The sequence below is a fragment of the Lagenorhynchus albirostris genome, chromosome 15 (genome assembly GCF_949774975.1).
Source record: "Lagenorhynchus albirostris chromosome 15, mLagAlb1.1, whole genome shotgun sequence".
In the NCBI taxonomy this organism is placed as follows: Eukaryota; Metazoa; Chordata; class Mammalia; order Artiodactyla; family Delphinidae; genus Lagenorhynchus; species Lagenorhynchus albirostris.
Window position 1 is genome coordinate 37,306,342 of NC_083109.1, and position 72,089 is coordinate 37,378,430.

The 72,089-nt window shown below is 41.5% G+C and overlaps 2 pseudogenes; one reads left to right on the forward strand and one right to left on the reverse strand.

The window, feature by feature from the left end:
* Positions 1 to 3,337: 3,337 nt before the first annotated feature.
* On the reverse strand, positions 3,338 to 7,270 carry LOC132506227 (large ribosomal subunit protein uL6-like; annotated as a pseudogene).
* Positions 7,271 to 15,356: 8,086 nt separating this feature from the next.
* On the forward strand, positions 15,357 to 58,677 carry LOC132506228 (thioredoxin-like protein 1; annotated as a pseudogene).
* The last annotated feature ends 13,412 nt before the right edge of the window (positions 58,678 to 72,089 follow it).

Below are 72,089 nucleotides of genomic sequence, written 5' to 3' on the forward strand. Positions count from 1 at the left end.
ATCAATGATAATCCCACATTGTTGGAAGATAGAAAGATCGAGACAAGAGATGAGGTGGGAGAAGTTGGCACAGGCTTTGTATTCCATAATGAGTCTGAGTTTTATGGAGAAGGTAACAAGGCAATTAAGCAACAGAGTTGACATGATCAGTGTGCATTTAAGAGGAGCACTCTGGCTGCAGTGGGAAGGGATGGGAGATACGGCAAGGCTGAGGACACAATAAGCTATGGCAGTCATCCAGATTAGACATGGAGAGGACTGGAGTGAAGACAGTGGTAGCAATCAATGTCAGGAATGTCAAGGAGGCTTAGAATATTCCTTACCCCTCCATGTGCCACTTGGGGATTAAACTTGGATATTGATCATGCCAGCCAAATTGTTGATAAGACAATATCTCAAGACTTACCTTGATGATCTCCTTTGATATGAGATTGAACAAGACAAATAAGGATATATTTTGGATCCTGCTCCAAAGGGATCATCATATAAGACCTGGGTAAGATTCCAACACTATAATTGAAGTCAGGTAATAGGGACATATGCTATGTCACTCATGGAGAGCAAATGGCTTGAAGACCCTTTTAGGGCAACATGACCACTGTGGAAGAACTAGAAAAATACTTTGGGTCATGGTGATTTATCTGAGCTGCAAGTTGAAAGTAGAATAAATCTATTCTGAACAATGTACTTACTGAATCATAGTCATTCATAGTATATTAACAAGACAGTTACCCAAATGGGTACACATTTGCTGAATAAACAAATGTTGGATAGGGGATGAGGACTTACAAATGCCAAGGTATGTAGCAGTTCAATATCAATTTGTTTGTCGACTGGGATTGTTAATGTGGTTTACAGAGTTCTCCCAATCAAGGTGACTGACACTGAAAACTATCCAAATTTTTTAGCACAGTGATTACACCTGTCTATCATTTGGCTGCTGAAGACTTTTTTTTCCTTTAATGATTAGAACGTTCTGAAACTGGTTTGGATTGCTTCGTGAGGGGATAATGAGTTTGCTGTCACTAGAAGTACTTTTTTAAAAGGCTGAAAAACAAAACACTGGAGGACAAGTTTTAAGGAGGATTTATATGCAGATTAAAATATTGGTTTATAGCTTTAGACGGTTTTATTTTTCTGTTGTTGTCATGGGATGATATGTTTATATATTACAATAAGTCCCCTACATAGGAACCTTCAAGTTGGGAACTTCCAAAGATGTGAACATGAGTTCATATATCCAAGCACGTAAGTTAGTACACGTGTCTGGTGTACATTGTCACATATGTGCATCCTCTACAAGTGGTTGTGCTTTCGTGTACTTTACTGTACAGTACTGTATAAAGTACAGTAGTACAGTATCTTTATTTTAAGCCCAGGATGTGCGGAAGCAAGCATAAAACCAGCGGTGATGTAGCTGGTACTGCTAAGAAGCACTAAGCGATAACGATGGAAACAAAAGTGAAAATAATTGAGAGTGGAGAGAGGTGAAAAGATGGTAGATGTCACTCATTCTTATAGTAACTGAATAACTGAAGAGATTCATAATGCAGGAAATGCAATCCAGTGCTACCGTGTCATCTATGACAAGGAAAAAAAGGAGCTACTACCCAGACATCACTGGATCGTTTCTTCAAGAGGGTAGATAGAATTGAATCCAGCAAGGAACCAGAATCTGTGGCACTAATGTCAGGCATGGGTGACATTGTAGCTTGCCCTCCATCTCCTATTGCTGACGATCCTTCAGCTCTACCATCTCCCACCTCCTCTCCCTCCTCCAGTCAGTAACTCTTCTTGCCTGTTCACTTGATGCCAGCCCCTGTATGCCAGCTGTTGTACTGTACTTTTCAAGGTACTGTATTGTAAGATTAAAAATGTTTTTTTGTGTGTGTTTGTTTTTTATGTATTATTTGTGTTAAAAGTATTGTAAACCTATTTTGTGTTTGTTTTTTATGCATTATTTGTGTGAAAAGTATTATAAACCTATTACAGTACAGTACTTTATAGCCGATAGTGTTAGTTGGGTACCTAGGCTAACTTTGCTGAACTTACGAACAAATTGGACTTATGAAAGCACTCTCAGAATGGAACTCATTCATATGTAGGGGACTTACTGTACTTTTTCTTCCTTGCTACTCAGCACTACATAAACAAATTCAACTAAGTTGATAAAAGATTTAAGATACAAGGTCAGAAAACCAGATACCTAGAATTCCTTTAACACACATACTTAAAATTTGCGTATGGATGATTAAGTTGGACCTTCTTACAAGGCAATGATTTAAATATTTAATTCATTCAGCCTTAATTGAGAGCTAACTTTGTGTTGCCGGATATAAAAACAGATAGGTCATATATAAAGGGCTATTTAAAATTGTATCAAATTATAAACTGAGTACAGGTGTCTACTTCCATCATACAGCCCATGCAATGAAAGAAAACTTGATGAAAGAAAAATAATCCATCATAGTGCAGAAAAATATAAGGTTTTCCATCAGAGGAACAAAAATTGTGAGAAATCTCTGGAAGATAGAATACAATCATGTGAAAACAAGACAAGAACTCCAAATACATATGGGAGAAAACGATTCTTTCAAAAGTTAGAAGTATCAGAGGCACCCCAAAAGGGCCATGCCATCAATGGAGGAGTATGATTTAAGGGAACCCTGCCATTGCATGTTGATGAGTGATGCTGTTTCCATTGATAAGATTTCATGAAATCTGTTAAGAGTGAGATCTGAAATGGCTTCATGTTTTTTTTTTTTTTTTAGTTTTTAGACTTCTTTCTAGCACTACTTACTGCACGTGCTCAAGATGAAGCCCCGTGTCCCTTGGGAGTGTATTACATTGCAAAGAAGAGAAGTGTGACTCAGACAATTTTGACAGTGACTCCATAGCAAGAAAAAAATCATAAACTCATTTAAGTCCTTCTCAATGCCACACAATTACTTACAGAATATTGAGATCCTAAGACAAACTTCAGGACTAGTGTCTGAGAGATATGGAATTACCTTTCAGCTGAGAGGCAGGACAAAGTGGGGAAGTTGATAACTCAAAAAATTTGAGAAGTCCAGCCCCAGGTATCCGGATTGTCATCCCCACTGTCTTTAGAAGGGGCTGAAAATTTTTGTTTCTCCAATGAGATGTCTTTTTTTCTAAGGAACTAGATTAGAAAAATCTAGGATGGAAGATGGGAACTCTCAAAGCAGCAGCTGGTGAAAATAGGATTAGGATTTTTCCCCCAATCAAGAGCTTTTATTGCATCTTTAAAATGTCACAGATGAGTCCAAAGTATCATCTGGCATCTTGCTGCTTCTGTAGCTGGACAATGTAGATCTTATTCATCAGCCTGCTGAACTGTTCCTTTTTCAGAAAGAGAGATAGCATCCGAAAGTTTTCTGATATCCTTGTTTTTAAGTATTGTGGCTTGCTGAATCAAAGCAGCTGAATTTGATACAAGTTCAATGTCATTTCCTTCAAAAATGAACTCATCTTTCTAGGCTTGAGATACTAAACAAGCAATGCCTGGCCTCATTTGAACCCTGTGGATGTATTTTTCACATTCCCCAAATTTCAGACTTCAACAAGAGAACCATTCTCCTAAATAATGACGTTGATGGGGATGTGAGCATAAGGAGACTTCATCTTGTAAATGGAAGCCCAGTGTGACACCCTTGACCATGTTCTGTACACGACTACAGATAGTGTGCACCATTGCCAGTTCCTTTCTATTTCCCTATCCTTTGTCAACCCGGAGCCTCATTTTTTTCTTTCCAAGGAGACTGAGTTCTACATTAATATGATTGAAGTCCCTCCACAGGGTGCCTCTGGGCCCTTCTCAATAATTGTGCATCCCTTCAGAGTGATGTCGACATTTTCTGGAATGTCGACAGTCTGATTCTGAGAATGGTCTTCATTCTTGCAGTAGATGCGGCAAAAAGAGTGGGATTAGGACAGTGGACTAATGGGTGGACAAAGAGAAATTGACTAGAGGAGAGAAACATGATGTTGAAATGGTAGCAAATAGAAAATCTGAAAGTTTATCCTGCAGGAGGGCTAAAAATAATTTTATTCTGAATGAGAATGTGATTGCTAAGAATCACTCTTCAAGCAATCAAGGATTTAAATTTCCTTGTTTAGACTCAGAATTTAAATGGGAAAACTGATGCAGAAGACTTCAGGACCACTCTCCCCTCTTCACATGGCTGGCTTCTTCCTATCCTCTGGGATTCAAATTTAAGATTGCATTCTTAACATAAGGTTCTCCCTGACGACTTAGCAATTGGGGCTTATATAGTGCATTGAATGCAACACACGTGTGTTCTAAAGTCAAGTGGTTAGACACCGATGGGCCCCCAATACTGTTCATGGACATTTGCATCCCAGGTAGACGCTGTCAGAGCATCTGTGTCCTGCCCAGTTCTTGCTTGTCCTCTCTTCCAACTCTTCTCCTCACTGACAGCCTCTTATAAACCTCTTGCCACTCTCCTGGAGGGCTTTCTCTGGTTGCAGGTGCATGATCCAGCATGCAGGCTGGAGGTGTCTGTGAATCAATGCCTCCAGAAGCAGCCCTCAACAGTCATCCAATGGAAAATGTCGGATAAATACCCCAAACCTCACCTCTCAGGTGGGGCAACACTGAAGCATGTTATGCAAAGTCTCCCGAGAGTCCCCAGAGGCCTGAGTCCCAGCTGTCCACATCAGGAATTCTGCTCATTTGCACACCCTTTGATTGGTTTTCTTTCCTTCCTTGTCTCCTTCTCCACTTGCCTTCCAGTGGTTCCTGGGATCGTCCCCCAGATAAACTACTTGCATTCACGTCCTTATCTCAGAGTCTACTGGGGAAACCCATACTAAAACAGCATTTTTCCACATAAGAAAATTCGCCAACTATGGTGCACTGATCAGTGTTTCCACCAAGCCTTGTGGAAGTTTGTACTCCCCACCTGTGCACAGCAGCAGTGCACGTTTTCCAGTGCTGTGAAAAATTCAGCGGAAACCAACTTCCATTGGAACCCTGACTTAACTGTTCTTATTAAACTCCAATATCGTGTTATTTAAAACATATGAGGGACTTCCCTGGTGGTCCAGTGGTTAAGACTCTGCAATCCCAATGCAGGGGGTATGGGTTCAATCCCTGGTCAGGGAACTAAGATACTGCATGCCGCGAGGAACAGCCAAAAGAAAAAAAAAAAAGTATGAATACTAAATTTTAGTAATAGTTAATTCCTCATATAGTCACTTACTAGTATGTAGCACTTGCTTATATGTATAAAATATGAAATGATATCATATGGTACATCATTTGCTCATAATAAAGAGAAAGCTTTGTGCTTTATCAGTTTAAGGTTCCTGAAAGCCTTGTGGATACTGGTCCACACTTTCACCAACCCTGCACTAAATAGAGACCATACTGGGAAAAAAAACACAAAAAACAAAAAACCATTATCACAAGCAAATACCCACTGTTTTCCTGGCAGCTCGACCCCGGGACCAAACATACTTTAAACAGTTAAGATCCTAGTCACTGAAAGAGTAAACATACCTTCGGGGGAAAAGAAAAACATACAACAATCTTACCAAGTTGCTTTTTTTTTAACATCTTTATTGGAGTATAATTGTTTTACAATGTTGTGTTTGTTTCTGCTGTATAACAAAGTGAATCAGCTATATGTACATATATATCCCCATATCCACTCCCTCTTGCGTCTCCCTCCCACCCTCCCTAGCTCACCCCTCTAGGAGGTCACAAAGCACGGAGCTGACCTCCCTGTGCTATGCAGCTGCTTCCCACTAGCTAGCTATTTTACTCTTGGTAGTATATATATAAAAAACTAAAAATAGAACTACCATATGACCCAGCAATCCCACTACTGGGCATATACTCTGAGAAAACCATAATTCAAAAAGATACATATACCACAATGTTCATTGCAGGTCTATTTAAAATAGCCAGGACATGGAAGCAACCTAAGTGTCCATCGACAGGTGAATGGATAAAGGAGATGTGGTGCATATGTACAATGGAATATTACCAAGCCGTTGGGTTTGATATTTACTACTCTCTTTCTCGGGTCAAGGCTGCGGAGTATAAACTGGGTTCCAGCCAGGTTATAACCACTTTCCTTCAACAGTCATTTCCCAGGAACTTCTGTTTTCTGGAAGCGATTTTTAAAAATAGTACCTGGGAGGAAATCAACCATGCTTATGTTGCTGAGTGATTCTAATATGTTTGAGGGGGAGCACGGCCCATCCATGTTAAATCATTCACTGTTTGCAGAGAACTTCCTTTGGATGTAGATTTTCTTATTCTCCACCACCAGCAGCTATTTTTCTAGTCGCCTATACGTGTTTGCAAGTTTGTCTCCCTCAACTGGACTGTACACGAGTGGAGGGCCATGATCTTGCCTAATCTACCTCTGCCTGCCCGCGACAGTGCAGGGCAGTAAAGGGAGAGGGGAAGCCGGGCTCGTTTCAGTAGGGAAGAAGGAGGAGCCCTGAGGCGGGACTTCCGCTGCAGCGCCCTCTGCAGACCCCATCGATGGATGTGAATTCACCACCAGCTTGGCTTCCTTCCCTTCCCCATCAAGTTTCCCCCATTCCTTTAAGGTCTCCCTGAAGCCCTTCCTGAATAAACCATTTGAACATGATTCTCATCTCAAGGCTTTCTTCTGGGGATCACCAAATGACTTCAACCCAGAGGAAAGAGAATCAAAGCACTGGAAATATGCAAGTTAGTGGTTACCATCTTGTTTTAGTTAACGGTTCTCGATTTCCAAGGAGGAGAAACCCATTCACATTAACTTAGATGGAAAGTTTACAAAAGACTTAAATTCCAGAGGTACACCGTGGCCTTGGGGGAATTAGAAAGTCACCTTAAATGTGTTGGGGCCACATAGTCTCTCTTCTCTGATTCTCCTAGCACTTGTACTCATCTTTTTTGCTGCAGTTAATATTTTCTATGATGCTTTACTCTAATGTGCTGTGTTGGCACATGGCTGCAGCTTACTAAGGGAACAGAAGCCTTGCCCTGTCTCTACAGAGAACAAAATAATTTAGTCTCTTAGTGCCCTAGGTCCAAATGCCAGGGGAAAAATTCAAAACACCAGAATCTGATTAGCCCACCTGGGGCAGGTGTCTGCTCCATGACAATCAGATGTTGCCTCAGAAGCCGGGTCACCTGCCCCAACACAGCCACTTCTTCAACAGTACCGTGGACATGGGTGGGCTTTTTCAAGAGGGATTGTAGGCTCAAGGCAATGACTGACATCTTTAGGACAATAACAAGCCAAGACTTTTTTGTTTTGCCTTCAGACGTCTCAGTGTTGGCCCTGCCCTACCCTGTCAAGCATAGAGATACCCACTCACTTGAATATGTTCCATCAACCTCGGTCCCATGGGCTTGTTCACCACGTATCAACATGCTAGGCTAACTCCATCTCCATGCCATCTGTCTCATTGGTCCTCAGATGATACAGGCTTTGGCTTTGTTTCTACAAACACTATCCTTCCTTTATTTTCTACTTTCTCCATGAAGCCTTTCCCAAGAATTCCAATCCTCCCCTAATGCCAATGCACTATTTATATTTTGTCCATTTGCCCGTGTTGCATGGTAGAAGCAAGGTTATCTTCCCTATTCAGTAAGCCCCTCAAATCAGTGGGACATCATACTTCCTGTTTCTATTGCTTCCCCTACAGCATCATTCTAAGCATACAGTCAGCAACACACAGATACTCTGCCTCATGTATTGACTGAAGTAACTAAGCTTTTGTACGGCACTTACTTCAGTGACTTCCTCATAGCTGGAATAACAAGCCTTTGAATTACCGCCCCTCAGGTGGTACCACTGCAATGTGAGCTCGCTCTACTACCAACTGCCTGTATCTTCATCTCTCACCAGACGGTGTCCTCCCAAACAGCAGGAAGCCACCCTGGACTCAGACTCAGTAGACTGGACAGTCTGGGCAGTTAACCGCTGGCAGCCTTCCACCAGTGATGCTTAGAGGCAGGTGGATATATAACCCAAATCCCTTTCCCTCCATAAGTCAACTCTGAGTCTTGTCCATCAGCTCCCAGAGTTTCCCCCTGGGCTTGAGCTCTGGTCGCCCATGGTGGTAACTTGCTCCATTAGGCTGCCTATCCTTCCTGTGTCACCTCCACACCTCCCTGCTAGTGTTTCCTGGGACCGCCTCCCACGTAAACTACTTACACTTGAATTCTTGTCTAAGGGTCTGCTACAAGAGAGGGGACCTACACTAAGACAAGATTCAATAAATACTCATGATTGAAGGAAAAAGTGACTTTGCCTTCCCCCTCACAGGCCGAGAAGCCAGGCCAGGGGCAGGGTTGGATTTCTCAAGCCCAGGGAGGATAGAAGTCTCAATTTCCATGCTGTACCTCAAAAGTGGAAATACCCAGAAAGGAGAGGCTTCATGGGAATCAGTTTAAAACACAAAGCACTGTATCCTTGGGGGCAGCTGTGAAGTTCACGGTACCCAGCTAGGTCTAGAGAAGGCAGGTGCTGACAACACAGCTGCCCACAGTTTACTGGCCCAATTTGGGATGGGTGATATATATCTTGGCAGCCCAGAAGCCAGACCCCCATTTTTCCTGGTTTCCACTAATACATAACAGAGATGAACCGAGGAAAAATAATAACTACTCTTAGACTTTTTGCTAACCTTGATGGACTACATTTGACTTGAGTTATAAAATCAGAAAAATGTCCCCTCTCTTGCATCTTAAATTTTGGAAAAATTTCTACCTGCTAAAATAGTTTTCCAGAAATGAAGCGGACAAAAGCCATACAAATGCTTCAAGGATGATGGGAAAAAGCAGTTACCCCGATCAACTGGAAGGGCAGCTTGAACATTTCTGATGGTCAATTGCATAACCATCAAGTTCTTGAACATCTAACATGCTAGTCCTTTGTTTGCTGGAGGAATGCAATTGCTCAATGAAATGCGAAAGAACTTGGCAAGGACCGTTTTCATGATTATCTACCAAGTTCTTGCTTTAACTTGTTTGCTTAATCAAATGTCTACTTATGATCTCTTTGGGAGGTTCTAAATTTCATTAGCTCTTTCCTTAAAGAGAAGTTAATCTACTCAGGAAGGAAGGCTTATTCATCATAGGTCAGAGAACATTAGCACTTCCTAATAATTAGTTCCAAGCCCCAGTTTCTAGACGACTAACCAGTTCAGCAAAATCCTGGTTCAGCAGAACCAGAACCTGTTTTCAGCAGAACCACTGCAACCAGAGCAAAATGTAATATCTCATTGAACTGTTTTGTCATTACAGTCCCAACGTTTGGCTATAGCTAAGCAACAATTAGACCAAATGATGCTTGTCTTTTCATTGAGGGGGATCTACAGAACAGCTCTCTGTCATAATTTTAGTTTGAGATCTGCCCGCTATCCTTATGAAAGCCATCTTAATGAACTTGTGAATTTCTCATTGTCTTCTATTGTAAGAATGTACAGCAAGTTTCCTGCTCAGCTATGCATAAACAGAAGGTGAACACCCTCACTGCTGTGGACTTGAACCTGAATAAAAACTTTGTCTTCTCAGAAAGATGGCATGCCAGATGGACGAGGGGCTTTTAAAAGCCTTTAGTTTACAAATGAAGGATGTCTTCCCTCTGCACATTATCATGGTAGCTAGAATAATGGACCCTTCCCCCAAAATGTCCACATCTTAATCCTTGGAACCTGTGAATATGTTTCCTTACATGGCAAAATGGTCTTTGCAGATGTGATGAAGTGAAGGATCTTGAGATGTAGAGTTATTCTGGATTAGCTAGGTAGGCTCAACCTAATTACAAGGGTCCTTAAAATCACAGAATCTTTCTCTGTTGTATTCGGAAGGAAATATGACTACAGAAGAATGGCCAAAGGCATGTAATCTTGCTATCTTTGAAAATGGAGGAAGAGGTCACAAGCCAAGGAATGTGGCTGGTTCTAGAAGCTGGAAAAGACAAGAAATAGATTCTCTCTTAGAGCCTCCAGAAATGATCACTGCCCTGCTGACACCTTGATTTCGGCCCAGTGAGTCCTGTATCAGACTTCTGATGTCCAAAACTATAAGATGATAAATGTGTGCTGTTATAAGCCACTAAGTTTGTGGTAATTTGTTGCAGCAGCAATAAAAAACTAATACAGTTATACTTAAATAATTCCTGGAAAAACTTAAGTAAGAAAAGAAAAAAATATATTATGGTAAAGTAATTTCTTCTCCCACAAAATAACTAGAAGTGTGACTTTTCTTTTTTCTTTCCTTTTCCACCATCCAGGATTAATAGCTATTAACTCTTTGTGTTTGTGGCCTTTCGTTCTGTTTTGTAAAAAAGTACAATATTCATTACAGTTGAACCTCAGGTCCCCTTTAGCCATAACGCCAATTGCATTCCCTGACACACTCCACCAATCCTAATCATATTTTAACATATATTTTTATAATCTATTAAAAATATTATATATAAATGTATAATCATTAGTGTGCACTTTAACTTTTTCCATATAATGTCATAGAATTAAGGGCTATTTGACAAAAGCTGGAAAACAGGACACAAAGTCACTACCAAAGATGATGCATCTTAAGAAAGAAAGAGAGGTCTAGCTGATAACTCCCTGGCTTCTCCCTGTTTTCCCTTTGCTTTCTATCTCCTGTCTCCTGGCCACATTTCCCACAGGCCAAATCCAGCCAGAAGCCAATTGGCTGGGAAGTCCGAGAAATGTAGTTTGCAGGATGAGCCCTCTGCAGTGCAGAAGAGGACAGGGGAGTGTGGAGAATGGAGCTGAAAGCAAGCTGGCAAATGCTTTGCAGGGTGTATGCTAGACTTACAATGAAGTCCTTTAAAAACCCTACAATTTTCAGCTTTCCAGAATGAGGGTCATATATTTTTGTTTTGTTACCTGTTTGTGCCAGAGGACCTTTGAATGCTTAAAAGGAAATTCTGAAGAAGTCCCTACCATGGGGAAGGGGGCCCAGTGGGACCAGAGCCCCCCAGTTGGCAGGTCCCTTGAGACTTGAGCCCTCTTTACTTTCTGCTGTAACTGTATCTTCCAGCTTCTGAGCGGGAAGAAGGACTCTAGAGTCATGATTTCTGGAAAGTGGGAGAAATGAAGCAAAAATGAAGCTTCCCAGGGTGGGCAGATTATTTCAATAAAAATATCAGACATATATAAATGAAAACATTGACAAGACAGCAACAAAAATATGCAATATGAAAAGATTTCTGGAAACAATCTACAATATCTCCTATTTTGCATTAAATAGGATATTTCCCTTTTTATTTTATTGATTGATTGATTATTATTTTTTTTACATCTTTATTGGAGTATAATTGCTTTACAATGGTGTGTGTTTCTGCTTTATAACAAAGTGAATCAGTTATACATATACATATGTTCCCATATCTCTTCCCTCTTGCGTCTCCCTCCCTCCCACCCTCCCTATCCCACCCCTCTAGGTAGTCATATTATTTTTGATTATTATTACTTTTGGCCTTGCCACACAGCATGTGGGATTTTAGTTCCCCGACTAAGGATAGAACCCACGCCCCCTACAGTGGAAGCGCGGAGTTCCACTGGACTGCCGGAGAAATCCCTTTTTCTTTTCAAAATAAGATTTTCAGAAATTCATGTTTTTTACCCTTCAACTAGAAGAGCATCACATAGACCAAGAAAACAAACCAAAGGATTGTTCACTGATCAAATAATAACATGAATACTAATCAAAACTGCTTAATTAGATTGTTCCAGACTTTTATAAGGAAAACTAACATCAGAGGGGTTGTTGACACATTTCTTCAATGTTTTTTCAGCGTAAAAGCTCACATCCTGAAAGCTTTCAGGTTCAGAGGTTTGATAAGCTCCACCCTACAGAGTACAAGTTGGGTCTTCAAATCACTATTTAGACAGAAACTATAGACCAGCACCATCCAATAGAAATAGAACATGAGCCATGTTCAAAAAAATAAAAGGTGGTGGGCGAAGTAAGTGAAGGGGGTCTAAAAAGGTACAAATTTCTAATTATGAAATAAGTCATGGGGATATAATGTACAGCATGGTGACTATAGTCAATAATGCTGTATTGCATATCTGAAAGTAGCTAGAAGAGTGGATTTTGAAGAAAAACAAAAACTGGTGAAATTAATATTAAGAATATTTTAAACTCAGTATATCAAAAATATTATCATTTCAACATGTAATCAATATAAAAATAAAATAATTTTGCTCTTTTTCAAACCTAATCTTTGAAATCTTACATGTGTTTTACACTTTCTCCATGTCTCAATTCAGATACTAAATTTTTATTGGAAATACTTGATTTGTATTCAGATTTTATAAAACATACAGTTGCTAAGAAAAATTCATGTACTCTGGTGGTTCCAAGCATACATTTAAAAAAAGTTCTTCAGTAACTGAATCAAGTATAAGTTTTTAATTTTAGATTAAAATTAAATAAAATTAAAAATTCAGTTTCTCACTCATCATGGCTGCAGTTTCTGTGCTCCGCAGATACATGCGGCTCACAGCTACTATACTGAACAGCAAAACACTCCATCAGAGACAAGGACTTGTCAAAGCCTGAGGTTTTTTTCACCTTTATAACTTTTTCATGCTACCTTTAGAGGTGACCTGTTTTTTCTTCATAAGGATTAATCTGAAGCCTTTAAGTAAAAAGTACCTGTGTTCTTGTTACTGGTGTCAATAAGGAAGCAATGGCTAGAGAAGAAGGGAAGCTTCATGTAAGAGTGAGAGGATGTTTGTAGGCCATCAAAGAAAGAAAAGCAACCTAACTCTCCAGGGTCTTCTGGACAGAAAGAATGGAGGCCCCCAGAGCAGAAGAATGGGCTTGGAAAGTGACCTTGTTCACTTTCAGACAGGGCTCTTTGTCACAAATGACAGATACTTGATTCAAACTGGCTTTGACAATGAAGGTTCTCTGTGGGCTTAAGGAACTAAAAAGTCTGCAGGCTCTGTAATGAGAAGCTCAGGCATGGCTGAACCCAGGGGCTCAAATAATATCCTTAGGAATTGATGTATCTCAGTCTCTCAACATCAGTGCCCACTGTACTACTTTCAATCTCAGAGTTTCTCCAACAGTGGCAAGATGGCTGCCAGCTATCCCAACCTCATGTCCTGTTCTTCACATCCCTACCAGAGAGGATGCTTCTTTCCTAAAAGACCCAGCATAAGTCCTAGGGCTGATGGTCATTGTCCTCTGCTTGGGTCACTTGATCATTTCTTAAATAATCCCCAGGCCTGATTGACTTTCCAAACTTGGAGATGGAGCGTTGGATCTGCCCACTCAAACCACATGGACTCAATGAGGGAGCGTGGTTCCCAGGGAAAATCAGGTTGCTGTCACTAGGGAGAGAGAGAAGCGTGCTGGGCAGGAAAAATCTTTTGTATGTCAAATCAAAACGCTTGGCAATGAGGAGGCTAGTTGGTTCCCCCCAAAATGATTATGGTTATTCAGATTTTATGTGGCTTCATTAGAAATATTGTATCATCTGTCAGGTGTTCCATCTCCTTTTTCCATTAGTCTTTTGGGAGTCCACACCTTTTTCAAGTTACTTAACCTTGAGGAAGTTGTTTAACCTCAGTGTGCTTCAGAGTTTCCATCTGTAAAATGGGGACAATAATAGGACCTACCTATCACATTTATAATAAAAATTAAATAAGCTAATATGTGTGAAATATAAGATAGACAATTTATGAATAGAGTCTGGCAGATGACAAGTTCTAAAAAATTCCACTAAATAAACATGCAAAAATGTGATATTATATACTTCTCTTAGAAGATCCATTGCCTTCTCAAATGAGTTCATATATGGCTCTTTCTGTCAAAGTAGGTTTCAGAGAAAGGAGAGACAACTGAAAATGTTTATTGGATCAATGAATGAATCCTATTGTCAGAGTTAAGGATGTATATACTTTTTTTTTCAAAGGCATACCTATGTCCTTAAATACAGTTTGCCTGTATTGTGATTTCTCTCTTAGGAGCACATGTCAGAGTTTAATTAAATTTAAACCAGTGCATTCCTCCTGTCAAAGACACTCTGACTCTGGTTAATGTAATGGCACCAAGGAACAATCTGGGTAATTTGATCATCATGAGGAATTGTCTCCATCTCTATTCTATTCTTATTGTCCCAATACTTGGTTTAATCAAGTTATAGGAATTATAGTAAATGGGGTTTATCTGGGAAAATACTCCTTGAGAAATCAAGGGACCATCTCCAGTTGCCTCTGCTGGGGAAAGCAGGACTCAGTTCCTACTTGGGGGATGAAAACACCCAGACATGGAGGGAGATTGAGGTTACGAATTGCCTGAGACCGAGACTCCTGAAAATGCCGAGTTGATATCTGATGAGGAGGTGAGCCTCAAAATCCTTTTTTGCTGGACACGTTCAATCAGTAAAAGCCACCCGTGAAAGGTGATTCAAGGTACAACCTGCTTTGCCTTCCCTAAAGGACTAGTCCCCTGTATCCATCCCTTCCCTCACACCTGGTCTAACATGACCACCCTGAGGCCACTTCACTGCCTAGGCACTGCCTTCAGTAGACCCTTGCCTGTTCCAAGCACATTTGCCACCTGCAAGGACACACATTCACATCCTGGCCCCCCACCACTGTCACACAGATAACATTATTAGATCACCTCATTCCTCACCCCTCACTGTACCCATACCCTTCCCTAAATAGCTTTGCAGTTCCTTCCACTAGAAATCTTGCTTTGGTCCCACGTGGGCTTACTTTGGCCAGTGGAACATGGACAGAAATGGCAGTGAGTCAGTCCTGAGCCTACACACAGAGGCAGCACACTTTCTGCTTGCTTCTCTTGTGCAGAGTTCTGCCACATCATTCCTCTGGCTACAGAAGAGTGAAACATGTATGGAACAGAGCCACCCTGGCAAATCAGCGAACCTGTGAGCATGACAATGCATGTTTATTATTAGCCATTGAGATTTGGGCTGCTTTGTTACATAGTATGGCTCAGTTATAGTTGACTGGTAAACGAGCTACCAGCCAAGAGGGAGCAAGGAAGGCTCTGAGAGTCTTGGCCACAGCAGGTGAAGTTTTCCGCAGGGGTGGCAGAATTTGTAGCATCATCATTGCAGCCATTCCTTATCCCTCCTTCCTTGCTTTCTGTAATTACAGCATCTAAAAAGTGAAATGCCCAAGTTTCCAGAATGTTTTACCGCTGGGCCATCTGAGCCAGTTCTAGTCAACGACATAGAAGTAGAGATTGGCAGGGGACTCCTGAGAAAACTTTTGCTGTTTGAACACAAGAGAGACTTCCGGTACCGCCCTCCTCCCTCCTTCCTGCCTCGGAGGCAGTCGCGATGCCTGAGTCCATAGCAGCCAACTTGCAACCAGGAGGTGAGCAGCATGAGGTTGAAAAACCAACAGCTTGAGGAAGGCAGGAAGAAGATGAAAAAATCCTGCGGCTTGGTGAGATTGCTGAATAGCTGAACCAGCAGCAACCAATGCCTATCTCTGGTTTTCTTTTAACGTGAGATACAATCAGTGTCCCTTTTGTTTAGACCCCCTGTCAGATGGGGTTCTGATATCTAAAGTGAAATGCATTCCCCGATGATATGCCTATTTTCTGGTTGGACTCGGGTCTGGCCCAGTCTGCCTACATCAGAAAGATGATGCTGCTTCTTCACTGGTATTGGAGGAGCTGAGATAGAAGGAAACTCCAAAGGTTGTAACCATTGTGGGGAAGGAAAGGGAAGCAGCAGTCTTAGCTTTTGACATCAGATAGGAGTCCCCTAGGAACTGAGACAGGGGAAGCTTTGATTACTTCTCTCTCTGTCCTGACCCATTTGATCCATTAAAATCCAACCCACCCATCGTTCTTAGCCTGTTCCATGAAGCTTTCTCGAATTCCATCCAGAATGACTCAATACTTTCTCTGAATTCCTCGAGTTGTTTGTTTGCTTGTTTATTTCAGCCTATGTGTGCCCCTCAGTTGACACATCACACTTGGCTCTGCATGAGTCCAGCTGTGTATGTGTCTTATCTTCCCTACAAGGATAGTGTCTTAGTAGCCCCTGCCGAATCTCTTGTAGAACCTAGTAGACACTGGTCGGCATGCATCAGGCCTTTAGAACTAGTGGTAACTATGAATCAAATAAAATGCGTATGAACTTGCTTTATAGCAAGCCTAGCATCACATCCAGGTTTGTGTGTGTATCTGGAAACCTAATTAGGGATTGGCAGCAAAAACAGTTCGGTTTAGGATACCCTCTACTATAGAGGAAGCAGATTAAGAAAGAAATGAGGGGACAAAAGAGAGGAGAAATAAAGAACAATCCAAAGTCACCTCCGAAGAGACCAGAGTCTGTATAATTTATTCCCTCTTGGGAATGTTCCTATCAGAAGTTCTGATGACAAAGAGTCAGCAACCTGGCATGGTTTTGCATTTCTATCCTGTGCCTTAAAATATATGTTGGGTCGTTTAGACTTTTTAGTGTCCACTTTAGTTAAAAAGAAGAGGGAAACTTTAATCTGGGCAGTGCCTGAACTCATAGTTAAGAAGTGGGGTGGTATGGTCTCGGACTAGGTTCCCCAGAAGCAGGGCAAATGGCTTATGTGGGAAGTGATTCCAGGAAACACAGGGGAGATTGTGGAAATGGCGGTGATGGGAAGGAAGCGAACATGGGTGGGTTAATGAGTAAGTTACACCTGTGTGTACCTGGATCTTGGTCCTGGCAGGGAGCTCTGCGTAGACCCCACCTCCAAATTGTTCCACTATGTAAAAAAAGTCACTAAACCAGTGTTGGAAGAAAATATTATTTTTATAAAAAGCTTTGGTTGGTAGGCTTGGAGTTACTTTTTTGGGTTCCTTATAATTGTCTAAACTTTACGTATTTTCCATGATGAACATGCATCACTTTTATAAGTTCCTCACAAAATCTTTGAGAAAACATGTCACTCATTACCAATAATGATTCCAAAATGATTTTGCTGACTTGACCCATCTGAGTCTCTGCTGTTAACTTCTGTTTAGCTCAAGGGTACCAGCTCCCAGGAGGTTAGCATCCTCAGCTCTGTCCTCCTCATTCCCCAAGATGTCCATGTCACACTCCCTCCCACCAGTATGCATTCATTCTTTTAAGAAAATATAGAGGCCCCGCTGTGTGCCGGGCACTGCCCTAGGCACTAAACAAAACCAGACATTGTCCCAGCCCTCATGGAAGGAACTGAGTAATAAAATAAAGCAAAATTTAAAGATTCTGTCTTTCAGAAGCACTGTGCAGGAGTGTTTTTTTGTGGGAATTCTATGAGGTCCCAGTTCTCCGGGAAACTATAGTAGGAGATTTAGATCCAACGGGGAAGCTGCCCTTAGGAAGTGAGGTTGAACCTAAGATCTGAAGGGTGCAGAGGAGTTAACCGGGCAAATGTTAATTGCATTTCTAATGTGCGCATGGGGTCATCACGTTGGGGTCTTGGGACGCTACGTTCAAACCTCTGTCCTCAAAGACATAGCCATCTAATTGTCAGCCTACAATCAAGTTTCCTAAAATAACAGAGAGAAAAAAAACCAAAACAAAACATTGTTGGATCAAGTCCCCCAGTGTCTATAGGAACATGTGAGAGTTCAAAGGAAGAGGCAATCAATAAGGCGAAGTAGACAGGAAAGCCGCTTTGGAGGAAATGTAGCTTGGGTTCAGGTTTTATGCCAGCAACAAGGAAAGGTTCCCACGGAAGGGGAACAGCACACACAAATGCTCAGAGAGCTCCATGTCAGGGATCCTTCTATTGAATGGTGAGATGACCAGCAAGATGAGAGTATCAGATAGGTATTAAGTGGAAGAGATGGCCTGTCCTTGGAAGCCGGGTAAAGATTCTTGGACTTGATGTGATGGGAACTAAGGAGCAAAGACTGCCAAAAGGCAGGCATTACCTACAGGAGGATTGATGTCGCTGACTTTACCCCTGGGAAGGAGGGGAGCCAGAGGGGCTGGCCACAGTGATCCAGACAGCAAGAGAGAGTCTGACAAGGAGGACCTTCTTCCTTGTATCCATGGTAAACTAGGATTTTAGAGGTTCACGGAATTTTTAGCTTCTGAAAAAGAAATTTCTATTAGAAAGGGAAGCATCATTATATTACTTGATAGAATTGGTCTCATCTCATTTATTTTATCCATCTTTCTCTTACAACCGAGGAAATATACTGAAGCCCAGCCAATTTCTTTCCTTTCCCAGAAGCTCTCCACAGGAAGGAGACCATATTTGCAAGTCATCTGGGACTCAGCCCTCCTGGAGCACACCCATGGAGTGGGAGACCCCACTCCTGCTCTAAGGAACACCTCTTCCTGATCTGCAACCTTCCCAACTCACAAAAGTTGCTGCCAGGGGCTTCCCTGGTGGCGCAGTGGTTGAGAGTCCGCCTGCCAGTGCAGGGGACACGGGTTCGTGCCCCGGTCCGGGAAGGTCCCACATGCCGCGGAGCGGCTGGGCCCATGAGCCATGGCCGCTGAGCCTGCGCGTCCGGAGCCTGTGCTCCGCAACGGGAGAGGCCACAACAGTGAGAGGCCCGCGTACCGGAAAAAAAAAAAAAAAAAGTTGCTGCCAGCCGTGGTGGGGTGGGAGCGAGGGCAGGAAGTATATGTCATGCTGACAAAGGGTCTTCATTGCTGGAGGGGGCTGCAGAGGCATAAGGGCGGGGCTGAGGGATCTCTTCCCTAGCAGAGGCTGGTGGACCAAGTGGTGCCCATTCTGCCCCATTGCTTCCCATGACCAGCAGTTCCTCTGGCTAGATCATACCTTTTTAGGCCATTTTCTACCATGTCCCCCTACTGAGATAGCCCCTCCTGTGTTCTAGATCTCTCCAGGAAAGGTGAGTTTCTAAGTTCTACGGTGTTTTGTCTTAGTGAACACTTAAAGGGCCTTTTGAGCAACAGTAGAGGAATCAGCTTTACCCCTGCTTCAGCGCACACTGTAAATCCCCAATCAGGACAGCGCTAGAATTTTCTATATGGGACACATTAACAGGTGGCAATCTGGAACTTCGTTCAAAACTCTATTTGCCTACAAACATGCTGTTTGTATTTTGATTTTATGTTTACTGGGGCAGCACATGGAAGTAATGGGGTACGACGGTCCACAGCTTCCAAGCTTGTTCCTGATACCACCCCTGAGCCCTACAACTAGGCTTCTTTTCAGTTACAGACTCTCATAAAAAGTCCTACACCCTCATCTGTACTTTCACACCAAGGACAGACAGAGACTTGCATGCAGAAATCATTTACAGTGAATAAATTGGTCAATTAATTATCTAACTTCCCTACAGAGCTGGCTACTGCCTTCTCGTGGGAAGGTGAACACCTGCTGAGAAGGTTCTCAGGAATCAGCTTATGCCCAAACACCCCACCCAGAACAGACCTTTCAGCTCCCTCCCTGGGGCTTCTCTCAGAAACAGGAGTTTTTCTGGATCTCTGACGCCCTCTAGTGGCTGTCTCAGGCTGTAATCCTGCCTAAAGTCGGCAGCCGTTCCACCTCCTCCTAAAAATACGACCAGCCCTGAATTTAAAAAGAAAGGAAGAAAAAACACATATCCTTTCTTCTGCTTCTCCTAAGTGCAAAAAAGAAAATTTAGGGATGTCTAGTTTCTGACACCGTCAAGGTTCACCTGGCCTCTTAACATTGCCCTGGTTGGTTTGTGTTTTAAAACTTTGATAGCATCTTGCTGCCTGCTCTGTACCCCAAATGGCTTTCCCCTTGCCCCCAATATATACTTTATTTCGTCTTTATGTTTGTTTCAGAGCATCACTGAGTGTCTTTTTCTCAAAAAAAAAAAAAAAAGAAAAGAAAAGAAAGAAAGAAACACAGGAATGGCTTAACTGTATCCTTTAAGTTGAGGAGGGCAGATTTCCCTGCCTGACACACCAAGGTGCCCTCGCAAAGCCTCTGCGTGATTCCAGGCTCCAGGGGCATCACAGTGAGCCTTGGCAGGACCAGGGATGCTGCTGTCTTTTTTGACTTTGGTAGTAGGTGTGGTTTGAAATTGGCTACATTGGTCATTTTTATGAATCGATTTTTACAAACCCATGGGAAGTGTTCCTAATATAAATAGCCTGCATTATTCTTGTATCACCTTCATCTGACCCCTAGGAGCGCTAAAGAAAAGCCCATCACACTTACCTGGGCTTCAGCCCGAAGCAGACAAATAAGCCACTGGCCAGGATGAGACTGGAGGAGGAGACAGCACATCTGCTGCCACTTCTATTCCCTTGGCTGAAAGGAAAAGACGAATATTTGCTGGGCTTGTTCTGTGTACTGACCATTAAGTATCTCATCTAGTGGGGCAGGTATGACCATCTCCATTTTACAGACGAGGACATTGAGACACAGAGTTAAATGGTTTTCCCAAGATCACATAACTATGTAAGAGGCAAGGTTAAGATTCAAACCCGGTTCTGACTCTCTTTAAGGCCCACTCTTTACCCAACTCTTGCCTCTTATCTTACTTAGCTTTGGGTTTCAGGTCCTTGCCTCAGAGTCTATGTGAATGGTGCCTTCTGGAGCTGAGCAGTGTGCAGCCTGCAGGTCTGTCCAGAGTGGCTCAAATTTGGATTGGCTTGAAACCCTCCCATGACCAGATTCTAAGCCTGGCCTGAAAACTAGAGTCTTGCTGCTCAAAGTGTGGTCCCCAAAACTGCAGCATCAGCGATACCTGGGAGCTTCTTAGAAATGCAAATTAGTGACCCCCACCCCAGACCCAGTGAATCACAAACTTCAAGGTTTGAGATTAGAAATGTATACCCAGCTCTTCTCAGCTTTGATGTGCACTCAGATCACCTGGGGGTCTTGTTGAATGCAGATTCTGATTCAGGAAGGCTGAGGAGATGGTGCTGAGCTTCCGCTTCTCTAACCAGCTCCCAGGCAATGCCAACACCGTGAGCTACATTTGGAATGACATGCCCCTAGATCAATAATTCTCAAACTTGAGTCTGCATTCAAATCACCTGGAGGGTTGGTAAAACAGATTACTGGGGCCCCATCCCAAGGAATTCTGATTCAGAGGGTCTGGGATGGGGCCCAAGAATTTTCTTTTTTAACAAGTTCCCTGGTGATGCTGGTATAGGGACCCTATAGAGAAACACCATTCTAGCCTATAAGAACTTCCTTCAGTTAGACAATTAACCCCATGCCTTTTGGCTTTGCATTTTCATGAGGCCCTACTTAGTCCTCAAATCCTGGCATCCTGGCATCTTTTTTTTTTTTTTTCATCCTGGCATCTTAGAGCTGAAAATAACTTCATAGACCAAAGGCAAAGCCAGGATGAAGCAGCCAGACTTACTCTATTCAATGTTGTTCCTCTGCATCCTGCTGGCTCTGAAGCTCCATAAATTTTCCAGCGTCTAGCAATTACAGTGTTTATGGTGAGCTCTGCATTTCAGGCCAGTTTTGTAAGCACTTCAATCCCTATCAGACACATATGTCATTGGCAAAATCCATAAAAACTCAGGGCCCTCCTACCTCACGGCTCTGTGAAAAGAGGGCTTTGGAAAAAACCAGCAGCCAGGCTGGCAGCCATGGTGGAGAGAAAATGCAGCAGCTAGCAGGCAAACCCAGACAAGGTGATTCAGCACAGAGGCCCTGGAACAAAGTAATAAACCAGGATACTGACGGCTACTGGCGCTCACATTCTGCGGGACAACCCTGAGAAGGTCATTTACTCTCTGTGCCAGAGAAGATGCTTTTCCTTAAGGTAAACAATACTCTCATTCAAGGAAATACATGCAAGAGGTGGTCTCATATAAGGACTTAGATCAGTTAGTTTCTGTTATCTGACGAATCACCCAATACTTAGAACAACCATTTATTAATGCTCATGAATATTTGAGAAAAAGTAGTACTGTATATTTTCTTGAAGCCTAGGCTTGGAACTGACATGCCATCACTTCCACCACATTCTATTGGCCAAAGCAAGACCCAAGACCAGTCCACTGCTGGATAGGAGAAGCTGTAACATCACATAGTAAAGATGTAGAGGAAGGTGGAGTTTATGGCCATTTTGCAATCTACCACAGAAGAGTTTTCTGAGTTTGGGAGACCCTGAGACAAAGATTCCAAAGCCAGTGGTTTCAATGGTTACTTGGAAAGTGAAGGAAATACTGGTAGGGGCGTAGGGTTTGAGACCCAGAGGAAAGCATCTGGTGAAGTGTGCGTAACCCGGCCAGCCAGCACTCTCATAGATGGAGCTGAATTCCACTGGAAAACTCTGGGAGTGTTGGACACCTGCCTTTTTGTTATCCTACCTGAGAGAAGGAGCTCAGATATCTATACATCAATTCCTAGCAGTCATTTGTTGAGGACTGCTCTTAGGGCACACGGGTTCCCCGTTACTTCAGCCTCCCAGACTGGGCAGAGTGGTCCCAGAGGTATGCAGGTCCTGGTAGCTGTGCACCGAAGATGTAAGTGTAGGGAGATATAGGGACACCAACAGTAACTCCTGCAGTGCAATGGTGATTAAAAAAAAGAAGAAAAAAACCCCTCAAGCTTTGGTTTTAAGTTCTTCTGGTAATAACATCTTTTCTTCCCTGTTTTAAAGTCTATTTGCTTTATTGAGGTGACGCCTCATTTCTTTTTCTGGCTTGGTTGGAACACTAGATAGCATCATATCAAGTTGTCCTGCAGCTCCAGAAACAAAATGGAACTGAACAATTCACAGCATGACTTGAGAACAAAGAGTCGTGTCTGCTGTAGCAGTGGTGGACCACTTCAGCTCTACCAAGAACATCACTCTGTCTGAACTTGCCCTGTGCAGCAACGTCACAAACCATGGGGGGCCAAAGCACAAAGGGCAGGCAGAGGTCACTGACATTTTCTAAGGTATGGGATTCCCAAAATCCCTGTAAGGAAGCAGTAGGGAGAATGAAACTTTCTACCCCCAGAAAGGTCTTTGAACTGTATGAAAAATGGGCTGAAAGGAAAAACACTAAACTTATAGTAGAGATTTATTTTGGGAGGTGGGAGTGGAGAGGGGATAGTAAATGATGTTGAAAGTGAGGGTTCAAGTTATTTAACATTTTATTTTAAATATTTACCACAAATGAGACAAAATGTCAGCATTGACCAATTCTTTGTAATAGATACTAGGTAGTTGCCATATCATCATCTCCTTTACTTTTTCTTAAATTTCAAAAAAGCGTGTTGGGGGCAAGGCGGGGTGGGGGCAGAGGATGTTCTCCTGTAATTAGCAAGGTCTGGTAGGCTTATAGAAGTAACACTGATCTGTTTCTTGAGTAACATTTGATAAATACTTCCCCTTACTGAATCTTCATTTCCTTGTTCATAAAATGAAGATAATAATAGTAGCAACATCAGGGGCTAAACCTCAGATGATATACCCTACTGCCCAGCGTGGTACCCCAAAGGAAATGATCCCTCAGAAAATGCTCACTGCTCCCTTTATCCCTCCCCTGATGCGCCGCATGGATTAGGATCCCCTCACATGGAGTCAAACAAGACAATTGGCTAGTTACCTAGATAAGGCTAGAAACAGAAAAATCTTAAATAAAGCCTTATCCTGACTCCTCTGAGTCCAGGGACAGCGTTGGTCTAAGAAAAAAGAAAAAGAAAACCCTTGCGGGAATGGCTAGAGAGAGACAACCCCCGCTTGTGGAGACAGGGATTCTGGAATTTAGCAATAAGTATTTTCTAAATTTTCTCAAGTCTTTAAAATCTTCTACCTTGAAGGGGCACTAACCTAGTTCTAGAACAGACCTAGATGCCTTGGTAGGACTTGTAAAGAGATATTTCTCCTTTGAGTGTAATGAGGATTCTTGATTTTTTTATACAAATTAGAGAAAGCCCATAGCCAGCCTTAACAACACAGAATACCATGAGGAGAAGAGAGAGAGAGGGACATAATGGGCCAGTAAGAGTGGAAGATATGGAATGTGATCTATTAAATGAGGAGTCAGAGCCTGACCTCTAGGAGAGAAGGCTTCTCTGGCCTCTCTACATCTTGCCTGGGAAGCTGAGGGAAGTCTTAGAAGGGAATGCAGCATTCCTCGGAATCTTGTTTTATCTGGGATTCTCTGAATCTGGAAAAGATTGTCCTTAAGCACAGACTGAGAAGCCATTGGTCTGGGCTTGCTCTGTGCAAGGGTTACAAATAATCTCAGTCTTCTCTACACTTCAGGGTCTGCAGGAGGGGTGTGTATGTGTGTGTGTGTGTTGTGTACAGGGCTTCCCATCCATTCTGTATCAGTCACCTATTACCACAACAGTGCTGCATAATAAACCATCCCAAAATTAGTGACTTGAAACAATAACTGTTTCTTTAGCTCATGAATCTGAGGCTTGCAATTGGGACTGAGTTGAGCTGGGATGTTCTGGTTTCAGTTGGGCAGACACTCTCTAAAAAGAAAGAAAATGCTAAAAGAAGAAACCCTAGAACATCAAAAATAAGGAAATACAGTAACCAAAATTATGAGTAAAGACAATAGAATTGCCTTTTATTCTTGAGACTTCTAAATTATATTTGATGGTTGAAGAAAAAATTATAACATTGTCTGATGTGGTTATCAAAGTAAGTAGAGGAAATGTTTAAGAAAACTATATTATGAACAGGAGGATAAATGGACATGAAGAGAGGTAAGTTCGTCTACACTTCATTCAAATGGGTAAAATGATGACAACAGTAGACTGTGATAAGTTATATATATACCTAGAGCAACCAGTAGAAAAAAACTACACAAAGAGATACACTGTTGATGAACACTACAGATAATTCAAATGCAATTCTAAAAAAAAAGTTTAAGTAACTCATATGAAGGCAAAAAATAAATCATAAATGGAAAACAGAGAATAAACAAAAGAAAAATAAAATGGCAAACTTAGTCCCTAATATATCAATAAGTACATTAAATTTAAATGATCTAAATATACCAGTTAAAAGACCTTGGCAGAGTGAATTAAAAAACATAATCCAAATGTATATCATCTACAAGAAACTCACTTAAAATATAACAGTACACACAAGTTGAAAGTAAAATGATGGAAAGAGATATATCATGCAAACAATAATCAAAGGAAAGCAGGAGTGGCTAATGAATGACAGACAAAGTAGAATTCAGAGCAAAGAAAATTACCAGAGTCAGAGAGAGAGATTATATACTGATGAGAGGGTCAATCCACAAAGACATAGCAATGCTCAGTGTGTATCCACAAGGCAACAGAGATGCAAAATATGTGAAGCAAACCTGATAAAAGTGAAAGAAGTATAATCCACAATTATAATTTCAGACTCCAACACCTCTCTTTTAATATTTGATAGAACAACTAGACACAAAAATTGGCAAAGATACATGAGAGTTCAACCACACCATCAACCAACAGGATCTAATCAACATCTATAGAAGCATCCCCCCAACAATAGCAGAGTACACGTTCTTTTCAAGTGCCCACAGAACGTAGAGAGACCATTTCCTGGGTCATAAAACAAACCTCAACAAATTTAAAAGAATTGAAATCATATGCAGTGTGTTCTAACACAATGGAATCAACCTAGAAATCAAGTCACTCTCCTTGTTCAAATTTATTTGTAAAATGAAATTGACAAAACCTGCCACAGTCACCTCCCAGAGTTGATAGTAGAGGCAAATTAACAGTAACTGAAGAAGAAACTTTACAAATATAAGAACCAAGTCTATATATAAATATTAGGCATTTGAAATCTTTCATTATATAAATAGATGCCTCAAAGTCCATCTCTCCTGGTAGTTCAGGAACATAATTACCTCACTAAGACTAACAGCTAATTTCATTTTCATCATCAGTCTTTAATCCCAGTAATATAATCAAAGAACGATACTGGACAAGAGAAGAGAAAAAACTGATCTCTTTTCCAGTCCTATAACTCACTCAAGAGCCAGGAATATGCCAACAGTTTCCCCTCCTGCTGCAAAGGATATTGTCAAATAACCTCTCCTAGTCTGTGTCATAGAGCACAGACCACTTTAAGATATTTTAATATCTTTTACTATTTTGGTTTGAAGAGATTGCACAGAGTTTATTCCCTGGCGTTTATGTGAGAGGAAAACCATTTGACTATTTATAGCCTAAGGAGACAGAAAGGATAAAGCACATTTTGGTTATCATTGCTTTGGGGACAGAGGGTAGGGATTATTTAATCTATTGGAAGCATTTGGAACTACTGGGAGGCTTTATGCAGCAATTAACTTTCAGTTATTCAAATAACTGGATGAGTTTCAATTATTTCTAAACTAGCTTTTTCAATGAAAGGATGTATAAGCTCATTTAACAGGAAATTTGATAGGAGTTGGTTGATCCAGAATCTCAATATTGTTATCTGGAGCTTAGGTTCTCTACAGTCCTTGGCTTTGCTATTCACATGGTTGGTTTCATTTTTTTAAGTTGTCCAAGGGACAATGGTGGATTCATCTGCCTTCATTCAATTATGGAAAGAGAGAATAGCTTGCTCTTAAAAGCAAGGCAGAACTTCCGCAGATGACACCAACAGCCCTCTCATCACATGTCATTGGCCAGAACTGGGTCACATGACTTTTCACAACCAATCACAGACAAGGGTGGGGTGAGATAACCCTTAATACAATCAGATTCACTCCTGAAGCTGATGGGATTCCTCTAAGTCATATGGGCTACACGAGGATGGGGCATCTGAAAAAGAGAGTTTCTGTTAGGAAGGAAAAAGGAGATAATGGGTGCTGTGTGGGCAGCTGGCACTCAGTAACTCTAAGTATGTTTCTAGGAGGAGAAAACTCAGACTATAACAATGAAGTGACCTGATTGTCTCACTGAACTGAAGGAGGCCACAGCTGGCAAGGCTTGATCCAGCAGATCAAATAATGCCATCAGGACCTGGCTTCCCCCTCTCTCTGCGCTCTGCAGTACTGGCCCCTTCCTCCACATAGTGGTCTCCTGCCGATGAAAAGCTACTGCAGATTTGAAGCTTGAATTGCTCAACATGGTGGGTTGGGGGAGCAGTGGAAGAAAGAAACCAATTCTAATAGTTCCAGTGAAAGACTCTTCCTTTTGCCAGAATACTCAAAAAATAGCTCTTCATATCTCATTGGCTTTGATGGGGGCATGCACCCAACCTAAACTAATTACTGTGGCCCTGCAGTGGAATAGTTTGTCTAGTTTAATTCCAATCATAATCTCTGTGTGTAAGGGTGGGCCAACAGCAGTAAACAACAACAACAACAGCAATAACAAAAAACACGCACTAAATCCATTGGTTTAACCCAGTAAGATTTATTTCTTGCATTCATTCAGTGTGGGTGGACAGTGACTCTAATCCACACAGTTATTCAGGAACCCATGTTCCTTTTAAATGCAGCTTTGCCCTGGACATCAGAGCGGATGTGAAAAATAAATGAAGAGGTGGAGAGAGAGACATGCTCTTGCTCCTCATTTGGCATCCACAGCCATGACAGAAATGTGACTTCATTCACTCCTGCGCTGTGACCACTTTGTCTTAACTCAGCCAAGGGGACTAAATGACATATTTCTGAGAACTCTGATGCTAAATGGTGAAAATATAGGGTAGGGTTTGACTTTTCTAATTTTGAATCTTTCTTCAAACTAACTGTGAAGCTTTATGTAAGTCAAATTCTTGGGCCCTTGTTTCCTTATTTCTGAAAGGGAATAAAGTTGTGTAACCTTGGACAAGTTACCTTATTTCTGTGTCAGCTTCCTCATCTGTAAACCCCTCATTTGAAGTCAATACTACTTTACTCATAAGGTGTATGAGTCTTCTAGGGCTGCCATAACAAAGTATCACAGAGTGGGTGGCTTAAGCAACACAAATGTATTTCTCAATTTATGGAGCCTAGACATCTGAGATCAAGGTGTCTGCAGGGTTGTTCCTCCTTGGTTTGAAGATGACCATCTTCTCTCTGTGTCTTTACATGGTCTTTACTCTGTTCATGTCTGTGTCCTTGATTGCCTCTTCTTATGAGGATACCAGTCATATTGGATTAGAACTTATCCTAATGACCTAATTTTACCTCTTTAAAGACCCTATCTCCAACTACAGACATTCTGAAACTGGAGGATAGGATTTCAACATGTAAATGTGGGGGAGGGAGACACAATTCAACCCATCATAAGTTGATATGAGGCTTAAATAATTTAGTACATGTTAGAGCTTAAATCTATATAGTAGGTATATGCACTTAACATGAGCTATAACAATTATCTTATTTTTTTACAGTAGTAGCAATACATGTAGTAGCAGTGGTATTTGAAGTAGTATTAGCATCCCTAGAAGCAATAAAGAAAAGGGAAAACGGCTCATTACAAAGGAAAGGGAAAGATACACTTTATTTATTTATTTATTTATTTTAACATTTTTTTGGAGTATAATTGCTTTACAATGGTGTGTTAGTTTCTGCTTTATAACAAATTGAATCAGTTATACATATACATATGTCCACATATCTCTTGCATCTCCCTCCCTCACACCCTCCCTATCTCACCCCTCTAGGTGGCCACAAAGCACCGAGCTGATCTCCCTGTGCTATGTGGCTACTTCCCACTAACTATCTATTTTACATTTGGTACTGTATATATGTCCATGACACTCTCTCACTTTGTCCCAGCTTACCCTTCCCCCTCCCTGTATCCTCAAGTCCATTCTCTAGTAGGTCTGCCTCTTTATTCCCATCTTGCCCCTACGTTCTTCATGACCTTTTTTTTACATTCCATATACATGTGTTAGCATACGGTATTTGTTTTTCTCTTTCTGATTTACTTCACTCTGTATGACAGTCTCTAGGTCCAACCACCTCACTACAAATAACTCAGTTTCGTTCCTTTTTATGGCTGAGTAATATTACATTGTATATATGTGCCACATCGTCTTTACCCATTCATCTGTTAATGGACACTTCAGTTGCTTCCATGTCCTGGCTATTGTAAGTAGAGCTGCAATGAACATTTTGGTACATGACTCTTTTTGAATTATGGTTTCCTCAGGGTATATGCCCAGTAGAGGGATTGCTGGGTTGTATGGTAGTTCTATTTTTTGTTTTTTAAGGAAACTCCATACTGTTCTCCATAGTGGTTGTATCAATTTGCATTCCCACCAACAGTGCAAGAGGGTTTCCTTTTCTCCACACCCTCTCCATCATTTATTGTTTCTAGATTTTTTGACGATGGCCATTCTGACCGGTGTGAGATGATATCTCATTGTAGTTTTGATTTGCATTTCTCTAATGATTAATGATGTTGAGTATTCTTTCATGTGTTTGTTGGCAATCTGTATATCTTCTTTGGAGAAATGTCTATTTAGGTCTTCTGACCATTTTTGGATTCGGTTGTTTGTTTTTTTAATGTTGAGCTGCATGATCTGCTTGTAAATTTTGGAGATTAAACCTTTGTCAGTTGATTCATTTGCAAATATTTTCTCCCATTTTCAGGACTGTCTTTTCATCTTCTTTCTGGTTTCCTTTGCTGTGCAAAAGCTTTTAAGTTTCATTAGGTCCCATTTATTTATTTTTGTTTTTATTTCCATTTCTCTAGGAGGGGGGTCAAAAAGGATCTTGCTGTGATTTATGTCATAGAGTGTTCTACCTAGGTTTTCCTCTAAGAGTTTGATGGTCTCTGGCCTTACATTTAGATCTTTAATCCATTTTGAGTTAATTTTTGTGTATGGTGTTAGGGAGTGTTCTAATTTCATTCTTTTACATGTAGCGGTCCAGTTTTCACAGCACCACTTATTGAAGAGGCTGTTTTTTCTCCACTGTGTATTCTTGCCTCCTTTATCAAAGATACATTGACCATATGTGTGTGGGTTTATCTCTGGGCTTTCTATCCTGTTCCATTGATCTATATTTCTGTTTTTGTGCCAGTACCATACTGTCTTGATTACTGTAGCTTTGTAATATAGTTTGAAGTCAGGGAGCCTGATTCCTCCAGCTCCATTTTTCTTTCTCAAGATTGCTTTGGCTATTCAGGGTCTTCTGTGTTTCCATACAAATTGTGAAATGTTTTGTTCTATTTGTGTGAAAAATGCCAGTGGTAGTTTGATAGGGATTGCATTGAATCTGTAGATTGCTTTGTGTAGTAGAGTCATTTTCACAATGTTGATTCTTCCACTCCAAGAACATGGTATATCTCTCCATCGATTTGTATAATCTTTAATTACTTTCATCAGTGTCTTATAATTTTCTGCTTACAGGTCTTTGTCTCCTTAGGTAGGTTTATACCTAGATATATTATTCTTTTTGTTGCAATGGTAAATGGGAGTATTTTCTTAATTTCACTTTCAGATTTTTCATCGTTACTGTATAGGAATGCAAGAGATTTTTGTGCATTAATTTTGTATCCTGCTACCTTACCAAATTCATTGATTAGCTCTAGTAGTTTTCTGGTAGCATCTTTAGGATTCTCTATGTATAGTATCATGTCATCTGCAAACAGTGACAGTTTTACTTCTTCTTTTCCAATTTGGATTCCTTTTATTTTTTTTATTCTCTGATTACTGTGGCTAAAACTTCCAAAACTATGTTGAATAATAGTAGTGAGAGTGTCAGCCTTGTCTTGTTCCTCATCTGAGTAGAAATGGTTTCAGTTTTTCACCATTGAGGACGTTATTGGCTGTGGGGTTGTCATATATGGCCTTTATTATGTTGAGGAAAGTTCCCTCTATGCCTACTTTCTGTAGGGTTTTTATTATAAATGGGTGTTGAATTTTGTCAGAAGCATTCTCTGCATCTATTGAGATGATCATATGTTTTTTCTCCTTCAATTTGTTAACATGGTGTATCACATTGATTGATTTGCATATATTGAAGAATCCTTGCATTCCTGGGATAAACCCCACTTGATCATGGTGTATTATCCCTTTCATGTGCTGTTGGATTCTGTTTGCTAGTATTTTGTTGAGGAGATTTACATCTATGTTCATCAGTGATATTGGCCTGTAGTTTTCTGTCTTTGTGACATCTTTGTCTGGTTTTGGTATCAGAGTGATGGTGGCCTCATAGAATGAGTTTGGGAGTGTTCTTCCCTCTGCTATATTTTGGAAGAGTTTGAGAAGGATAGATGTTAGCTCTTCTCTAAATGTTTGATAGAATTCACCTGTGAAGCCACCTGGTCCTGGGCTTTTGTTTGTTGGAAGATTTTTAATCACAGTTTCAATTTCAGTGCTTGTGATTGGTCTGTTCATATTTTCTATTTCTTCCTGGTTCTGTCTCAGAAGGTTGTGCATTTCTAAGAATTTGTCCATTTCTTCCACGTTGTCCATTTTATTGGCATACAGTTGTTTGTAATAATCTCTCATGATCCTTTGTATTTCTGCAGTGTCAGTTGTTACTTCTCCTTTTTCATTTCTAATTCTATTGATTTGAGTCTTCTCCCTTTTTTTCTTGATGAGTCTGGCTAATGGTTTATCAATTTTGTTTATCTTCTCAAAGAACCAGCTTTTAGTTTTATTGATCTTTGCTATCATTTCCTTCATTTCTTTTACATTTATTTCTGATCTGATATTTATGATATCTTTCCTTCTGCTAACTTTGGGGTTTTTTTGTTCTTCTTTCTCTAATTGCTTTAGATGTAAGGTTAGGTTGCTTATTTGAGATGTTTCTTGTTTCTTAAGGTAGGATTGTATTGCTATAAAGTTCTCTCTTAGAACTGTGTTTGCTGCATCCTATAGGTTTTGGGTCATCCTGTTCTCGTTGTCATTTGTTTCCAGGTATTTTTTGATTTCCTCCTTGATTTCTTCAGTGATTTCTTCATTATTAAGTAGTGTGTTGTTTAGCCTCCATGTGTTTGTATTTCTTACAGATTTTTTCCTGCAACTGATATCTAGTCTCATAGCGTTGTGGTCTGAAAAGATACTTGATACAATTTCAAGTTTCTTAAATTTACCAAGACTTGACTTGTGACCCAAGATATGATCTATCCTGGAGAATGTTCCATGAGCACTTGAGAAGAATGTGTATTCTGTTGTTTTTGGATGGAATGTCCTATAAATATCAATTAAATCCATCTTGTTTAATGTATTATTTAAAGCTTGTGTTTCCTTATTTATTTTCATTTTGGATGATCTGTCCATTGGTGAAAGTAGGGTGTTAAAGTCCCCTACTATGATCGTGTTACTGTCGATTTCCCCTTTTATGCCTGTTAGTATTTGCCTAATGTATTGAGGTGCTCCTATGTTGGGTGCATAAATATTTACAATTGTTATATCTTATTCTTGGATTGATCCCTTGATCATTGTGTAGTGTCCTTCTTTGTCTCTTGTAATAGTCTTTGTTCTAGAGTCTATTTTGTCTGATATGAGAATTGCTACTCCAGCTTTCTTTTGATTTTCATTTTCATGGAATATCTTTTTCCATCCCCTCACTTTCAGTCTGTATGTGCCCCTTGCTCTGAAATGGGTCTCTTATAGACAGCCTATATATGCTTCTTGTTTTTGTATCCCTTCAGCCAATCTATGTCTTTTGTTTGGAGCATTTAATCCATTTACATTTAAGGTAATTATCAATATGTACGTCCCTATTACCATTTTCTTAATTGTTTTGGGTTTATTACTGTAGGTCTTTTCCTTCTCTTGTGGTTCCTGCCTAGAGAAGTTCCTTTAGCATTTGTTGTAAAGTTGGTTTGGTGGTGCTGAATTCTCTTAGCTTTTGCTTGTTTGTAAAGATTTTAATTTCTCTGTCAAATATGAATGAGATCCTTGCTGGGTAGAGTAATCTTGGTTGTAGGTTCTTCTCCTTCATCACTTTAAATATGTCATGCCACTCCCTTCTTGCTTGCAGAGTTTCTGCTGAAAGATCAGCTGTTAACCTCATGGGGATTCCCTTCTGTGTTATTTGTTGTTTTTCCCTTGCTGCTTTTAATATTTCGTCTTTGTGTTTAATTTTTGATAGTTTGATTAATATGTGTCTTGGCGTGTTTCTCCTTGGATTTATCCTGTATGGGACTCTCTGTGCTTCCTGGACTTGATTAGCTATTTCCTTTCCCATATTAGGGAAGTTTTCAACTATAATCTCTTCAAATATTTTCTCAGTCCCTTTCTTTTTCTCTTCTTCTTCTGGGACCCCTATAATTCGAATGTTGGTGCATTTAATGTTGTCCCAGAAGTCTCTGAGACTGTCCTCAATTCTTTTCATTCCTTTTTCTTTATTCTGCTCTGCAGTAGTTATTTCCACTATTTTATCTTCCAGGTCACTTATCCATTCTTCTGCCTCAGTTATTCTGCTATTGATCCCTTCTAGAGAATTTTTCATTTCATTTATTGTGTTGTTCATCACTGTTTGTTTGCTCTTTAGTTCTTCTAGGCCCTTGTTAAAAGTTTCTTGTATTTTCTCCATTCTACTTCCAAGATTTGGGATCATCTTTACTATCATTATTCTGAATTTTTTTTCAGGTAGACTGCCTATTTCCTCTTCATTTGTTTGGTCTGGTGGGTTTTTGCCTTGCTCTTTCATCTGCTGTGTGTTTCTCTGTCTTCTCATTTTGCTTCACTTACTGTATTTGGGGTCTCCTTTTCACAGGCTGCAGGTTCATAGTTCCATTGTTTTTGGTGTCTGTACCCAGTGGCTAAGGTTGTTTCGGTGGGTTGTGTAGGCTTCCTGGTGGAGGGGACTAGTGCCTGTGCTCTGGTGGATGAGGCTGGATTTTGTCTTTCTGGTGGGCAGGTCCATGTCTGGTGGTGTCTTTTGGTGTGTCTGTGGCCTTATTATGATTTTAGGCAGCCTCTGTGCTAATGGATGGGGTTTTGTTCCTGTCTTGCTAGTTGTTTGGCATAGGGTGTCCAGCACTATAGCTTTCTGGTCATTGAGAGGAGCTGGATCTTGGTGTTAAGATGGAGATCTCTGGGAGATTTTCACTGATTGATATTATGTGGAGCTAGAAGGTCTCTTTTGGACTGGTGTCCTGAACTTGGCTCTCCCACCTCAGTGGCACAGCCCTGACACCTGGCTGGAGCACCAACAGCCTTTCATCCACACGGCTCAGAATAAAAGGGAGGAAAAAAAAAAAGAAAGAAAGAATAAGATAAAATAAAGTTATTAAAATAAAAACTAAGAATAATTATTAAGAAAAAAAATTTTTAAGTTAAAAAAAACACAAAAATCAGACAGAACCCTAGGACTAATGGTAAAAGCAAAGCTATACAGACCAAATCACACATAGAAGCATACACATACACACTCACAAAAAGAGAAAAAAGGGGGGAAAATATATATATATCATTGCTCTGAAAGTCCACCTCCTCAATTTGGGATGATTCTTTGTCTAATCAGGTATTCCACCGATGCAGGGTACATCAAGTTGATGGTGGAGATTTAATCCGCTGCTCCTGAGGCTGCTGGGAGAGAGTTCCCTTTCTTTTCTTTGTTTGCACAGCTCCTGGGGTTTAGCTTTGGATTTGGCCCCTACTCTGCGTGTAGGTCACCTGAGGGCATCTCTTCTTTGCTCAGAAAGGACGGGGTTAAAGGAGCAGCTGATTCAGGGGCTCTGGCTCACTCAGGGCGGGGAGAGGGAGGGGCACGGTGTGTGGCGTGAGCCTGCGGCAGCAGAGGCCAGTGGGACATTGCGCCCGCCTGAGGCGTGCCATACGTTCTCCCGGGGAAGTTCTCCCTGGATCACGGGACTCTGGCAGTGGCAGGCTGCACAGGCTCCTGGGAAGGGAGGTGTGGAGAGTGACCTGTGCTCACTCACAGCCTTCTTGGTGGTGGCAGCAGCAGCCTTAGTGTCTCATGCCCGTCTCTGGAGCTCCTTTAAGCAGTGCTCTTAATCCCCTCTCCTCACACACCAGGAAACAAAGAGACAAGAAAAAGTCTCTTGTCTCTTCGGCAGCTCCAGACATTTCCCGGACTCCCTCCCGGCTAGTTGTGGCACACTAGCCCCCTTTGCACTGTGTTCATGCCACCAACCCCAGTCCTCTCCCTGGGATCCGACTGAAGCCCGAGCCTCAGCTCCCAGCCCCCGCCCGTTCCAGCAGGTGAGCAGACCAGCCTCTCGGGCTAGTGAGTGCTGGTCGGCACCGATCCTCTGTATGGGAATCTCTCCACTTTGCCCTCTACACCTCTGTTGCTGTGCTCTCTTCTGTGGCTCCAAAGCTTCCCCGCTCCGCCACCCACAGTCTCCGCCCGTGTAGGTGCTTCCTAGTGTGTGGAAACCTTTCCTCCTTCACAGCTCCCTCCCACATGTGCAGGTCCCGTCCCTATTCTTTTGTCTCTGTTTTTTCTTTTTTCTTTTGCCCTACCAAGGTATGTGGGGAGTTTCTTGCCTTTTGAGAGGTCTGAGTTCTTCTGCCAGCATTCAGTAGATGTTCTGTAGGAGTTGTTCCACGTGTAGATGTGTTTCTGATATATTTGTGGGTAGGGAGGTGATCTCCGCATCTTACTCTTCTGCCACCTTGAAGCTCTCCGAAAGATACACTTTAAATAGAAGTGAGATGCACGAGGATAGTATTTGTATCACAAAATTGCAGTTTCCCAAAATATTTCAGAATTTGTACAGAGACACAAAAGACCCCAAATCGCCAAAGCAATCTTGAGAACGAAAAACGGAGCTGGAGGAATCAGGCTCCCTGACTTCAGACTATACTACAAAGCTACTGTAATCAAGAGAGTGTGGTACTGGCACAAAAACAGAAATATAGATCAATGGAACAGGATATAAAGCCCAGAGATAAACCCACACATATATGGTCACCTTATCTTTGATAAAGTAGGCAGGAATGTACAGTGGAGAAAGGACAGTCTTTTCAATAAGTGGTTCTGGGAAAACTAGACAGGTACATGTAAAAGTATGAGAATATAACACTCCCTAACACCATACACAAAAATAAGCTCAAAATGGATTAAAGACCTGGGCTTCCCTAGTGGGGCAGTAGTTGAGAGTCCACCTGCTGATGCAGGGGATGCGGGTTCGTGCCCTGGTCCGGGAAGATCTCACATGCCACAGAGCGGCTAGGCCTGTGAGCCATGGTCACTGAGCCTGCGTGTCCAGAGCCTGTGCTCTGTAATGGGAGAGGCCACAACAGTGAGAGGTCCGCGTACTGCAAAAAAAAAAAAAAAAGGATTAAAGACCTAAATATAAGGCCAGAAACTATCAAACTCTTAGAGGAAAACATAGGCAGAACACTCTATGACATAAATCACAGCAAGATCCTTTTTGACCCACCTCCTAGAGAAATGGAAATAAAAACAAAAATAAACAAATGAGACCTAATGAAACTTAAAAGCTTTTGCACAGCACAGGAAACCATAAACAAGACCAAAAGACAATCCTCAGAATGGGAGAAAATATTTGCAAATGAAACAACTGACAAAAGATTAATCTCCAAAATGTACAAGCAGCTCATGCAGCTCAATAACAATAAAACAAACAACCCAATCCAAAAATGGCCAGAAGACCTAAATAGACATTTCTCCAAAGAATATATACAGATTGCCAACAAACACATGGAAGAATACTCAGCATCATTAATCATTAGAGAAATGCAAATCAAAACTACAATGAGATTTCATCTCATACCAGTCAGAATGGCCATCATAAAAAATCTAGAAACAATAAATGCTGGAGAGGGTGTGGAGGAAAGGGAACACTCTTGCGCTGCTGGTGGGAATGTGAATTGGTACAGCCACTATGGAGAACAGTATGGAGGTTCCTTAAAACACTACAAATAGAACTACCCTATGACCCAGCAATCCCACTACTGGGCATATACCCTGAGAAAACCATAATTCAAAAAGAATCATGTACCAAAATGTTCATTGCAGCTGTATTTACAATAGCCAGGAGATGGTAGCAACCTAAGTGTCCATCATTGGATGAATGGATAAAGAAGATGTGGCACATATATACAATGGAATATTACTCATCATAAAAAGAAACGAAATTGAGTTATTTGTAGTGAGGTGGATGGACCTAGAGTCTGTCATACAGAGTGTAGTAACTCAGAAAGAGAAAGACAAATACCATATGCTAACACATATATATGGAATCTAAGAAAAAAAATGTCATGAAGAACCTAGGGGTAAGTCGGGAATAAAGACACAGACCTACTAGATAATGGACTTGAGGATATGGGGAGGGGGAAGTGTAAGCTGTGACAAAGTGAGAGAGTGGCATGGACATAAATACAGGACAAAACATAAAATAGATAGCTAGTGGGAAGAAGCCGCATAGCACAGGGAGATCAGCTTGGTGCTTTGTGACCACCTAAAGGGGTGGGATAGGGAGGGTGGGAGTGAGGGAGACGCAAGAGGGAAGAGATATGGGGACATATGTATATGTATAACTGATTCACTTTGTTATAAAGCAGAAACTAACACACCATTATAAAGCAATTATACTCCAATAAAGATGTAAAAAAAAAAGAAAAAGAAAAGAAAAGAAAAAAAATTCCAGTTTCCGTGGCTGTGTAACATATTGTGTCAAAATGTGGTGGCTTAAACCAACAATATTTATTTTCTTCAAGAATCTGCAGTTTCAACAGTGCCCAAGAGAAACAGCTCATTCAATTTTATTTGTCTTTAGCTGGAGCAGCTCAAAGTCACTTTCTTGTCAATGCCAGCTGTCAGCTGGGATCTCAGTTGAACATCTATATAGGGTCCCTTCACGTAGCCTGAGCTTCCTCACAGCATGGTGGCTGTGTTCCAAGCACCCTGAAAGGAAGTGGAAACATAGTGCCTTTTAAGACCTAGCCTCAAAAGTCACTCAAAATGGCTTTGGTTGCATTCTACTCATCAAGGCTTTCATAGACTGTCCACGTTCAAGAGAAGGGAACATGAACTGATGGAGGATGGAAAGTTCTGGAAAAGTATGTGGTCCTGGAAATATTGTTATGGTCATTTTTGAAAAATATAATCCTCCACTCATCCCTACATTCCCACACAGAGAACCTCCTTCTGGGTTGGATCCTTATACAATGTTGCTCAATTCCCAGGAAATAGAAGATAAAATGACACACTTGGTAGGAAACTTTTAAGAGCTTTGTAAAAGAGAACCCCTGAGGGCTTCCCTGGTGGCGCAGTGGTTGGGAGTCCGCCTGCCGATGCAGGGGACGTGGGTTCGTGCCCCGGTCCGGGAGGATCCCACGTGCCGTGGAGCGGCTGGGCCCATGAGCCATGGCCGCTGAGCCTGCGCATCCGAAGCCTGTGCTCCGCAGCGGGGGATGCCGCGGCAGTGAGGCCCGCGTACCGCAAAAAAAAAAAAAAAAAAAGAGAGAACTCCTCAAATACAGGTTTGGCGTATAGCACAATCCTCTTCCAACTAGGCACCCATAGAATGCAGGTTGATTTTCTGATTTCCCAGATGTTTTTTTTTAATGATTCTAGACACAATCATGTCCCAACCCTGCACAGGGAATTCAGACTTTCCTTTGTAAAATGAAGACTAGAGATAAGAAGATCCACAATGCCCTTATCAGCTCTAATATTCTATGGAAACAGGAGAAAAATAGAATGAATTAAGAAAATTTAAAAGCACTATGCTGAGTCCATCAAAGGGAGAAGCCGAGCTGTTGCTTGCTTTATATTTGAAGGCTGTGCATGGTTTTCATGATGGCAATAATAATTTATTGACAAAATGCTTTTATTGAATTGCCTTTACTGAAGAGGCCTTGCATGGTTTTTCACCAACTTGCTACAATTAAAAGCAGCAGTAAACAGAGCCTTTCTATTTAGATTGAAAAGCAACAATTAAGCTTGCTCAGCTATAAATAGGAGGCAGCTTCACATCTACCACCCCAAATGCACACATTAAAGACTCCAGTCCCAGATGCCCCCAATTTATTTCCACAGGACAAACCAATAAATTGTCAAACCCTGACCTGAAAGCTGACAATTTCTTAGAAAATGGAAGTAGGTAAATTATGCATAATTCTAGATAATTACTGGGATGTCCACGAGGCCAGGAAATCAGTACCCGTGCTGGAGATCTAAATTTACAGGCATCTAATTTTTTCATTTTATCATTATCAAACCATGTTTTGCCTTGGGTGGCTGTCAGGGCTGGCTCTCCTTTGCCTGAGAGGCATAGATGAAAATAATGAATTTAAGAGTTAGGGAAAGGAAGATAGAAAATAAAAAGTTCTTTCACAAGATTCTCATTAGTTCGAGTAATTCAGTAAAGAGACCAGAACATGGGCAGAGTTGAATACTTTTTAATAAAAATAAAACAAAACTGCAAGTGCCACTCATCCCATCTATAAACTATAGATACTGAGTTTTCAGAGATGTGAAGGCATTTGATTCAACCGCCTCATTTTCCGCCTCATTTTCCGCAGGAGGAAACCAGAGGCTTAGGAAGCCACATGTATTGTCCAAGGTCACAGAACTTGACAGTGGCAGAGCTGGAACACAATAGCTTTCCTGACTGCCACCTCAATGTCCATTGAATGGAAAAAATTGCCCTCCTTTCATTCTTTTCAGTACAAAAGACTAGATTAATGAGACCGAAGTGATAAAAAGTCCAAAGGGTATCATACTTCTTTGAGTGCAAGACAGTTTTCAAAGGCAACAGGATTTTCCCACTTGGAGATACTGGGACTCCTCTGCTTCTGTATCCCCCAGTCTAAGCCAAGAGTTGCCAATTTCCAAAAGCTCCAAAAAAGTGATTTTCCAAAAATCTGTCTTGGGGGAATCACACCTTTTTGAGACTCATGAGTCTTGGTTTTCTGTTTGCACATGCCCTGTGTCTCCCAGTGAGTTACCAACTGCCTATGACTTCCCTCCAATATGTACTAGGTATTCTTTGTTGCCCCCTTCACCTTCTCTAACAAGTTCTGTGCCCTAGGGGAGTGACATTTATGGACTCATCAATGGTACCCTAGTTCTTTGGCTACCACTGAACTTGGCTATATGGCAGGGGGTGGGGGAAGGGACACAAACAGGAGACTGGATAGCAAGAGGATAAAGAAGCCAAAATTTGTAATCTCCCATCTCACTTCCTGCAGAGTGAAGCAGAGTTGCCCAGCCAAGCCCATCCCAGATTAGCCAAACCCCAGGCAAAGCCCAAACACGTGAATGAGAGTAAACAACTATTGTAGTAAACCACTCACTTTTCAGGGGTAACTGTATTATGCAGCAATAGCTGACTAATACAGAATATGACATCTAAAAAGAAGACTTTTAGACAATATGGCCATTCTAAAAACTAAGATAAACATCTGTGAAAGCCAGAAATGGAATTGAACAGAGGAGTAATTGGGATTGAGTTTACAGACTCACTGAACTCCAGATCCAGAAGCCAATGGAGAAATCTGAGTTCCTGTGGGTAACAAGACTAAAAATTTCACAAAGGAAGTAAGAGGCTCACTCTTCAAACTCACTGTTTGAAATCAGAAGCAAGTTTGAGGTTTCCTCATACATTAAAGAATGCTGAAATAAGCTCTTAAAACCACTATTTGAGCTACCATTTATATAAAGCAGGGAAGCTGTAAGAAATGAAATCTTTCATCCTGGACTTAGGCTTAACAATCTGCTGACTTGGTTGCTGAATATGTAATGACTCCAATATCAGTGTAGGTTGCTAGCCCTGAACTACCAATATAAGACCTGGTTTTGGAATTACTGTTCTTGGGAGGTGGTGGAAGAAATCAAATATAAATATGCAGGACTGTGAAACAAGGGGTGGAAGAGAGAGAGAAAAAGCGTGCAACCTCTCTGTCTCCATTCAGTAATAAAATTCCAAAACATATGAGAAAATAATGCTAAGAAAGACAGCAACAACTGGAAATAAATTCACTCTAGATGAAATGGAAATAATTGCAGAGATTATTACGCACAGATCCCCACTGAAATAACTACTAAAGAATTTTAGGCAGAAGGAGAAAACATCTTGAGAGATAGGTTGGAGTGAAATATAGAAACAATACTTAGTGTAGAATTTGGTGAAATATGTTGATAAGTTTAATTTACTATTGACTCTTTAAAAAAGAATGGTATTTTCCCACATAACTAGATACAATTCAAGTAATGTCAAGGAAAATATAGAAGAGGGAGGTGTTCATTGTGTAATTAAAGCATATTAAGTTCTTGGGTTATTTGGGAGGAGGGTAGAGATACTGAATAACTTAAACTTTGTTATAAAATTTTATACTTAAGTAAATATGTGAAAATTTTGAAACTATCAAACAGAAAGAAGAAAAAGTGGAAAAAGAGGCAAATAAAGAGCATGATAAATCTAAAACATAAAATAAGATCATATAACTAAGTATGAATATAGCAGTAATCAAAATAAATATAAAGGAATTCAAGTGGCCTATAGGAACAAGATTATCAGGCCAGATTTTTAAAAATCCAACCATCTGTCATTTACAATAGACACATCTAAAACATAATTGTCCAGAAATGTTGAAAATAGAAAAAACACAAAAGACAATTACTAACTAAAAGAAAGCTGATATAACAATATTAATGTCAGATATAATTTAATTCAAGCTAAAAAGCATAAAGAAAGACATAACATAGTAATAAAAGGAACAGTAATGAAAGGAACTAACACATAACAGTGTTAGTTTGAATGGCTAACGCTATGCCTTGAACTATAAAGAAAGAATACTATCAAAATCACAAGCCAAAATGAAAAACCTACCATCCTATTTAAGGTTTTAAAATACATATATCAAAAACCTGTGGAGCCAACAGAAAATATCAATGTATATTGAAAAGCTCAAAAGTAATAAACCCATTTATAGATGTAGAAACTAAGTTTCTGGGAAGTTAAGTGACCCACCCAAGGTCAAAAAGTTTATATGAGTTAGAACAACAACTATAACTCACATCTTTTAAGGCTAAATCCTATGCCCTTCCAATTTTATAACACTAAAGCCAATAGAATAAACTGCATATTTGCAGAAACTAGATTTTTCCATTCCCTTAAAATAAGTGTAAGTGTGGGGCTTCCCCAGTGGCGCAGTGGTTGAGAGTCTGCCTGCCGATGCAGGGGACACGGGTTCGTGTCCCGGTCCGAGAGGATCCCACATACCGCGGAGCGGCTGGGCCCGTAAGCCATGGCCGCTAAGCCTGCGCATTCGGAGCCTGTGCTCTGCAACGGGAGAGGCCACAACAGTGAGAGGCCTGCATACCGCAAAAATATAAAAGAAAAGAAAAGAATAAGTGTAAGTGTGTAGCATCTCCAATGGTGTTCCACTCAGATTCCCTTCGATCCCTTTGACCTTTTCAGTATGCTTTTCCTTGCCTTCTAAGTGTTTTACTTCTAATTGTCCATCTCTATGATGTTCTATGGAGAACCTCCCTGGGGCTATTGTGTTGGCTTGAGAGACAGAAGTTCCTCAAAAGTAGTCCCTATCCAATGATTGGCTGGAGTGGAAAAAGGAAAGCCCAGCTCTTTTGCCTTGGAGTTAGGCCCAAATTTGAGGTGTAATTTACATTACCAACCTCTCCTGAAGGTTAAGGCTGAGGCTAGAACTTGGCTTGGCTTCTTTCCTTCCCTGTCCTGCTTTCCACACCCAATTTTTCCCAAGAGAACTTCCTCAATAAATCAAGTTGCATGGGAATTCTCATCTCAAGGTCTGCTTCTTGGAACCCTTTGCTAAAATAAAGACCATACAACTCTGTACAGAAGTATAGCGAGAGTAGAGAGTCATCCTAGGGAAAGAACATTTGAGTGGCTCAGAGTTCCTGGTGCTCTGGTCTTTGGGAATTTCCAGTTGGATTTACGCACTGGGAATCTGGCATTGTGAATGTAGTGTCTGCCAAGCTTGAGAAAAATTCTCTTGCAGTTTCAGACTTGAGGTCAATAACCATTGATTGGCCAACTTTCTGTCCCCAACAGTCCCTCTTGGGTCCAGTTCTAGATAAGTGATATTCAAATCTGGAGGATTCTTGACTTACAGCTGTCTCTCCCTCTTTCTCTCCCTCTCCCTCTTGCTTTTAAGACTGGCTCTGAAGATGCAAAAATGGCACCACAGAGCTCTGGGCCTTAAGATGCAGGACCACGGCTGGCCATACAAGCAACGTCATGGCCTTTCGAGTTGATGTGGCCATTATTTCAGCCCCTACATTTTATCCCATAGCTTTGTTTTCCTTTGCTTTCCAAGTCTGGATCTACAGGTAGGCCCTATGTAGAAATCCAGGTCTGCCCCGTAGCAGGCAAAAATTCCATTACTCACTGTGGCTTAGAATGATATGTATCTAATAAAATATTTACCATTTTAGTGCATGCTGTATGCCATTTTACAAATGAAGAAATTGAGGTTTAGAAAAGAAAATTAACTTGCTCAGATTCACAAGGCTACTAAGTAGCTGGGTCTTGCTACCAACAGATGAAGGATTTGGTGAGCCACATATGAGTCCTGAACCTCCATGGATCCTACAAGTCATAGCATTTTCTACCCTGGCTTTGCTGACCCAGGCTCTAGCACTGGGATAGTCTTTGATTTTCTTGCTATGTGCACCAGTTGTACTTTCCAGGTTAGGGCCCTGACATCCATCCTCTGCTGACTCGTTTCTCCCGGGAGCTGACACTTGCTTCTCAAAATGTGTCTTCAATTTCTACCTGCCATTCCCTACGTATATACATAGCAGGAGGATGTGCCCTAAATGAACATCTCTGGGGACTTCCTGTTTCAAAGCCCTGCCCACTTCCTGCCAGGCTTAGCTGTGGCAACTGGGGGCCTAAAACCCTCATTGTGTCTTAGGTCGGATTCCCCAGAAGCAGAGCCCAGGACAGGAAAAATCAGGTGCCCAGGGTATATTGAGGAAGGATGCTTAGGAGAAGCCTCTAAGGGAGGACAGAAGACAGGACAGGGGAAGAAGGCAAGCAACGATGTGTGTTCTGGCAAAATCTAAACTTGGCCTGATCCATGAAAGGCTCTGGAGACACAATCGTCCCCTCCTTAAGGCAAGGGGGCTGGCCTTTTGTACCCCTGCATCAGTCAGTCATTGCTATAGGCTTCTCCTGGTGGGGGGTGTAGGGGTATAACCTCCTAGGCATCAGTTAAGGGCAATTCTTGGGGAAGGAGGCCTCCGTGAGCCCTTAGCAGCCAACACTGAAAGCAGCCGGGGGCTGGGGGCCCTGCCCATGCAACAGCATCTACTCCATGTGCCTGAGTCCAAGTCGGGCTCTGAACTGACAGGCTGCAGCAGTCAGATCCCTTTCTCTCACCCCACCTCCCTGCTCCTGGACTCCTGCTTCCCACCAGCCCTTGTGGCTGGGATCTCCCATGCCAGCTGCTCATCCACAGCTTACTTGATTTTAGTACAGAGTAAACTGCATTGGCGCCCGACACTTTATTAGTGTTCTAAATCTTTGTTTACAGTTACCAAGACTCCCCAGGTGGCAGCAAAAAAGTCAACAAGGAAATAATACTCCACCAGCTGGCGTATTAGCTGGGGATCAAACCACCACACAGGTAACAGCTGGGTGTGCGCCCACAATCCTCAGGGCATTGCTGGCCCTGAAGGCTCATCTGGAGTTACGCGTTTTAACCCCCTTTCTGAGCCTGCCTCTTTATCCTCCGCGTCTTCCAGTTATTTTGCACCATGTGGAAGCTGAGGTAGTAATGAGCTCTGAAGCTGTTCCACTGCCTTTGACAGCCCGCAGTTGTTCGTTTGATCCAGTTGCTTGCTGCTACGTACATCAATCTCTTGGCAAAATCTGTGCCATTACATCCCATTGTTTCCTTAGTCTAAAACTCACATCTTCTGATGCTAAATCCTATGTGTTTCTTGTATGAAATGAACACTTTAAGGGAGCCCTGAAGAAAAACTCTCCAGCTCTTCTTATCCGAGACTGAAGAAATTAGGATGAGTCCAAAGGAAGTCATTCAGAGGGGCCAAGAGAAATATACTAAACACTGCTGCTATTGCTTCACGCCTCCTGGTTTGATTCCCTGGACCACATGCATGTGACCCATGGGTGGGCTAGAGACACCATGAGGGTGGCAACAGGCTTGGGCTTTAGAGCCTGTGCCTGAATTCTGGTTCCAGAAAATCAGAGCTGTGTGACTTGGGACAAGTGACTTAAAATCTTCATGCATCAGATTTCTTCTCCATAAAATAATAGTACCTATTATTTCAGGGCTGTGAGGATGACATTTGAAAATATATGTTAGACACTCAGCCTCGAGGCTGTGTCTAGATTTGGTGGGGCCTGAAGTTTATTTAAATATACCCTCCCACAAATAAAAAAAAAATTAAAACATTTTGCATTTGCAGATTTTATGAAAACACTTAAATATGTGAACATGCTAAGGCCCTTTTCAAGGCCTTGGGAAAGCTCCATGTATGTGAGAGGCCCCAAGCTTAAACTTTATTAGCTTCATATTGAATCTGCTTTTCTTAACAGTCTGTGCTCACTAAATATTAGCTATCAGGGATCTGGTGTGGGAAAGAGGGGCCTCAGCTTCTTATACATGTGTTCTTAATTAGACTCCATGCCTCTTGGGAGTGAGCCAAAGACCCAAAAATACGGTCTGGTGATCTGGGGGGAGTTTAGGAGAATGTATTGTGTCTGGGTGGGACAGTACCTTGTGAAAGGGATGTGACCAACTGTATTACTTAGGATAAGTAATGTTAGCTGCTATAAAAAACAGCCCCTATAATTTCAGTAGCCCCAAAATACAAAAATATATTTCTAATTCATATAAAGTCCACTGGATTCTCCTGGTTGGTGAGACCCAGACTCCTTCATCTCATGAGTCCCCATCTTAGTTCTTAGAATCCTCTCCATCTAGCTGATAGATAGGGAAAAAAATAAAGTGGAAGATAGCTCATGGGAAATCTTCATGGGCCACATTCTACTAGATAGAATTCAGACACATGGCCACAAGTAACTGTAGAGGAATCTGGGAAATGTGGTCTAGCTGTGTAACCAGGAAGAAAGGGAAACAGATTTGGTGAGCCAGTTTAATATCTGCCAAACCAACTTTCCTTTAAGTTTGACTAAGGACCACAAGGTGGGGCTGAAGTAAATTTTACTTGAGTCCAATAACAGGCAGACTTTTGTCTCTAGACTGAGTAGACAAGAACTATGAGAAACACAGGAGATAAAAGGGAATCAATCATAAGAGGCAGGCCTATGGCTTCAAAAGTTAGTATGTCTTTTGTTGACCTTGTACTGATGCTACTGGAAGCCTTACTCCATGGGAAGGTCAAGAGGGAACCTCTCCACTTCCAGGATGTCCAAGAAGAACAGGGGTCTGTGGAAGTACAGGAAGAAGACCCTGGGCCAGACCATGTACCAGCCAGAGATAGGAGCAAAGAGTGGGAAGTAGTCCCCATTCCTGAGAGGCAGAAAGCAATTCGTGCTCAAAGAAAAGTTCACAGTTTTGGAGAATAGACTAGAATATCAGAGAGGAAGCATAAGACATTATATTTCTGAAAGGGAAGATGGCAAAAAACACATTGGAAAAAGAGTCAACTCTACCCTTTGGCCATAGCGTCCAAAAGAGAAGAGAAATCTGAAAGCATTCCACATAACACGGGGAGCAGCAAGCAAGACTTACTATGGATTCATAGTCTCCATCATCCGAGTCTACTCAACAGTTTCCTCCTGCAGAATCACAAAGCCCTGCAGTGACCTCATGAGCCAAGAGTGAGAACTGTCAGCATCACGGTGCAGGTAGGGGTATTACTTAAATGATGTTGGGATTTCTCCTTATCATGGGACCCTGAGGGACCATGGACACTTGAGGACTTTGGGTTATTCTCATCTGGCTACCACAGAACAGAAAGCATTGGATTGGTAATTTTCCTTTTCTTCTTTATAAAAATTTAACTCTATTCTGATGTGCTGTGGCTAAAGCTTATAAAGAATCCAGTCTTCTAGTACATTTCCAGGATGGCAGCTTAAGCAAAGAAGGAAGCAATCACTTTCTACCATCACCCCATAGAATAAGGTCACCTGACCCTCAATTCTGAAAGCCAGTGGACTCCAAAGTTAAACTTGTCAGAGCCTTCCTGCTTCAAGGTCTTCATATTTCTTCTCAGCAGCTGCGGGACCTCATCAGTCAGCTCAGTTTTACCTACATCTCAAGGGTTGATTTTTACCTATATAGGAAGAATTTACCCAGCTTTCATGGTATCAATTTTTCCTCAATGCTCTGCCTCTGAGCTGTACATAATCCTGTTTAAATAGCTAGATCATTTCCTTCCAAATAGAAATTCTTTCCAAATTTCTTTCCCTATCAGGTGGCTCAACACAAACTAGGTAAGTACTATGACCAGTCACCCTGCTCCTTGTACCACTCTGTTTTGGCCTGTCCCACTGGATCTCTTGCTTAGTCCCATGCTGTCTTCTCTGCCTGGAACCATCTTCCCATAGAGCCTTGCATTCCTCATTACTGCTCATTGGTCAGGGCCAGCTTAAATATCAACTCCTTAAAAACCCTCCTGTGATTAATTTATCTAAAACATGACCTACCTCTGTCATTCTCTTCCACCTTACTCTGAAATTGTATAATTTATTTTAATTTTTTTATTTATTTTAATTATATTTTTTTATTAGTCATCCATTTTATACACATCAGTGTATACACGTCAATCCCAATCTCCCAATTCATCACACCACCATCCCCACCCCCCTGCCGCTTTCCCCCCTTGGTGTCCATTAGAGAACGTTTATTCTCTACCTCTGTGTCTCAATTTCTGCCCTGCAAACCAGTTCATCTATACCATTTTTCTATGTTCCACATATATGCGTTAATATATGATATTTGTTTTTCTCTTTCTGACTTACTTCACTCTAGACAGTCTCTAGATCCATCCACATCTCTACAAATGACCCAATTTCATTCCTTTTTATGGCTGAGTAATATTCCATTGTATATATGTACCACAATTCTTTATCCATTCATCTGTTGATGGGCATTTAGGTTGCTTCCATGACCTATTGTAAATAGTGCTGCAATGCACATTGGGGTGCATGTGTCTTTTTGAATTATGGTTTTCTCTGGGTATATGCCCAGTAGTGGGATTGCTGGATCATATGGTAATTCTATTTTTAGTTTTTTAAGGAACCTCCATAGTGGCTGTATCAATTTACATTCCCACCAACAGTGCAAGAGAGTTCCCTTTTCTCCACACCCACTCCAGCATTTGTTGTTTATAGATTTTCTGATGATGCCCATTCTAACTGGTGTGAGGTGACACCTCATTGTAGTTTTGATTTGCATTTCTCTAATAATTAGAGATGTTGAGCAGCTTTTCATGTGCTTCTTGACCATTTGTATGTCTTCTTTGGAGAAATGTCTATTTAGGTCTTCTGCCCATTTTTGGATTGGGTTGTTTGTTTTTGTAATATTGAGCTGCATGAGCTGTTTATATATTCTTGACATTAATCCTTTGTCCGTTGATTCGTTTGCAAATATTTTCTCCCATTCTGAGGGTTGTCTTTTCATCTTGCTTATGGTTTCCTTTGCTGTGCAAAAGCCTTTAAGTTTCATTAGGTCCCATTTGTTTATTTTTGTTTTTATTTCCATTACTCTAGGAGGTGGGTCAAAAAAGATCTTGCTGTGATTTATGTCAAAGAGTGCTCTTCCTATGCTTTCCTCTAAGAGTTTTATAGTGTCCTGTCTTACATTTAGGTCTCTAATCCATTTTGAGTTTATTTTTGTGTATGGTGTTAGAGAGTGTTCTAATTTCATTCTTTTACATGTAGCTGTCCAGTTTTCCCAACACCGGTTATTGAAGAGACTGTCTTTTCTCCATTGTATATCCTTGCCTCCTTTGTCATAGATTAGTTAACCATAGGTATGTGGTTTTATCTCTGGGCTTTCTATTTGTTCCATTGACCTATATTTCTGTTTTTGTGCCAGTACCATATCATCTTGAATACTGTAGCTTTGTAGTATAGTCTGAAGTCAGGGAGTCTGTTTCCTCCAGCTCCACTTTTTTCCCTCAAGACTGCTTTGGCTATTGGGGGTCTTTTTTGTCTCCATACAAGATTTATGATTTTTTTGTTCTAGTTCTGTAAAAAATGCCATTGGTAATTTGATAGGGATCGCATTGAATCTGTAGATTGCATTGAATCTGTAGATTTGCCTCCATCTGTAGTATAGCCATTTTCACAATATTGATTCTTCCAATCCAAAAACATGGTATATCTCTCCATCTGTTGGTGTTATTTTTAATTTCTTTCATCAGTATCTTATAGTTTTCTGCATACAGGTCTTCTGTCTCCCTAGGTAGGTTTATTCCGAGGTATTTTATTCTTTTTGTTACAGTGGTAAATGAGAGTGTTTCCTTAATTTCTCTTTCAGATTTTTCATCATTAGTATATTGGAATGCAAGAGATTTCTGTGCGTTAATTTTGTATCCTGCAAGTTTACCAAATTCATTGATTTGCTGTAGTAGTTTTCTGGTGGCATCTTCAGGATTCTCTATGTATAGTATCATGTCATCTGCAAACAGTGACAATTTTACTTCTTCTTTTCCAATTTTTCTTCCTTTTATTTCTTTTTCTTCTCTGATTGCCATGGCTAGGACTTCCATAACTATGCTGAATAATAGTGGTAAGAGTGGATATCCTTGTCTTGTTCCTGATCTTAGAGAAAATGCTTTCAGTTTTTCACCATTGAGAATGATGTTTGCTGTGGGTTTGTTGTATATGGCCTTTATTATGTTGAGGTAGGTTCCCTCTATGCCCACTTTCTGGATAGTTTTTAGCATAAATGGTGTTGAATTTTGTCAAAAGCTTTTTCTGCACCTATTGAGATGACCATATGATTTTTATGTTTCAATTTTTTAATATGGTGCATCACATTGATTGATTTGCATATACTGAAGATTCCTTGCATCCCTGGGATAAATCCCACTTGATAATGATCATGGTGTATGATCCTTTTAATGTGTTGTTGGATTCTGTTTGCTAGTATTTTGTTGAGGATTTTTGCATCTGTTTTCATCAGTGATATTGGTCTGTAATTTTCTTTTTTTGTAGTATCTTTGTCTGGTTTGGGTATCAGGGTGATGGTGGCTTCATAGAATGAGTTTGGGAGTGTTCCTTCCTCTGCAATTTTTTGGAAGAGTTTGAGAAGGATAGGTGTTAGCTCTTCCCTAAATGTTTGATAGAATTCACGCCATCTGGTCCTGGACTTTTGTTTGTTGGAAGATTTTTCATCACAGTTTCAATTTCATTACTTGTGATTGGTCTGTTCATATTTTTTATTTCTTCCTGGTTCAGTCTTGGATGGTTATACTTTTCTAAGAATTTGTCCATTTCTTCCAGGTTGTCCATTTTATTGGCCTAGAGTTGCTTGTAGTAGTCTCTTAGGACGCTTTTTATTTCTGTGGTGTCTGTCGTAACTTCTCCTTTTTCATTTCTAATTTTATTGATTTGAGTCCTCTCCCTCTTTTTCTTGATGAGTCTGACTAATGGTTTATCAATTTTGTTGATCTTCTCAAAGAAACCACTTTTAGTTTTATTGATCTTTGCTATTGTTCTCTTTGTTTGTATTTCATTTATTTCTGCTCTGATCTTTATGATTTCTTTCCTTCTGCTAACTTTGGGTTTTGTTTGTTCTTCTTTCTCTAGTTCCCTTAGGTGCAAGGTTAGATTGTTTATTTGAGATTTTTCTTGTTTCTTGAGGTAGGCTTTTATAGCTATAAACTTCCCTCTTAGAACCGCTTTTGCTGCATCCCATAGGTTTTGGATCGTCGTGTTTTCATTGTCATTTGTCTCTAGGTATTTTTTGATTTCCTCTTTGATGTTTTCAGTGATCTCTTGGTTATTTAGTAACGTATTGTTTAGCTTCCATGTGTTTGTGGTTTTTAAGTTTTTTTTCCCTGTATTCATTTCTAATCTCATAGCATTGTGGTCAGAAAAGATGTTTGATATGATTTCAATTTTCTTACATTTACTGAGTCTTGATTTGTTACCCAGTATGTGATCTATCCTGAAGAATGTTCTGTGCGCACTTCAGAAGAAAGTGTAATCTGCTGTTTTTGGATGGAATGTCCTGTAAATATCAATTAAATCTATCTGATCTATTGTGTCATTTAAAGCTTGTGCTTCCTTATTAATTTTCTGTTTGGTGTATGTGTCCATTGGTGTAGGTGAGGTGTTAAAGTTCCCCACTATTATTGTGTTACTGTCAATTTTCTCTTTTATAACTGTTAGCAGTTACCTTATGTATTGGGGTGCTCCTATGTTGGGTGCATATACATTTATAATTGTTAAATCTTCTTTTTGGATTGATCCCTTCGTAATTATGTAGTGTTCTTCCTTGTCTCTTGTAACATTCTATATTTTAAAGTCTATTTTATCTGATATGAATATTGCTACTCCAGCTTTCTTTTGATTTCCATTTGCATGGAATATCTTTTTCCATCCCCTTACTTTCAGTCTGTATGTGTCCCCAGGTCTGAAGTGGGGCTCTTGTGGACAGCATTTATATGGGTCTTCTTTTTGTATCCATTCAGCAAGCCTGTGTCTTTTGGTTGGAGCATTTAATCCATTTACGTTTAAGGTAATTATTGATATATATGTTCCCATGAACATTTTCTTAATTGTTTTGGGTTTGTTTTTGTAGGTCCTTTTCTTCTCTTGTGTTTCCCACTTAGAGAAGTTCCTTTAGCATTTGTTGTAGAGCTGGTTTGGTGCTGCTGAATTCTCATAGCTTTTGCTTGTCTGTAAAGCTTTTGATTCCTCCATCGAATCTGAATGATATCCTTGCCGTGTAGAGTAATCTTGGTGTAGTTTCTTCCCTTTCATCACTTTAAGTATGTCATGCCACTCCCTTCTGGCTTGTAGAGTTTCTGCTGAGAAATCAGCTGTTAACCTTATGGGAGTTCCCTTGTATGTTATTCGTTGTTTTCCCCTTGCTGCTTTCAATAATTTGTCTTTGTCTTTAATTTTTGCCAATTTGATTACTATGTGTCTTGGCATGTTTCTCCTTTGGTTTATCCTGTATGGACTCTCTGCACTTCCTGGACTTGGGTGGTTATTTCCTTTCCCATGTTAGGAAAGTTTTAGACTATAATCTCTTCAAATATTTTCTTGGGTCCTTTCTCTCTCTCTTCTCCTTCTGAGACCCCTATAATGTGAATGTTGTTGCGTTTAATGTTGTCCCAGAGGTCTCTTAGGCTGTCTTCATTTCTTTTCATTATTTTTTCTTTATTCTGTTCTGCAGCAGTGAATTCCACCATTCTGTCTTCCAGGTCACTTATCCATTCTTCTGCCTCAGTTATTCCACTATTGATTCCTTCTAGTGTAGTTTTCATTTCAGTTATTGTATTGTTCATCTCTATTTCCTTTTTCTTCATTCTTCTATGTCTTTGTTAAACATTTCTTGCATCTTTGCCTCCATTCTTTTTCTGAGGTCCTGGATCATTTTCACTATCATTATAGATTTTTTTTTTTTTGCACTCATTACTATTTGTCTCCCCAGCCAGAACACAAAATTCACAAGAGGAGTCACTCTGTCTTGTTTGCCATGATAACCCTAGGACCTCTGGGAACTTAATAAATATTTGTTGATTGAATGGGTTCCATACTCCACCTGCCCATTGATTTTTTTTCACCAGCAACAGCATCATGGTCTTTTCCCTTCAGCATTAGCCACAAGTTAATAAATCCAGCTCTGTTCCCCAAAACAAAATTTTGTGTTGATAAGGAATGATATGCATGCACTTTGAACCAATATTTGTGATTTTCTATCTTGGAGAAAGTTAACTAATAGCTCAGCCTTACAGAAAACATCTTCTATTATATCAGCTACATCTGGGGTTCTCCATACTTTTCCTAGAGAATATGTATAGGACTGGGGAAAGAAGAGGAGCATCATTCAACTACAACGCTTAGAAAACTCTCTTTTCATCTCCCTCTTGGCTCTACAGTAGTTATGATTAATGTATACAATTCCCCCCTCCCATGGCTGCTCTTCTAGAAAGACATGGTACCAAACTGTAAGTTTCATACATCAAAATTATGACTGGCTTATTCATTTCTGTAAAACAAGTATGTAGAACAGCCCCTGGCATGTGGTTGGTGCTCAGAAAATGCAAATTGAATACCTATTGAATGACCAGATTTATAAACATTTGCCTGTTAACTGGACAGAGTCTTGGCCCTTGAGAAGAAAGGAGTTGGCCATAGCATCCCAGAGTTAGCACTGCCAGAGTCACTAGGAAGAGAATGGATTTTGCAGACCCGAATGTTAACACATTAAGGAGCGGAAGGCTGGAGATCATCTTTGCTTTGGTTTAATAATTTTATCTAGACCTCTTTATTCAGTAGAACTTAGCTCCCAGTAAGAGGTCAATTCTATAATGAGAAGTTTTGTTCTTCCTTTATTTTTGAGGCATTTAAGGTCCAATAAAAGGGGTTAGGACTGACTTGGTGTCAGAAATTAAAAGGAAGACAAAACATTTGCATGTTTTGATAATAGCTTCACACTTTCACCTGTGCAATCTTTTCTTAAACACTCTTGCAATTCACTGAGAATCAGGATTCCATCATCCAGCCTGAAATGGTTTCCTCTGGAGGCTCATGTATATGCATTCCTTTCTTACTTTCTCCCTAACTTCTGATTTTGCTTACATGCTTAGTAATCACCCCAAGGACGAGGAGGACACAGAGAGCAGAGTGTTGAGCATCGATTCAGTCAGCAGTTTGTGTATTTTCCTTCTTATCCTGGATGTGAAGCCCCATTCTAAAATTTGCAATTAAAACCAGAGCCTACCTTAAAGATAACATTATATTTTCCCCCCAATGGTCAAATTCTGCATAATAACATCAAATTGTATTCACTGTCTCTCCAGAGTGGCTCACTGCTTTTAATCAGTAAGTGGAAAAGAGAATGTTTTTCTTGGTTCTAGCTGTATTCCATTGCAAAAGCTCAAACTGCACTAAGGTGAAGATTGCAGTATTTCTGCAAGGGTTAGAAGGGATCCCAACTAACCAAAATAGGTCAATATGCCCAGACCGCTGCACTTAATGTGGTGTCTAAGCCTCTTTTCTGGCTCACAGTTGTTTAAGAAGCCATTTTTCTTGGTATGTCCTAATAATCCCACCTCATTTCTGCCAATGGCAGGACTGAATTAGAATAGCATGACCAATGATAAACTCTAAAACACGATTTTATGTTGACCCCCTGCCATCCCCAGGAGATATGATGGTTTAAGAGGGTTATGCATCCTTTGACACTCTCCCACTAAGGGGTAGGGTCTGTGTTCACACCCCTTGAAATCAGGTGGGCTTTGTCATTGCCTCAACCTAAGGAGTGCAACAGAAGTAACACTGAGGCTGCCATGTGCTGAAGGTACCAGGTGGAGAGGCCACTGAGAGAGAAGAGAGATGGCCAATGAGCCCCAGCTGTTCCAGCCCCAGCCATTCCATCTTCCCAGGTCACGGAATGCCATGCATGTGAACATAGAAAACTTCAAGATGACTCTAGCTCTAGTTGCTTTCTGACTGTAACCACCGAGAGCTGGGAGCCAGATGTGCCCAGAGGAGCCTGGCTGACCCCAGAATCATGAGAGACACTAATAAATGATTATTGTCTTAAGACTCTATGTTTTGAGGTTGTTGGTTACATTGCAGTAAATAACTAGAAGAGGAGGCATCACTCATAATGTGATGTAGAACTGAACCCAGATGATTCTCCTGCCCCCACTAGATACAAGGCTGTGGTAGGCGGCACTGATGTGGGCACACAGAGACAAAGCAATGCCACACGGGACGTTGGTGCTGGTAGCTGTCTGCAGGCTATGATTTGATAAAGAATCAATGGAACCTCCCCAAGGGCACTACTCTGGCCCCTGACCGTAGTAATTGCTTCGATAGGATTTGCATCCTAGCAAACGTGCAGAATGCTAGAGATCCCCATGTACAAGGAGTTTCAAACTAGGAGCACTTGGGGTTTCGAGAAGGGACTGTCAAGGAGGTAGGGTGCAGAGCAAGCCTAGTGGGAACAACCTTTTCCTTTCCTCTGTTCTCAGGGTCAGGGCTTCTTTCCAGCCTCAGGGGTGGGACATATGACTCCAGTGACCAATCAGTGCAACACATTCCTCTGGCCATTATGATTGCTGTAGGCTTGGACATGAGGTCTAGGCCAGCCAATCAAAGTGAATGTCAGGACCTTCACAGGGAATTCTGGGGGAAAGATGTTTACTCTTCTTCACTAGTTTGGACATTAAAAGGATGTTACTCTGAGAGCTTCCAGTGGTCATCCTGTGATGAGGAGGCAAGGATCCTGGGAATGGAGTAGAAAGAGGGAAAGCAGAGGAGAGAGGAGGCAGACAAACTGATCTTGATATCTTTGTTTGTACCTCTGTATCCAGCTATGCTTGAAGCTGGACCTTCCTAGGTTATTTTGTAATTTGAGCCCATAAATTTATTTTGCTTGTTGACTTAAGCAACTAGAATCAAAAGAATATCAATGAATACATATATGCTTAGCTTCTTTAAAAGTTTATGTCTAGGAAAAGTTATTTCTGCTGCTAAAAATATGTTTAGAAATAGCTGATATTAGTCCATTTGATTTAGTCCTTTTTGTTTTGCAAAAGGAAAGGAATAAAGTCAAATTAGTACCCTGGTCACCTGACATAATCCCATGTAATAATAATGATGATAAAGATGATGATGATGATACTAACATTCACTGAGCCCTAATCCTGGGCAAGACAATGTTCTAAATGCTATGGATATATTAGCTCATTTAATCATCTCAATAATATTATAGGATACTCCATGATTATGCCCATATACAAATAATGGAATTGAAACACAGAGAAGATAAGTAACATTCCTCAGATCACACAGCAGTAGTGGTGAAGCTCGGATGGAACCCAGCTCATTCTTTTAGCTGTACCCTGGTGCTGTCTCTGACAAGGTAAAGTGATTTTTGAACAACCCCTGGGTTCTGGGCCCTTTGTCTTTTCACAGTGCCTCCATTCTTAAAGCATGGAACCCAGAAGGCCCATGTTAAATATAAGTGGGAGAGTTTCCATCACTGTGGATTTGCCTCCATCATCTCTTCTTATTCCAGCAACAAAGTACCTGCCTTACCCATGTCAGCTTGGGTCTGACACATTTCCCAGAGGTGAGAAAATGCAGAGATCAAAGAGAAAATTTTTAACGTAAGTTGTCAGCTTGTTTCTGCTGCCAAAAATTCTCATGTTTAAAAGCACAATACTTTATTCTTCAATTTAAACAAATTAAATTGTAGCTGACTCTCAGTCCTCTTTTCACTTGGGTTGAGGAAGATTCAGTCTCAGTGAGTATGAAGAGTCTTTGCTCCCACCCCCCCCCCAGTTCCCAGAAGGGTCCAAGAAGTTGTGTGCAGCATAGAATTTGGGGGGCTCCCCCCCATGGTGTTTGGACCCTGTATGCTCCTTGTTCAGATGTGCATAGTCCTTGGAGGGAAGGTGGCTCTGACAGACACCTCATTGTCTGTTACTCTTGGGTGCAGGGTACTTTGTGAGACTGGTTTCCCAGAGGCTGGGGCCAAGCTTCCCTCATGGGTCTCACATCCATTTAATTCTAAGGAGATGCTGGGGTGCCAGATCGGAAGCCACCATCCCTTTCTTTGTCTCCGTTAATCTTCACCTCTCTGCTTTTACTATTTCTACCTTCCCTTGGATGAAGAACACAAGCACCCTCACTGCCCCCACTCTGTTCTTTGTAGCGCTTTTCACATTGCATGGGTTTCAGCCTAAATTAAAATGGGCTTTTTAAAGAATTGTAGAGCTTTTAACCATTCAAGCATCATTTATTTTACTTTTCCCTTAAATACATTTTGAAAAATCTCTTAGAAGTCCAGTCAGTTTAGGGGTTAGTTAGTGTATATTTTAATTGACCATTCAATTTCAAATAAATATGGAGGAAATTGTAACCCTCTTCAACAGCTCAATGACAATTTAAGGAGAATGAGAACCTGATTAAAACAATTAGGAACTTAGAAACCAGACTCAGATGTGGTCAGACGTGGTCAAAGAAAACAAGCCCAGGAATTTTTAAATCCTGTCTTATTTTGCTTTTAAGAAAAACGTTAAAACCACAAAATTAAAAGAGATATTGCCCTAAATTTGAAATGATTTAATAAACAGATTGGATGCAATTATTATAGTTGGCATTGAGAAATATTGATAACTAAAATTTTATCTTTTGAAAAATAAAAATGATCGTTCTCACCTAGCCTGTAGGCTAGAAGCTGGGAAAGAAAACATTTCAATAGCCTGTTCTCTGTTACGTATGTTGATCAACCCATGTAATCAAATTCCTGATCAGATGGGCCATCTGCAGACACCCCAAGAAGGAGAGTTTTCTATCAGCCCCATTTTATTTACTCCCTTTTTGGATTTGTGGACTTTACTGAATTTTGTGGTAGGTGAATAATAGCCTAATAAAACTATCCCAAAACCTATTCCAAAAATTAATATATATATATTTATATATATACATATATATATACACACTATATATGTATATATATAAATAATGTTATAAAATATATATAAAAACTATATGTAATTTTAAATGTATAACACATTATAATCAATATAGTGTGTATTATATATCTCATACGTATGATGTGTTGTTAGTTGTATCTTACATTATATATTGTATAAATGCATCTATGATTACATCATATAAAATTATAGGCCTTCTCTTCCCTCATCTTTCCTCTCCCCCTCCCATCCCGCCCCCTCTGCTGCTCCGCTCTCTGGCCTGACTCGGCACTGGGGGACCCTGGAGAAGACGCCAGGGTCGCCACCTCCTTTGTCCAGGCCTAGGTCTTCCTGAGCCTCCCCCCTTCCTCTCCAGGGCCTTCTTCTCCTTCAGTTTTGAAGCCAGTGGTGTTGTGGCCGCCCTGCCAGGCTCTCTGAGAGTGGTGGGTGTGAAACGGGTCAGGAGTGACCTGGATTTCCAGACTCACCATGGTCAAATTCACCATGCAAGGGTGTGGACCGTGTTTAAGGATTGCTCCAGCATTCAGCTCTATGTGTAATAAGTATCCACAAGCAGTTTCCTTGGAAGTAGGTGTACATCAGTGTCAGGGAACAGCTGCCACCAACAATATGTCAGCAATACCTACATTTTTGTTTTTTTGAAACAAAGTGATAGTTGATCAGTATCAAGGAGCAGATGCTGTGGGACTAGAAGAAAAAACCAAGCAGCACTTAGAAAACAGCCCTGGAAGCGATGAGGACACAGATATTCCAAAAGGCTATATGGATTTTATGCTTTTTTTTTAACAAATCTGGCTGTGAATGTCTTAATGAAAGTGAGGAGCATGGATTTGACAACTGTTTATGAAAAGACATGACCTTCTTGGAATCTGATTGGGATGGACAGCTGCTTATTACTGTAGTCTTCAATCAGCCTGTTAAGCTTTATTCAATGAAATTTCAAGGTCCAGATAATGGTCAGTGTCCGAAATACGTAAAAATTTCTATCAATTTACCCCTATCTATGGATTTTGAAGAGGCAGAAAGAAGTGAACCAATTCCAACTCTGGAACTATCAGAGGATGATATTAAAGAAGATGGTATTGTCCCACTTCATATGTTAAGTTTCAGAATGTTAATAGCATAACTATATTTATTTAGTCCAATCAAGTGAAGAAGAAACAACTAGAATTTCATATTTTACTTTTACTGGAACTCCAGTCCAGGCAGCAAACATGAATGGTTTCAAATGAGTAGTTTGCAAAAAAGGAGAAAGCCACTAAGGTACAAAAGACACTGGAAGACCATATTGCAATCAGATCTACAGCTCTTGGATAATTGCTTGATTCTCGCCAGAGACCTTCTTTTTTTTTTTAATTTAATTAAAAAAATATGTAATTGATTTACAATGTTGTGTTAATTTCAGGTATACAGCACAGTGAATCAGTTATACATATATATATATATATATATATATATATATATATATATACACTCTTTTAGATTATTTTCCCATATAGGCCATTACAAAGTATTGAGTAGAGTTCCCTGTGCTATACAGTAGATCCTTATTCATTATTTACTTTATATATAGTAGTGTGTATAAGATTTTCAATATTTCATTCATTGCCATTACCAATAAATCATTGCCTTTGTTCAGATGGTAAAAAAAAATATTATAACAAATAATTGGGCAAGTTATAAAGTTGACCCTTGTACAAGCAAGGTTAGGGGCACTGACCCTCTGTGCAGTTGAAAATCCAAGTATAACTTATAGTCAGCCCTCTATGTGCACATTTCTTCTGTATTCGCACTTCTGTATCTGTGAATTCAACCAACCTCGGATCTCTTTTTTTTTTTTTTTGGCCACACGGCTCGCAGGATCTTAATTCCGTGACCAGGGATTGATCCCAGCCCTCAGCAGTGAAAGTGCAGAGTCCTAACCACTGGATAGCCAGAGAATTCCCAACCTTGGATCTTGTAATACTGTAGTATTATTCAGTGAAAAAAAAATCCAAGTTTAAGTGTACCCACACAGTTAAAATCCATGTTGTTCAAGGGTCACTTGTAATTGTTAATGAGCCCTTTACCTCCCCTGCTCTGGTTTCAAAGCTGAAGACACCTAAATTCTTTTGACCCCCACAAAACTTCCTCCTTCCATAAATATGCCACCCCGACTTTCTCCACAGACCTGACAGTAAAACAAACAAACAAACAAAACAAAAAACTTTCCCTGAGACTAGTCCATCCCTGTGTCAGGTTGTTTTTGATTTGCTTTGTTTTGTTCAGTACATCATGAGGTCAAGAGCCCTAAAGTCAGCCTGCTGAGCCTCTAATCCTGGCTTCACCCCTTTAACAGCTGTGATTGAGTTCAAGTCAGCTCCCTCTCTTTGCCCAGATCACCCACCTGAAAAGTGGAGGAGTAATTGAATTCATCACCCAAGGGCATCAGGAGGACTAAATGACTTGTAAGAATTCAGGATTCAGTCATTAAAACAGTGACTTATGCTCAATAAATGATAGTAGTAGTAGTAATATTATAGTTATCCTCCTGTTGTATGGATTCTCAAAAATATCTTAAATTTTAAACTACTTAGGCCTTATAATTGGAGCAGAGTCAGCCTCATCCTTATTTGGGGAAACAAGAGAACGTGACAAGCAAAGGCTTCATGGTCACAACCTGGGAACAGGGCCAGAAAACCCATATTTGGGGCATCCCTTTTTGCTGCCCTGTAAATGGTCTTTATTTGCTTTTCCTATCTAGTCTCTAGATTAATTGCGAATTTAGATGGAGGAACTTGAAGTTTGCCCATACATTTTCTGTGTTTAAAGAGAAGATTTTTATCCCTGAATATTCTGCAGTGAGCACGAGTCAAGGAGAGTGACTCAGGCTATCTTCTCAGAGGTGGCCAGTCATAAATCAGCTCATACAGAAAATTAATCTCTCCTGGCTTCTTTGGGAAGTTAGCAATTATTAGTAGACAGTGAGAGAGAGTCTTCAAAAGAGGCATATGTGACAATGTCACCTAAGTATCTTCCAAACTTATTGATATTGGAGAAAAGATTTTCCCTCAAGTAAGCTTTGTGGGGATGGGGCGGGGAGCTCTTAGCAAGCAGATGCAGCCAAAGGAAGTCGTTGGGGCCTGAAACTCAATACAAATGTGAGATGACTCCCAAGAAATACCCTGGTATCTTCAGGGGAAGATAAGGTTTCAAACACCTATTTGGCCCAACATGGGTTTGTTTCTACCCACTGTTGAATACCTAGGATATCTTGAAAATGTTTGCCCAACCATTTTGAGAGTCTGACTATATGGCACCCCACAGCTGAATACAAATAATATCCAGGTTTTGGGGCCAGTGTGAACAGCCACAGAACTAGGGAATTCAAGAAAGGACATGGAAGAGTCACCCACATCAAGCCCTCACTTGAGGCAGCCTTACACTGAAACCATCACAGACAGGATTTCCTCCTTCTTTCTGTCTGTTTCTATCGGTGGGTTCTTAAAATGTGGTTCCCAGACCAGCAGCGTTGGCATCACCTGGGTACTTGTTAAAAAGGCAAATTTTTAGGCCTTTCCCAGATTTGCTGAATCAGAATCTCTGAGGTTGGGGCTCAGAAATCTATATTTCAACAAGCCCACCAGATAACTCTGGTGCATGCTAAAGTCTGAGGATTACTGCTCTAACTAAAAATTACCGATATGTCTCCCACCCCCAGAAGTTCTGATTTTATTGTTCTGGAGAGAAGCCGAACAATAAGGTTTTTAAAAGGTCTCCAAGTGATTTTATTGTGCAGCCAGACTAGAGGCATGAGAAAATTCCACTGGACTCTGTGCCAAGCCAAACACCCAAATATGTGAGGGTCTACCTCCAATAAGACTCAAAGGCAGGGCTGGGCAATGTTGTTTTGGGTGACCGTTCTTCTTGGGGTCTATTTTGACATTTCTTTAAACGTCCACCTTTCTCTTCTCCTTTTTAGCTGATGTTGCATGTTCACCAGGGCTCACTCTGACTTCATGAAGTTCCCTTCAATCTACCTCTCAGCTGGCATGTGGCCCAGCCAGGCAGAGCTGGGGGTGATAACGGATTGAGACCAAAGCTCTGTATTAATAGAAGAAGTGTATTTGCCCTGAATGAATGTCCCCATTATACTCTTCCCTCTTGAATCTCTGACCAGAACATCAAGAACTCAAGGATGTGGGATTTTAGTCATCAGCCCTCGGTTTCTTTCTTTGAGAACCTAACTAATATCCTATACTATCTTCCCACCGAATGTTGCCCAATCTCTTTTTCAAAAATTCACCACTCCCAGGGCCTTCCTTTTCATTTTCAGAATTCTCAAATTATGCAATGTTCTCCCCTTCTGTTAAGCCCAAATCTGCCTCTATTGAGAGTCCAATTATGGATCTTAGATCTGCCTACAGAATGTACAGAATGGGTTCCTCTATGTGTCATTACAACTCATCAAAATTGGGACACAGTTATCAGGTCTCTGCTAAATTTTCCCTAGATCTTCTTTGAGTTCAGAATTCAGTTTCTAAATAGTGCCTCTGTTAGCAAATGCTCTTGGGGTCCAGCCCAGAACCCCCTTTCCTGGATCACATTCCCATTCCCCAGCTGCTCTGAGTGTTGCTATTAAGAGCTCATGACTACATCTTCTAGAAAATTTCCCAAGGCTGATGGAAGCCACAGCAATGGAGATGTGTGTCTCCCCTCACCCAGGGGCAGCCATAGCCAATGACTGACAGATATGGGGCAAACAAGCCCAGCTTCCTTGTCTCAGAGTGGGAGAACACACCCACACCTTAGTCCCCTCCCCTTTCCTGAGATTCTTTCCACAACAAATCACTTGACAAAAATCCCCATTCTGGGGTCTTCTGGGAAACTTGACCTAAAACATTTCCTTTTTATGTGCTCACTCAGGTTTCCACACATTTATTGGACCAGCAGGATTAAAAGTCTGCTGAGCCCCAAAGGAATAAAGCATAAAAGAAGGCTGGAGAACAGGTTTGACTGGTTTTGTGGGGTCAGAGTCAAAGGCTGCAGGAGGCCTGGAGAGCAGCTGCTACCCCACAGATGCTTTGCAGAAGGGAAAAGACCTGATTTCCAATGCCTCTGTTTTCATACCCCAGCCACATGTAGTAGATTGAATACAAAAAAAACCCAAAAAATGGCCCTGATTTTCCACCCCTTGCACACTCATTGCAATGTGATTTTGCAGTTTCTCTAAGCTAGATGCAGATTGTGTTTCCCACCCCTGGAACCTGGGCTGGTCTGTGATTTGTTTTGATGGGTAAAATAGAGCAGAAGGAATGTTTTTCCAGCTCCAAGCCTCACCTCCAGTGCCCTTGAGCACCCTTCTCTCTCAGACCCTTAGCTATCACCATGTGACAATATCCAGACTAGTCTGCTGGAGGATGAGGGACAGCCGTGCCATCCCCCCAGCCAGCAGCCAGCTGACGAACAAGCATGCGGGTGAGGCCATTCTTGAGCAGTCATCCTCCAGCTGACCACCGACTCACAAGCAAGCACAGCAGAGGTCAGCAGAGCCCCAAGCAGAAGGACCGCCCACCTGAACCATAACCTTGAGAACTAATAGTGATTGTTGTTTGAAGATGCTGAGTTTTGGAGTGGCTTGTTAGGCAGCATTATTGTGGCAACAGATACTTTCACAACAGATGCCCCACAATTTTCAGACCCTTCTTGGATAAACCCAAATGTGGGAGGGAAGCATTAAACTTCCAAGTACAAAGAGCTCTGCATACCTGATTTTGGACTTGGGGAGGCAGGTTTGCAGCTCAGAGCCCTAGAGAGAGCAAGGGCTCTGGTGACCAGAGGACACAGCACCGGAGGCAGGGGCAGGCTTCAAGCTCAGAGGAGAACCTGTGAGCAGCAAACGACACAGCCTAAAGCCTTCTGTGCAGTCACAGGGGAAGTGATGAGAAGGCAGGTTCTACTTCTGTTCCATGGTCCAGCAGAGGTACCTGGGAAGCCAGCAGAGAGCAAATCAGGGAAGTTGACTAGTATGGCCTATAGAGGCTTCCATTTAATAAAATATGTGTCATAAAGGAGAGAAGGAGAGCAGGACCCAAAAATGTGAAATGTGGGGGTAGAATTAGAACTAGCCTTTCTCTTTTGTAGCTTTAAATTTTCTTTTTTATGATGTAATAAGCATCCAGTAATTTGTACAAATCTTAAGAGTTCAACTCAGACCAATATGAAGGCATTTTCTAGCCCCTAGAAACTCCCTTATGTCCATTCCCTGTCAACACTGCTACCTCATAAAGAAGTAACCCTGTTAGTTAGTTTTGCTTGTTTTTGAACTTCATATAAATGGAATCATACAGCATGTCTTATGTCTGCTCATCATTTTTTATGGTTTTTTTTTTGTTTGTTTGTTTGTTTTTGCCTTACACGGGCCTCTCACTGCTGTGGCCTCTCCTGTTGTGGAGCACAGGCTCTGGACGCGCAGGCTCAGCAGCCATGGCTCACGGGCCCAGCCGCTCCGCGGCATGTGGGATCCTCCCAGACCGGGTCACAAACCCGTGTCCCCTGCATCGGCAGGCAGACTCTCAACCACTGAGCCACCAGGGAAGCCCTGCTCATCATTTTGAAACTGAGCAGGACTGTGCTGGGGCCTTCCCAGCTGACCAGAAACTTATGGCTCAGCTAATGTTCCAACTGCAAGCAAGACCTGATGGCTACTTAGAATTGCAAGGTTGAGACAATTATCTCTGAAAATAGAATATTGCTCCCTCCCCAGCATGTAGCCCCCTTCCCCTTTTCCCTATATAATCTCCAAGCAAAACCTGAGGAGTTGGGAGTTGGTTCTTTGGGACATGAGTCTACCTTCTCCCCAGGATGGCCAGCTTCCTCAATAAAGCTACCTTTCCCTTTGCCCAACTCTTGTCTCTCAGTATTGGATTCTTGGACAGCCAAATTTGAGTTTGATAACAAATTTCACCTATAGGATCTATATATGAGGGTACATGTTATAGTAGTTGATTCATTTTTTATTGTTCTGTAGTATTCCATTGTATGAATACAGCTCAATTTATTTATTCTATTCTATTACTATTAGACATTTGGGTTCTTTCCGGCTTTGACTTTATAAATAGTGGTGCTATAAACATTCTTATACAGTCCTCCCTCAGTATCTTCAGGGGATTGGTTCCAGGACCCACTCTGGATACCAAAATCCACAGTTGCTCAAGTCCCTTATATAAAATGGCACACAGCGTTTGCATATAACCAACACATATCCTCCCTCTCGTATACTTTAAATCATCCTTAGATTACTTATAATATCTAATACAATGTAAATGCTATGTAAATAACATTTCCCATGCACAGCAAATTCAAGTTCTGCTTTTTGGAACTTTCTGTATTTTTTTTTTTTTCTGAGTATTACCAATCCACAGTTGGTGGAGTCTGAGCATGTGGAACCCTTGGATATGGAAGGCCAACTCTGCATGCCTTTTGATGCCCATATATACTCTTTCTCTTGAGAAAACAATGGCTTTCAATCAACCCCTCTTTTGTCCCTCATCTGGCCTGGGGAATGACCCAACACCCTTACTCACCTGCTGACAATCGGTTGCTTAGGTAAGAAATTGTATTTGAATCCATATTCAATCCCAGCTCTGAGAGGAGGAAAGGGAGAAAAAAGGAAGAAGCAGCTTCAGTGACAACAGAAATGATAGTCAGTCCCTCTTAGCTTTACATCTTCTCTCTAGTAGCTCTCTAAGATGCCAAAAATAATGACATTCATCTGAATTAAAGATGGGAAGACTCTTTTAAAGATGCAAATGTGCTTTTTAGAAGGACAAGCACATAGAATAATTAAAATGTTACAGTTTCCTGGTGCTTCATGATGTTCAAATTGTCCTCTTATTTACTAGCCCCTCACTACTCAGAGTGATACACAGATCGGCAGCATCCATTAGCCCAGGAGTCTGTTAGAAATGCAGAATCTCAGGCCTCACCCTAGACTTATGGAATCAGGATCTGCATTTTAACAAGCTCCCCAGGTAACTTCCTGTACACTAAAGTTTATGAAACCTTCTAATATTCCCCATGATACTCAAAGGCCTGGTAAAACAGAGAAGGGAGGAGTAACTGTTCTCATTTTACAGATGGGGAAATCAAGATACAGAAAGGTGAACTTGAGTAGCAAGGGAACCCTGCTGGTTCCATGCAGGAAAGGCCTCTAGATGGAAACTGCTAATTTTCATTACTTCACGCTGAAACCCATTGACATGCCTAACGCGTAATAAGGTCAGCCAGCCTGTTTCTCCCTAGAAAGCGCTGTCCTGATGGGATGCACTATGGTGTGAGTCATTTTGTTTGGAGGTTGACATGAAAAGCCGTCAGAAGGACACAAATGTGTCAGCGTGATAAGGGCGGGGGAGGGGGAGGGGGCAAGGTGGAGGAAAGGAAAAGGAATGAGGAACCACGTGAAACAGCAGAGGGGTGTGGAAAGGGGGATGAAGCAGCACCAGAGACATTTCAAGTCCCAAGCTTTCCATACTCCTCCCTTGCCTGCAAGCAAGAGATCTGTGCTGTGACGCAGTCTGCAAGAGGCTGTTGGCAGCCAGCCCAGAGCTGGCCGGAGCCCTCACTGCGGTGCTCTCAGCTATGCAGGGACACTGGAGGCTGCCTGGTGCACCTCTGCTGGGCCCTGCAGAGCATCCGCACCACCTGTACCAGAGGGGACACGGCACTGCAGCAAACAAAGCCAGCCAGACTGCAGAGCTGGCTGGAAAGCTGGGTGCAGTAATGTGAGACAGGTACAGCTCAGGGCATGCCTGGCTACACCTGCAGGGGCTGAGGACCCTAGGGCTTCACCGTCCCTTTCTGCCCCTCCAGAAAGCAGCTCCAGGCTGCAGACCTGCTCACGTGGCTTGGAGACATCTGGATACTCTCCCTTGACCCTGAGCCCTGTGCCAGTCCAACAGCCAGGATGATTCCGGATCAGCAAAGCTCAGGGTTCAAATCAGTGACACTATCTAGTCTCTGTGCCCCCCCAAATCCAGCTGGAGGTGGCTGGAAAATACCCAGGGCTCTGCCTGCCTGGTGCTGACATAGGAAGACTCCAAGGAAGCCTGCCGCTCCCCCCTCAGCACCCCTACAGATGCCAGATGTCAAAGGTACAGTTAACAGTGGCCTTCCAAAGCTATTGTCTGATTTATTTCCAAACCCCAAAGGTTGGCTCTAATGGCAGATGTTCTGAAACAGGCAAAGGGAAAGGGGTACCACAGGCTGGTCAGAGAGCTACTTAGGGCAGGTGACAAAGTTTGTGGGCTATAAAACCACAGTGTATACTTAGTCATCTCCCTAAGTCTGAAGAGTAGAACTCCTGCTGCTGCCTTGACCTGTGGCCTCCCTGTTTCTCCTGGCTGCCCAGTTTGCTTTCACCTTGCTGCCATCAATGGTTCTCCTTCCCCAATGTTGGGAGATGGCTACCCCCCTCTATGAACAGCTGTGGCCTCTTTACGCAGTCAGGGTCCAGGTGTATGGCCAGGACACTGATACAACCTCTCAGCTGATAAAACTAGGCAAGAAGGAAGGTCAGGTTTCCAGGCCAAGGTCAAAAAGTGGTCTGTGTGTTGGAGTGAGTGTTGGTGGGTGGTCAGAAGTAAGGAAAGAAGGAGGTGAAGGTCACTGAAAAGAATCAGTTCAAAATCACTGCTTGAGGGTTCACCGTTTCTCAGGCAGCCCAAGACTTACTTCCTACCGAGCTTTGCCAGAGTAAATGGTACCGTTTCCCACTCCTTGTTGTGTACCTCTCCACAGTACCCCAAACAGGGCAGATCAGCAGATTCACTCAAAAGCCTACTGTGACAGTGGAAATGCGTTTAAAAATCTTCACAACAGAAATGGCCTAGCAACGTATGTGTTAGATGCCACGTGGCTAGGGTGTTAATTCCAGATGCCACGTTTCCTGAATTTGCTTCCATGCTTTTCCCACCTGCTTGATTCAAGCAAGCAGAGCTTAAAAATCTCTTAGATTTAGTCTTCTCTTTTTTGTTATTCTCTCACCAGCCTCCTAGATACCGGCAGATCATTCATTCATTCATTGATTCATTCAATGAATAACTATTGAGCACCTTTCCTGCATGAGTCATTGTGCTGATGAGGCAGAGATGTTGTTTCTCCCATATAGGAGTTTCTTTATTCCACAAATATTTGTTAGCACTATCTGTTCACACAGCTTTGGTTGAGGTGCTAGGGAGGGTAAAAAGGCAGAGAGCATACAAGCCCTGGGGAAACTTTGGATATATCAGGAGAAATGTGCAAGGTCACACACAGCCCAATTCTGTTGTCAAGAAAATGGACCCTTGCTACAGAAGTGTGGATCCTCTGAAAGCTTGTGAGAGATGCAAGGCCCCACCCCAGACCTGCTTAATAAGAACCTGCATTTTAAGTGAATGCCCAGGAAATTCCAAGCACAACGATCTTTGAGACCCACTGATCTAGACAGTTGAAGTTCTAGGAGTTTAGGGGAGACAGATTATCGCGCACTTCATGATAATAGTCAAGAAAACATCCATGCAGGAGTTTGCCTCTGACGAATCACTGGGCTTTGGCTGGATACAGAGGGCTCGGGGGACAGTAATTTCCCACTTCCACGGTGTTAAAAACAAAAACCAAAAACCGAAAACATGTCTGCAAACAGCAGAAGGCAGTAAAATTCTGCAATCACGTTTTCCACAACAGCAAAAGCTTTGAGTCAGGTAGGATGAGTCTGCAAATTCTTGTGGCTGACGGTGTCAGGATCCCCAAGTGGGAGATTGCCCGGTTTGGACAGCTTCAAGCTCCGATCGCCTGGTGCCCTGGAATGGACCGGCCCCCATCCAATTCCTGGCCCTGCCCACCCTGCCTGGCAGTCAAACAGATCAACCAATGAGAAACTGGTTCATTATTTTCCAGCAGTTACTCAGCCAATTGGCAGCTTCCAGCAGACTGAGTCCTGGAGTGGCATCATCTGAACGTCCGTGGTGCGGCTGCTTTATCAAGCCGGCCCAGGAGAGCAGATAAATCACTGTGAAGTTGCGATTAGAGGCTCTTTGTGCTGTGACTATCGCTTAATATTGGATCAGCCTGAGGGGCTGCCTCAATTTTACTTGCACTGTCCCTTCCTACATTCAATTTAAGAATTAAGATTTTTGTTTTAAGTATAAAAACTGAAACAAAGGAATAAAACAGATCAAAACATGACTGTGTTTACTGTTATCTCCTGTTTCTGCCTACCGTCCCAAATGTCTATGTTTGTCCAATAATTTAACCAGAAAAAGATGATACAGAACTTCACAACACCATTGAATGCTTTGCTTAAAATTCAGGCCTGTGCTCCACAGTGATGAATCCTGCCCATCCTTTCAGAAGTCATGCCAAGGAGAATCCGCTCCAAAGCAGGTAAGCTCTAAAGACAACATGGCCCCAGTCATCTATCAGCAGGCAGATTTCTCCTCGGAATTATCTTCTAGCAACTGGGATGGGCTCGTGCTGAGTCATCTACACCCTCTCACCCTTGCAGCCATGGCTTGTTTTAGGAGGCAGCTGGCAGAGGTGAGAGCTGAGCTGAGGCTGGGGAGAAGGACCCAGCTGACTGGCTCACAGGAAATGGAAGTTAGGATTTCTGACTCATCAGCTCTACTCTAATCCCCTTAATCTGATGTTTAATTAATAACATGGCAATCACATCTGTCCTGAACCCACCACCACTCACCGTGTCCCCCAACACCTCCTGCCCTCTCTTCTCTCTTCCCCAGGAAACTGGAAGCACTAGTCAGTCAACTAATTCTCTTAAGCATCACCCTAGCTGTGATTTCAGATTGGTGCAGGCTGGGGTTATGCCAGGCAGGAGCAGGCACCCACGGAGAAGAGGAGACATACTCCTCTTTATCTCGGGACTCTGCTTATAGGAAGGAGCTTTTGAGTGGGAAGGTTCCAGCCTCCAGCACTGATCTCCCCATTTGCTGCACACACACACCCCCTCCCCCATCTATCAGAGACTGAGCGTACTGTGCAGTGCGTTTGAAATGATCAAATGGAACAGTGAGGAATCCGGAAGCCACACAGATAAGGAATGGTTGAAGGAACTGATGGAGCTGAGATGAAAGTATTTCAAACGTTGGAGGCGGCGGCATGTGAAAGAGGCAGCAGGTAGGTTTCTGTGATTCCTGTGCGTTGGATGTAGGATGTAAGCTCAGGGGACAAGGTGCTTCCTCACAAAGAAAAGCCTCCAACCACGGAGGCCAGACCCTGCCTGCTGAGGTAGGAGCTGCCCATCTTGACAGGCACTTAAACTGAAGCTTCGTGACTATTGTAGGAGACACGTGCATTATAAGGGAAAGGGTGGAACCGAACTTTATGATTCTTTCATCTCTGAGATCCTGTGATGTCTGCAGGGCTTGCCTTCACAGGGTAGATTCTATGGCCTCATTTTACACGTATTATCCCCTGTCACTCCTGCAGCACTCCAGTTAAGTAGGTACAGTTGCTGTATTTTGTTTACTATTCCCGCTCCCTCTGCTTAGAATACTCTTGCCTTAGATACTGTGTGGCTCTCTCCCTTCACAATATTCTGGCCTTCTCAGTGTTTTATCTCCTCCAAGAGCCTTCTCTCTTCTGCCCTTTGTAATATGGCCATTTCTTCCTCCTCTCTCCATCCCTTACCCTGCTTTATTTGTCTTTATAGCATTTAGCACTCTCTAAAATTGTGTTACAAATAGACCTGTTTATCATCTGTCTCCTCTAGGAGAACAGAAGGACATTGGTTGGTTTTACTCACTGCTCCATCCGCAGCACATGGAATCAAGGTTGCGGCCCATGGCAGGACATGTGCGTGCAATTAATAGATGAGTCTGTTTTACAGATGAGAGACTGAGGCATTGAAGAGAGGAAATAACATCCCAACGGTTACACAACGAGTAATTAGAAGAGCTGGGATTCGAGCAACTTGGCTCTAGTGTCCACACACGTAACTGACATACACCATTTGACCCTTTGAAGAAAACGTGTTTTCTTTTTTGGTGGTGAGGGGAGCAAAATTTAAGATTTTATTTTCAATTTTAGGTCAATTATCATTATCAGAAATAAATTTGAATCTATATTATTATTAAGCATTTTTAATTTTTATTTTATATTGGAGCATATATGATTAACAATGTTGTGTTAGTTTCAGATGTACAGCAAATTGATTCAGTTATACAACCATGTTTCCTTGAAGGAAAACTAAAACCCTTGAAAATCCAATGGCTGGCTCTGGCCAGAGTTACCTCTTGTTTTATTACTCCAAATGACTTGTGCCTGTAAGCTGGTGGCCACTGGTTGCCGCCAACATGGTTTCAAAAGCCCCGAGAGAGAGAGGCAAAAGTCAGAGGGCACGAGGTTACCTTTTGCCTCACCTATCTTCAGGCTGCACAGTGATTTGGTGAGTGCAGCAGGTGGCTCAGAAGGAGACAGTGAACAGCTCGGCAGTCACCTGGTCCTAATCTACCCCAGGGCAGATATATTGACTCTGACACACCTCCCATGCCTGGAGTCCTCAAAGGCAAATTTGCAAACTCAGGGAAGTTTCCTTGCCTCTCCAAGTGATTTGAAACCATATGCTATGTCACTCTTCCATCAAAGGGGCTGAATATATGTTCCCTGCTTCCTCCATCCAGGTTTTTTCCATGATAAAATCATTTTTATTTAAATATTAACAGGCCATAAAAGGGAGTTGACATTGGTTTTTGTAGTTGAAAAATAATACAATCTTGAAAGTCAGATGAACTGGAATTAGAATTTGAGTTAGTTACCCTCTGCAAACCTCAGTTTTCCTAACTGAAAAATAGGAACTAAGTCATCTCACATGTTTTTTGTAAGGATTAGATGAGAAAGCATAAAGGCAGACATCTGCCACTGATTTTCTTCTTAAGTGTCAGATCATTTTGCTGCTAGCCACCTTCTACTCTTTCTGTGGCTGGGTACAGAAGAAAGCATTATCTGAAGGAGATAGTGTGTCAGGGTCCACAAGTCAGCTGGGGTCACTCGGAATCTGTACGTCCACTGGGGCAATTTTGCTTCATAAATCTCATTTTGAGACTTAGGCTGAAAATGGAGCAGCTACCAGGGAGACACCCTTCTCGTGATGGAGAAGAAGTTTCCAGAAGCACTAGTGGAAACATGCACTGTCTCCTTCTGTCTAAGATGTCATTTCAAAGAGGGAGAAGCCAACAGTGTCTGATGTCAGAAAGACATCAAGCAGCAGTGACCCTGTCACTTCCACCCATAGGCCATTGGCCTAAGCAGGACACATGGTCAAGGCCAATATCAGTTATGCAAGGAAGTCCACACTTTCCTTGGAGGTTGGGGGTGATGGGGGGGAAGGAGTGGAGACAAGCTAAACAATAATCTACTACAGTTACATACATGAACTTCAAAGACCACATTTTCAACACCACCATGGTTCTTCCGTCCTCGCTGGCTCCATTTCTTTAAGAGACAAAGTGGGAGAAGTTCACTGGCATTTGAGTCATGCTGGCGAAACACTGGGAAAACACACGACATAAATAACAAAATTTTCTCAGCTACCTTTAAGAAATCTATTAAATCAATAGACAGGTGGTTTTATCATTGTGTTTTGCTTTCAGGACCCTTGGTGAATATTGTCTTAATTAGGATTAATTACATTTTTTTTTAATAAATTTATTTATTTATTTTTGGCTGTGTTGGGTCTTCGTTTCTGTGCGAGGG